The following is a 72,089-nucleotide window of genomic DNA, read 5'->3' on the forward strand; positions in this document are numbered from 1 at the left end:
CCTCAATATGTGCCAAAAGAAGAGGCTCAAGCCAATCCTTTTGATCCAACAGACCCAAACATACCAACCTCCACTCAAGTTAAAATCTCCCTTCCACAAGCCAATCCAGCCACCACCATGCCACCATTGGTCCATACCACTCCATCCCAAACCTCCTTCGCCCTAAACACCTCATCATTCACTCCCTTCACTATTGTTGTTGCTGCTCTCCAACCCATCCTTCCAAATCCACCCATCTCCCAAATCAGTGCTAGCATCTTTGGCCAACCTCAGCAATATAAAATCGGGATGCCACCCATGGGGCCAAGTAATCAACCCTTCATCACCCCCAACTTGTTTACCTCAGCTCAGAATACAATTCCATCATTTACACTAGGCCCTTGGAGCTCAGTGCCATCAACCACAAATCCAAAAGCTACTACCCTCACTCCACAAATCTATCAAACCCCACAAGCTACTGCCAATGTTCTGCCAAGCTCTCAAGTGACCCAAGCTCCTTCCACCACTCTACCAAGCTTTCAAATCCAACCACCAAGCTATCAAACCCCATCAGTTCCTTTCCCAAGCTTTCAATTCCCACCACCTCAACCACCAACTAATCCATTACCTCCTATCACCAACTATTTTTCCATGCCACTTCTAGGAGGAAATCCACCACCACCAACCACCAATTACTTGGCCTCTTTTTCCATGCAGATACCTTCCCAAATGGGGGCACAACCCACATATATTGGTCAAAGTCCTCAAATCCAAAGTCAAGTTCCACAAGCTCCCCCATCCTTTCCCCAAGCTTCACACCCATCTTATAGCTTACCTCCACAAAGCAATCCATTTATCCCACAACCAGCTTATGTTCCTCAATCTCAACCTCAAATCCAATATCAACAGCAAGCCTCACAACACATGCAAAATTATGTGCCACCTCCACCTCAGCAACCCATCATCCACCATTCAGTTGCCCAAGCCATGTACAATCCCTACCAGCCCATACCTCAAAGCCATCCATATTCCATTGCCCCATCTAGCACATACCTACCTCAGGGCACTCCTACATTGGGGGCACCCCAGCCATCACCCATTAATGCAGAATGGGAATCCATGGAGATAGCTTTGAAGAACATCCAAGAAGGAAATGATCCAAAAACCTTCAAATTTGAGAATGTGTGTCCTTACCCATTTGACAAAGCCATTACCATGACACCATTTCCCAAGCATTTTGAGACACCCAAATTTGACAAATTTAGAGGAAAAGGACACCCTGTCACACATATCAAAGAATTTTACATGCACTGCCAAGAAGTGGCATAGGATGGCATCTTCCTCTTACGTCTCTTTCCCAAAAGCTTGGTCGGACCAGCTCTTGAATGGTTTTATAGAATCCCATATGGCACAATTAAAAACTTTGCTAAATTTTCTGAGGCATTTGTAGCCCAATATGCCCATCTTGTTGAAATAGAGCTATCAGTAGTTGATCTTGTCCACACTAAGCAAAAAGGTGGAGAAAGCCTTCCCGAATATCTGCAAAGATGGCAAACCCTTACCACCCACATATCTTGCACCTTGCTAGAGCGCCATTTGGTGAAAATGTTTATTGATAATGCCCATCCTAGCTTGGCTCACCACATGACCATGAACTATTTGCAGACCTACAAAGATATCAAAGAGAAAGGAATTATCCTTGAGCAAGGACTCATTAAAGATGGTGTGGTCAAGATTTACAAAGAGGCCAACCAAAATCAAACACATTCCAATGACAAGTCTAGGTATTGGAACAAAAACAAGCATGTTGCAACAGATGGCGTCATTGACACCAGACATGTGAATATTGTTGGTCCTTCTCAAAACTAGTCCAACTCACCATATCAACCAAACAATCAACAAGCTATCAACTACCAACAACAGAATAACCAAAGCTTCTAGCAATCAAGCTAATGCCATCAATGTAGCTGCAGGGCAAAAGCCCAGATTCCAACCTGCACCTAGAAACTATACACCCCTTGGTGAGCCATTGGATTTCATTTTTGAAAAATTAGTCAAGGAAAACCTCATCAAATTTCCTCCTACCCAGCAAATCGACCCAAGCCAATCCAAAGCTGCATGGTACAAAGATAATGAGTACTGCAAATTTCATAAGGTAAAAGGTCACACTACCCTCAGATGCATGAAACTGAAAGACTATGTGTAGGACCTCATTGATCGAAAAGAAATCACCATTGGTGCCCAAACCTCTCCCAATGCAGGCTTACAGATCTATCAAAATTCTTTTCTTCCTCACAACAACCAAAATCTTGGAAAAACTCCTATCCAAGCCAACAACAACAACACCAACAACTGCCAGCCAAACCAACAACATGGGAAGAACAATGACCACACTTCATCCTGTAGACACCTAAATTTGATTACACTATTTTAGTAATCCTATTTTAGTTATCTAAAAAGGCATTATTAATTAAATTTCTATTTAATTAATCCTTTGTCATCCCCTAGTTGATTAATTTAATTAATCATCTATAGTCCTAATTGATAAATCAAATAATCTATTATTTATCAATTAAATCCTATTCTTCTATCTAATTCCAAAAATCCCCATTTATTAAATAAATCTATTTGATAAATGAAATCCTCAAATTCAAAAACCCCTAACCTATCTCTAATCCTCCATTTAGCCTAATCCACCCCATCCACCCATGCTAACCAAGCTTAGCCACTAACTCACCCACCCTCATTAATGCCATCCACTTGCACATCTCTAACATCCCTAATCTAATCCTAAACCCAAGCCTAATCCACCCCCTAATGTTGTCACATTCCTTAAACAAGTTTAAAACTTTCCTAAACCAAACCAAAGTCTTCCCTCAAAAAACCCAACCACTAAGTCATGAGTGCTCTTACAAAACATAAAGACTCTTACAAGCCCACTCATGACTCTTACACCCATCTTCCACACTCTTCCCTCTTCCACACTCATTCCTCTTACATCCCTCTTACATACTCAACCCCACTCATCATGACTTTAACCAACCCTTAACCCTACCCTCTCACACTCATCCTCCTTGTGACAAGTGTCACCTTCCCATTGGTGCTAAACAAGCACAATCCATGTGCTCCCCTTTGAGTGCATCTTAGCCCTCCTTAAGCCTTCATCCATCCTTGCATCTAATCCCTCCATCCCTCTACCCCTTAGCCTATAAATTGAATCCCATCCCAAGCCATTTCATCAACAATATTTGAGCTAAAGTTACCATGCTATTTTGAGAACCAAAGCCATCAACCATACCCTTATAATGCCAAATTGAGAGCTCACAAAGCTACCAATTTGCCATAACCCATCTCCATTGAAGCAGCTTTTGAGCATCTTGAGCATACATCCACAGCAAAAGGACACATCTACAGAATCAAGAAAGCATGGAGTGTTTTCTCTTGTGAGGTTTGCACTTCTTATTTTCTTTCTTAGTCTAAGCATATATGTGAATTTAGTTTTTGGTTTGTGAATGTTTACTTCATTTGTTAATGTTCTTTGCATACTGATTCTGGTTCTACACATCCTATATAGACTATGGTAGCCTCATAGGTTGTATATTCGAGAAAGAGCCTTTTGTCAATGTCATCAATATCCAAGCACCAAACAATGAGTGTGCAGTCACCACTCGAAGAGCGCAATTTAACATCGCAAGCCCACCAGCACCATCAGCTCCATCAAAAAGCCAATACAATATCTTGGAACACCTTGGGAACATGCCAGCCCAAATCTCCATTTTAGACCTTCTCCGCACTAGTCCTGTGTACAAAAGCATCCTTGAAAATGCTCTCATAGAATCATGTGTCCCTTCAGATATCAATGCTACTGATTTTCATAATCTTGTTGGACACCTTTCATCCTCATGTGCCTTATCTTTCAAACCCACTGACATACCCGTGGTCGAGCTAGATCATACCCTTTCGCTTTGCATAGCCATCAAGGTATCCAATTTTTCCATGAAAATAGTAATGATAGATAATGGATCATCCTTGAATATTTGCACCCTAAAATCCATAAAACAAGCTAGGTATACTAAGGCAGATATCATCAGTGAAGTTATCACCATCAAAGCTTATGACAACTTGGAAAGAACCACAGAAGGAACTATTTTGCTGCCAATCAAAGTTGGTCCAGTCATCAAAGAAACACTCTGCCATGTTATTGATCTAAACCTACCATTTAACATCCTCCTCGTTCGGCCATGGATTCATGCCATGAAAGTCGTTCCATCCACTTACCATCAGTGCGTCAAATTTTCACATCAAGGCACTGAGGTAACCATCCATGCCGATCCAGAACCCTTTGCTTATTGCAATACAGTTGAAGCTCCATATGCAAACCATTGCCTTGGAATTGATATCGGCATAGCCATTGCCAGCTCATCCCACACTTATAATGACCCAGAAACCATCCTCGCCTCCACCCTGTATACCGTGAAGATCAATAACAAAGTTTGTGGAGAGTATAGTCTGTCAGATGCATTTGCTATCGGGGCACTCCCACTTAATCCACACGCCCATGGACGACCAACACATCACAAAGCTAAGGAGATTCCACCTCCTTGATACAAACAGTTTGGCCCAACAACCTTTGTATCCTCAAAAATCCCTCTTCATGAGGAGCTCACTCCAGATATCAAAAATTGGTTACATAAAGATGCACCTCCAAGAAATCAAGCACACCTTGATCACTTAAGCCAAAAGTATCCCCAAGAACATAAGCTCATCACTGACAAATGGAACTATCAAGGTGGTGGTCTAGGACCAAAAGAAAGAGGCATGCAGTGCCCCATCGAAGCACACAAGTGGGAATCAAAGTCAGGTCTTGGCTTTGGCATACCCACAACTGGGGGCACCAATGAGAATGGTCACGCTTTTTTGAACATTCACCACAACCTTGTCAAAATCAAAGACATTCCTGAGGAAGTTGAAAAGAGAGCCTACAAAAATATCCTAGACCAAATCTCCCTCAGAGACTCTGTTCTCCAAGAACTATCCATCCATTTCATTGACCTACCACTCGCCCACCCACAACTCATAGATTGGGACCAACCAAGCATCATACACATTGATGAGTTCACATTAGAGGAAGTGCTTCTAAGATTCATGGGAGCTGAAACACCTCACAAGAAAATAAAGCTAGATTTCGCCTATATCTATAAACTACATCCCAAGGAGTATTTTGGAGAAAATCCCCAACCTAGTTCCGATACACCCAAAATTGGAACTAAGGTGAATCTGGGACTAGCTAAGATAGCAAAGAGAACCCCTCGGCAAGAAAATCTAGAGTCACAAGTAGAACATGAGGATTTAGCATTGCCTCCTCAAGATAATCGACCAGAGGTGTCTTCTATTCTAATTGAGGATACTAGAGAAGTCAACATCAGTTCTTTAGAGATCCCCAGACTTCTTCACATTGTTGCATCCCTATCACAAGACCAAGCTAACCTCCTCTTTGAGGTCTTAAGAGAGAATATTGGCCGATTTGCATGGTCATATCAGGACATGCCAAGACTTGATTCAAAGCTTGTAGTTCATCATCTTGCAGTCGATCCAAAGATCAAGCCCGTCAGACAAAAGCTTAGAAAAATGCACCCCAAGGTGGCATTACTGGTCAAAGCTGAATTAGAAAGAATGTTAGCTACTAAATTTATTCGAGCTATCGACTACTCAAAGTGGATCTCCAACATGGTCCTCGTCACTAAACCTTCTGGTGACATCATAATTTGCACTGATTTCAAAGATCTTAACAAAGCTTGTCCAAAAGATGATTCACCCTTGCCCAACATAGATATGATTGTAGATCTTACAGCTGGACATGAAATTTTGTCCCTCATGGATGGATTTTCTGGGTATAATCAAATCAAGATTGCAGAAGAGGATCAGCATAAGATAGCATTCACTACCCCTTGAGGAACCTTTTGCTACAACATGATGCCTTTTGGCCTAAAGAATGCAGGGGCTACCTATCAAAGAGCTATGACAGCCATTTTCCATGATCTTATCCATAGCATTTTGGAGGATTATGTGGATGATATCTTGGTCAAATCTCATACCTTCATGGATCATCTTGCTGACTTGGAAAAAGTCTTTGATAGGTTAGCCAAATATCATCTCATGCTAAATCCCAAGAAATGTGTCTTTGGGGTCACAGCTGGCAAGCTTCTAGGCTTTATAGTTTCTAAAAGAGGTATAGAGATCAACCCCAAGAAGGTCAAGGCTATCTTAGACATGCCTCCTCCCCAGACACTACGACAGCTTCGCTCTCTTTAGGGAAAGCTTCAATCCGTCCGGCGCTTCATCTCCCAGCTTGTAGATAAGTGTACACCATTTTCACATTTACTGAAAAAGGATGAGAACTTCAAGTGGGATCCTTTATGTCAGCGTAGCTTCAATCAGCTCAAGTAGTATCTCACCAATCCCCCTATCTTGGTTCCACCAGTTCCTGGTCATCCCCTGATTTTGTACATATCAGCAATGCCTACTGCTCTAGGGGCACTTTTAGCACAGCTTGATGACTACAGCAGAGAAAGAGCCATCTACTACATTAGTAGAACCCTTGTTGGTTATGAACTCAATTATACGCCTATGGAAAAAGCTTGTTTGGCAGTTTTTTTCTCAACTCAAAAGCTTCGCCACTACATGCTAAGTCATACCATCCAACTAGTCTCCAAGATTGACCCTCTCAAGTATATGCTCTCCATAACAGCACTTACAGGTCGTTTGGCCAAATGGGTTATGCTCCTTAGCGAATTCGACATCCAGTATGTGGACATAAAGGCAATCAAAGGGCAAGCTATAGTAGATCACCTAGTTGATGCACCTCTAATAGATGCTTATCCTTTGATCACAGAATTTCTAGATGAGCATATCTGTCTAATTGAAGAACAGCCCCCATGGAAACTTTATTTTAATGGCTCACATACATCTCATGGATCAGGGGCAGGAATATTGTTGGTCACACCTCAAGGAGATTACATTCCAAAAGCTTTTAAGCTACAATTCCCTAGCACCAACAATATAGTTGAATATGAGGCTCTCATAGTAGGATTAAAGATAGCCGCAAAATGGAACATCACTGAATTACAAATCTTTGGCGATTCTCAGCTCATCATCAAGCAAGCCCTAAATGAATATCAAACCAAAGATGAAAAGCTATTACCCTACAAAGAGCTAGTTGATCAGCTAACCCAGCATTTTACAAAGCTTCAGTTTACACAAATGCCTCAAATGCAGAACAAAGCAGCAAATGTTATGGCTATTATCGGCTCACTCTTGGAAATTCCCCAAGCAACTACACAGTATGAGTTTTTAGTCGAGCAGCTCCTCACACCCGCCTATGTGAATGAGGATTCAAATTGTGTTTGTATCTTGGTTGGTCCCCAATCCCCTTGGTACCATGAGATTCACACTTACCTTAACGATGGTATCATATCCCCTCACCTCACATGTACCCAACGCCAAAACCTCATCTGAAAATCATCCCGCTATGTTATCATAGCCAATACCCTATATCGTTGGGGTTATCACGATACTCTCTCTCGATGTTTAGACCAAAACGAGGCCGCGATGGCATTAAAAGAAGTACACTTTGAACTTTGTGGTCCCCACACGAGTGGTATTTTCCTAGCGTGACAAATCCTTAGAGCAGGTTACTATTGGCCTACAATTGAAGAAGACTCCTGTGACTTTGTCAGAAAGTGTCTCCCATGTCAGCAACACGTAAATCTTGTGCACGCTCCAGCACAGGATCTACAACCTATTGTACCACCTTGGCCTTTTGCTTGTTGGGGCCTCGATCTAGTTGGAACTATCACACCCCTCTCATCTGATGGACATAAATGGATAATAATAGCTATAGACTATTTCACTAAATGGGTGGAAGTAGTCCCCCTAGTCTCAGCTATAGAAGTTCAGGTCTCCAAGTTCATCTTGTACCACATTGTTTGCCGCTTCAACATCCCATCCACCATCTTCACTGACCACGGAGGTAACTTTGAAAATCTCAACTTGGAAGAATTATGCACTTCCCTTCGCATCTATCACCGCTTTTCTAGCCCATATTTCCCACAAGGTAATGGCCAGGCAGAGGCAACTAACAAAACCCTCCTCAAAATCCTAAAGAAAGTTGTCAATGATTCCGGCCACGATTGGCACCTACAAATAAATCTAGCCCTATGGGCCTATCGAACCTCCTTTCGTACATCCACAGGAACAACTCCATACTCCCTAGTCTATGGTGTCGAAGCAGTACTAACCATAGAAGTTGAACATCCCTCTTTGCGCATATCTTTGTAAGGGAAAATATCAGATGAAGAATACAGAGTAGCTCGGCTCACCCAGCTAGATCTCTTAGACGAGAAGCGATAAGCCTATGATCATCTCACAGTCTATCAAACTCGTCTCAAAAGAAATTTCAACAAGAAGGTGCTTCCATGACACTTTCAGCCAAGTGACATGGTCCTCAAAGAAAATATGAAAGTCCAAGTCGATCGAGAAAAGAAAGGCAAGTTTGAACCTACGTGGCTTGGTCCTTATGTTGTCACTGCCTCCTTTGGCTCCGGAGCCTATTAGCTATCTACACTAGAAGGAGAACTCGTCAATGATCCTACTAACATCATTCATCTCAAGAAGTTCTATGCTTGAAGATCCTTGGTATACCCAGCTTTTGAAAAATACAAAAAAATAGTAAAGAGAAATAAGCGTCCAATGGTGAAAACTTGGCAATTCAAGCACCTTGGATAGGTACCTTGGTGAAAACCTGGTAATTCAGGCACCTTGTGTACTAAGACTAATCCATTATCTATCACTATCCTATCCATCTGCTCACCATCCCATAAAACACTTGCTTGTTCCTTTGGTGTTCCAACCAAATATCCAAAATCTGATGAAGCTTGTAAATACCTCCTATACAGCTTGTAAAACTTGTACCTCAGCTTGTAAATCTTGTATCCTAGCTTGTAAATCTTGTATCATCCCTTGTATCATAGCTTGTACATCTGAATCTTGTCCAAAGCTTGTACCATATTCCAGCTTGTAAATAATCTTGTATCCTAGATTGTATCCTATCACATGCACACAAAGAATCCCACTTTCCTTAAGCTTTTCGCAAACCATCTACCTATCCACCTATCAATTATTGCATACATCCCACCCTTCACAAACATTTCCATCTCACAAAACTAAAACATGAACAACCTTGTACATTTGTAACATTTCTTGGTTTGTCAGCTTGTACATCCTCTTTAGCTTAGTACCATTGTATCTATCCAGCTTTCGTGTCAGTTCCTCCTTGATCAGCATCTTACACACATCGCACAACCCTTGGTTAGCTATTCCAATGCATCCTTTAGCTAGATCTCCTGTCACCAAAGTGTTATCCTTCTTAGTTCAGCTTTCCAGATGCATCACTCATCTAGATCCATCAACTTAAGTTCTCTCCGATAGATCCTTGTAGGATATAGCTTTCCTCATGTCTGATCTTGGTCCGTTAGTACCTCATCCTACCCATCTCGTTGGCAAACGATTCTCTTTTGAATTTTCACTTTCTTTTGATTTGGAATCTTCCCTTTTGGGTTTTGAAATATCTCTTCCAAGCAATCTTTGTGTTCTCTCCTCAAGGTTGCCACGATCTTCCATATCATGGTATACTACGAATGGGGCAATCTGAGCGTAAGGTCTTGGTCAGGTCTTTTGTTTGTTTTTCTTTTCTGCTTGTGGGTTACCCAGTGTCAGTTCTGCTCTGATTCTTTTGGGATTCATGTGTGATGTTGGGGAAATCCTTGCATATTTTTTTTGAGTTAGTTCATCAGTCCTCTAGACAGTTGGTGAAAAGGCCTTGATGTTCTTGGTAACCTTAGCAATTAACCAACAATCCTATAACAAATCTAGTGCTCAACTACATGGTGGTACTTCTCTTTGAAGTATCCCCCTGCTCAAAAAGCTTCAATGGTTTCCCTTCATCTCCATTATCCCCCATCCATATTTAGCATAAGTCTAGTCTCTCCTCTTCTTATCTAAGACTGGGGCAACCTTGTTGCTAAAACATCTTCCTCATGTCGTCTTCATTCGAACTTCTTTGAAATAGTGTTGTCTCAACACCATGTCAAAGAGGGGCAAAATGTAGACACCTAAATTTGATTACACCGCTTTGGTAATCCTATTTAGCTATCTCTAAAGGCATCATTAATTAAATTCCTATTTATTTAATCCTTTTCCATCCTCTAGCTGATTAATTTAATTAATCATCTATAGTCCTAATTGATAAATCAAATAACCTATTATTTATCAATTAAATCCTATTCTCCTATCTACTTCCAAATCCCCATTTATTAAATAAATCTATTTGATAAATAAAACCCTCAAATCTAGTAACCCCTAACCTATTCCTAAACCCTTCATTTAGCCTAATCCACCCCATCCACCCATACTAACCAAGCTTAGCCACTAACTCACCCACCCTCATGAATGCCATCCACTTGCAAATCTCTAACAAGCCTAATCTAATCCTAAATCACCTCTAATCTCCCCCTTAACCTTGTCACATTCCCTAAGCAAGCTTAAGACTTTCCTAAGCCAAGCAAAGTCAACAATCTCAACTCCCTCCAAAATATCCCAACCACTAAGCCTTCAATGCTCTTACAAAGCCATAAAGACTCTTACAAGCCCATTCATTGCTCTTACAAGCCATTTATGAAGGGTCTTTATGAAGATATTATCCCTTGAGCCTCCTTTTTTGACTCATCCTTGCCCTTTCCTCCATCCACTCACTCTGTGACATGTGTCACTCCCTGGTTGGTGCTAAACAAGCACAATCCATGTGCTCCCCTTTGAGTGCATCCTAGCCCTCCTTAAGCTTTCATCTCTCCTTGCATCTTAGCCCTCAGACCCCCAAGCCCTTGGCCTATAAATTGAATCCCCTCCCAAGCCATTTCATGAAAACCTTTAAGCTAAAGTTATAATGCTAGTTTGATAAACAAAGCCTTTAAACCATACCCTTATAATGCCAAATTGAGAGCTCACAAAGCTACCAATTTGCCATTACCCATCCCTACCATTGAAGAAAATTTGAAGCTTGATCATACATCCAAAATCCTATCAAATAGACTCATCCCTAAATCAAGTGACCATCCTCATTGGGAGAGCCATTCCATGGCTCATATTCTCATTTGAGGGTTTCACTTTGTCTCTCATATATGTTATGATTTTTATGCTAGTTAATGCTTTGTTCTCTTGATAGATTAGTGTTTCTTGCTAACATATTTCTCATATACACACTAGACTAAAGTTTACCAAGGATGATGAATCAAAGGAGGTAAATTAGACATTATATAGATCAATGATTGGAAAGTTGCAGTATGTAGTTCATAAAGTCTAGATATTGCTCTTGCAGTTGGTATAGTTGCAAGATTTTTAGCAAAACCAAGAGAAAATCACATGATGGCAATCAAAAGGATCATGAGATACTTGAAAGGCATTGAAAATTATGGATTATGGTACAAATTTGGAGGTAATCTAGACTTGAAAGTGTTTATTGATGCTGATTGTGTAGGAAACATTGATGACGGAAAGAGTACAAGTGGAGGAGAATTCTTTCTTGGAAAGAGGTTTGTTTTTTGGACAAGTGAAAAAAAAAATTGTACATCTCAATCTACAATAGAAGCTGAGTATGTTGCAGCAGCAGTAAACTATTCTAATATTGTTTGGTTCAAACAGTTATTGGAAGGTATGAAGGTTGAGATCAAAGAACTAGTTGTTATGTTTTGTGTCAATACAAGTGTTATCAACATATCTAAAAATATAGTGATGCATTCAAAACCAAGCACATTGCAATAAAGTATTACTTTGTTAGAAAATTGGTACAAGATAAGGAGATCAGATTGGAATATGTCCATACAAAGGAACAAATTGCTGACATATTCACCAAGCCATTACGTAAGGATGTATTCTTGTATCTAAGAGGTAAGCTAGGGGTCATTCCCCTATCAAAAGTTTACTAAAATGAAGTTTTTAGTGATGCATAAACAGGAACCAAGTTGAAGATCTTTCAGTTCATGCAGCATAGTCATGGAAACATTGCATATGAATTAGTACTCAAGGTACATTGCTACTCATTTCTATTGTGTTGTCTTTGGCATGTGTTGTCAAAGAGGGAGAGTATACTGTCATATCTTTCTGAAATTTGAATTTGTTTGTGAAGAGTTTGTTGTTTGAAAAGAAGCTATGTAATTCCTTCACATAGGGAGATTACTATATTTGAGAAGTTTGTAGCTTAAAATCTAAGAGGGAGAAATATTCTATCAGAGAAAGACTTATTTTCAAATTTCATCTGCTATGACATGTTGTGTTTCCATCAATGCCAAAGAGGGAGATTGTTGGATACAATTGTTCAATTGTGTATTGTCTTTAATGTTACACAAATTTCATATCAGTTATCAGACAGAGTCTACCAAGCTCAATTGGTCAGCAAAGCAAATTACAAAGTCTACCGAGCATTCCTAAAAGTTACTTTGTGGAAACAATTTCTACTGACCTCACTCAAGCATCAAAGGTTTCTGTGGCAGAAGTTAGTTTCTACAGAGCTCACAAGGTCAGTAAAGGAAAGTTAGTGTTTATCGAGTTCACTCAGTCTCCAAAGGATTTTTCAGAATTCCCAGTGTTTACCGAGCTTCAGTTGGTTAACACTAGAAATCATTTCTGGAGTAGTGTTTACCGAGTAGGGTCGGCCAATGAAGGATTTCATTGTTTTTGGAAATAAAGCTTACTTTTTTTATGTAATGAATGTAGCCGACTGATGTAATGATTATTGGTAATTATAACTTGTAAATGAGCTGACTGGATAATTTGTAAGGTATAAATAAAAGGTCAAGTTGTGAATTCAAAATATGATATGAATGGATGGATGAATGAGAGAGCATGCAAGTGTGAAGAGGAAAGTATGAGCAATGTTTGAAGAAGAATCAGATATCCTTGAGACACAAAAAAATTGTATTCGATCAAAGAGGATCTAGTGAAGCAGAATAGAGATCTATATCAGCAAAGTTGAGTTGCATCTCATTTAGGTCACTTAATTGTTACTTTCTCATCATTGTAGTAGTGATTTTCAAATCTCTTAACAAAGTTGGTTTAATAGCCATTTTGTAAATTCTCTAACAAGCTGGATAGTTCTATTGAATTGTGCTAAAGTCCCCTAGCAAGGCCACTCCTAGCAGGGTGATTAAATCCTTTAACAAGGTCACACCTCACAGTGTGTTTTTATAACCTTTAACAGGGTTGGCTCCTAATAGGGCTCACTTCAGAAGAGTGAAAGTCAGTAGCTAGTTACTTGGTGGTTTTTCCCATATTGGGTTTTCACGTTAAATCTGGTGTCTCTAATGTTCATGTTATTTGTTTTATGCATGCATGTTAAATCTTTGTGAATGCTTAAAGAACAGTAATAAGTTAACATACATCTACCAAGTTACAACATTTTTTTGTGTGGCTACCGAGTGACAGCAGTAACTAAGTTTATAAGACATCTAAGGGATCTTTGGATTTTTTTTTGTGGTAACTGATTTACCCCCCGACCCACCCCCCACCCCCCTCTCAGTTACTCCATCTATATTTCCAACAGATGTGAGGATAGATTGAGTGGTATTCTCATATTGACTACATGATTTTGAACTAATGGATTGGTATATATAAAAAATATTTCTAACAATGCTTCTTTCACTACTATTTTCATATGCTCTTAACCCCAAAATTCTAATTGTCTCTAATTTTAGATTTTTAAGCATTTCAACAAGAAGTTGGCATTGTCCACTTTAATTTAAATTTTCAAAGTAGCTATTCCAAATGTTTTTAACGATTCTTCTGCAGTTTATTTATGGCATTTTATCATGCATCGGCGAAAAAATATTTTCATCAATGTCAATTAGAAACTTTGGTTTTTTACGAATTATTCTAGGAGATGTTGACATAGGTGCATGCTCTATATTTTTATTACTTCCATTATGTGCATTCATCATGTCAACTTGAGATGTCAAATTAGGTGGTGTAGGTATATTTCTCATAACCATTTCAATGGGGTATGTTGAACATTATTGTTTGTCAAATTAGGTGCATTTGTGACATCAATATCAAAAGGTGCATGTTCATTATTTACATTTGCAGCATTAAGTGCATTAATCATATCAATTTGAATTGGTATATTTTCTTTCCCTTGAATTGGAGGAGTTTGATGGTGTACCTTTGCACAATCTCCTCACACACTCCCTTGTTTGTGCCTTTGTTGCCTCTCATTTTTCAATCATTCTTATTATGTTATTTCCCATGATAATGGATCCAAATTGCCCTACAAATAATAATATGAGAAAAATACACAATCAAATACAAAAATAGAATAAAATGGATCATTATTTTATGTTGAATTACAAGATACAAACATAAAATAACATGTGGACACAAGAAAATAGATCAAATTCATCATTTCCAAGAAAAGAAGACTAAATATTTGTATACCTGGTGCAGAAAGACATGTCAAACAACAGTAGAATGTCATGGGCCAGAATGAAACACTATAATAGTTGTCGACATGTTTTTATATTTACACTTTTTACTAACCCGATTGGGTTATCAATAGCCTGATTGGGTTTTACAAAACTCATTCAAGTTATGTAGAACTATTACGCGCGCGTGCGCAGAGAGAGAGAGAGAGAGAGGGGGGGGGGGGGAGGCTAGGGGTTAGGGGTTGATGAGAGAGATAGGGGGTTTAAGGATTAGAGAGAGGGGGGTTAGGATTAAGATAGAAATAGAGAGAGGGGGATATTGGAGGTTTGAGAGGGGAGAGGGGGGTTAGTGGCTAGGATTCAATTAGGGAGATGGGGGTTAAGAGTTATAGAGAGGGGGTTTAGGATTTAGATAGAGATAAATAGAGGGGTTAGGGGTTTGAAAGAGAGAAAAGGGGATTAGAAGTTACATAGAGAGAGAAAAGTAGGTTAGATTTTTGAGAGGGGGAAAGAGGTTAGGGTTTAGTGAGAGAGGGAGGTTGGGGGTTTGAGAGATAGGGTTTAGAGTTAGAGAGAGGGGGGGTTAAGGGTTTGAGAAGGGGAGAGAGTGTGGTTAGGGGTCAATGAGAGAAGGTAGTTCAAGGTTAGAGATGTGGGGTTAGGAGTTAGATAGAAAGAGATGTAGGTTAGAGGTTTTGTAGTGCCTACCCCTAAGTCACTTTTCTGTTATCATTGCCAAACTCTTTTAGGCCAATTTATGTTTGATGATTAGTATTATTATTCTAGATATTATCAGATGTTGTTTTACACTCAGTTTATTATATGATGAGATTACTTGGTACTCTATATTTCATGCATGTATAATGATTATTCAATGTTCTCAGTTATCGATGATGATTAGTTAGATGGTTTATTATCACACGTGCTTTCTTATGGATACTTACCCCATACTGCATGTGTATGGTGTGCGTGTTTGTTTTTATTTATGTATGGTGTTTCTGATGTGGTTAAGGAAGGGAGTCGTAGTCACCTGCTAGTTGAGATCTACACGATGCACCACTTCCTGCCATTGTCTGTTTAGCTTAGAATATTGTGTTTGTACATGCGTGGAATTTTATGCAAGTTGCAGGTACCGGGTATCGACTTCCCTGAATTGTCAGGATGAGCGTACCCTATCGCATTGTCTCAATGGTAAGAGAGGGGAGATAAACTCTTAAGTCCAATTCCTAAACCCTTTAGCCAATTGTCCTAATTGATAATTAGGACAAGTATCTGAGTTAAGTACCCTCCGAATGCATCAAATGATGTAATTTCGGGATTATAACCCTTTTTGTTTTGATTTAGTATATGCTTTTCTATGTAGGGTTTTTGTATGTTGTTATAAGAGTCCTTGATGTGTTTTCTATTAATTAAGTCTAATTAAAAAGATTAATTAATGATTTAATTTAATAGAGGATTAATATGATATCTTTAATATTTAATTAATTGAGAAATTAATTAAATAAAATAATTAAATTTGGAAATTAAAGTTCAAAGATAAATTTAGAACAGGATAATATTTATTTAATTTAATAATAATATATTTAGAGTTCATTTTTAAATAAATGCTAAATATTATTGTTAATTAAATTAATTAAATATGTTATCAATTAAGTTTCTAAAATTAATTTAAAAAGTTGAAAGATATAAAATTATTAAGAATTTTAGATTGCATGATCTAAGCATGAGTTTAAATATGAGAAATAAATTAAAAGATTAAATAATAGAAATTAATAACGTTATTTTAATTTCATGAAGTGCACATGAGATTAAAGTAATAAATTAATTTAAAATAGAAGTCAAGTAGAATATTAAATAAAGTTATTTAATAAATCAACTTAATGTGCATGAAAGTTGAATGCAAAATAAAAGAAAAGATAATAAAGGTTAATTTGGAGTTAACTGAGTGGTGCAAAGAGTCTTCTCGGGTGAACGCACAATTAGTGCCCCGATTTGAGGAGAAAATTGCTTATCACAACTTTGGGGGTTCATTTTTGGGATATACGAAGTTGGACGAGAATTTTTGGGGAGACAACTTTTGGAAGCGAATTTCAGAAGGCTAAATACCAAAGAAAGATTTTCGGAAGAAGGTTATTGAGAGGAGCGAATTCTCTTACAGTTCCTGGAGATTGCATAATAGCATCAGGATCAGGTAGGGTCTTGTGTTTTTGTTTATCAATTAAATACGCAATTATCTTTCCCGTCTTCTTCGTGTCTGGGGTTTGTAAATCCGAATTCTCTGTGATGAAAGTTTTAAGCTTTCAATATTGTGAATTTATTAATTGTTCGTCAATAATTTCTGTATCCAAGGAGACTAGATGAATTATTAGAACCCTTGTTTTCTTGATTTAGGAATTAAGATTTAATTAGGTAAGGGTTTTGAATGTAAAATTGAAAGTTCTAATTTTTAAAAATATATATATATATATTATATATATTTTCCTTGGAGGATATTGTCTTAATAAAAATTAAATAAAACTAAATTTAAAATAAACATTATTTATTTTATATATGTATATTTATTGTTTTAATAAAATTAAATAAATCTAATTTAAAATAAAATTAATTTATTTTATACATTTATTAAAAACGAAATTGGGGATTGTTTTAAAATATTAAAAAAAAAAAAAAAATTTAAAAATATATATATTATATGTATTTTGGAGTGGGGCAGGGCCACCACTTCCCACGCCCCACACACCCACGCTGCGGTAGCAGGTGGTACTGCTGCCTGTGGCAGCAGTAACACCTGCGGCCGCAGGGGATGTCAGGCCGGCGGGCCTTTAAAAACGCTGATTTTTTTATATGAAAAATATATAAATTACGACCTAATTTTATATTAATCATTTTTTTTAAAATGTTTTAAATAAAAATTGTTTTAATCAATATTATTATTAGTTAATTTAAAATTTATTAAATTTTAAATTATATTGAAATTTTATTATTATTTATTAATAGTTTTATAAATAAATAAATTATTAATAAATGTAATATGTTCTTTTATGTATCATTAATTAATCTTATTTAGGTTTGACTTAATTAGGATTAATTAAATTGAAATTTTGTTTAAGCAAATTTAATATTATAACACCGATTTTAATGGAAGTGTAGATTATTATAATCAACAAGGATTATTAATAAATTAATTATTACCCTTAGATTGTTTTAGGACTTTGACTTGAAATCAATTAAGGGTAATTAGGTGTTTCATTTGGAGTTAGGAACGGGATAATTTGTAAAGGTGAACTATGGATTCTATCTGTTTAAAACATACGTTCAACTGGAAATGGAAACCTCACATTAACTCAATAGTATATTATCAATCAAATTGAACTATAAAACTTTTTTTTACTTGAATATAAACACTGGAAACTGAAACATAAACCTTACCTTAACTCAATAATATACTTTCAAATCCAATCTCTGAGACTTTGATGTTGTCTTTGTGCTTTGAATGTTATGGGGTTGGTTTAGCGTTGACCAGTTTAGGTTGTTACCAGAGGCTCAGGGTTGTGAATGTGATGTCATGATGATTTGGTCTCGATCTTTCTTAACCCGACCATGGTAATGTGATGAAGTGCTCTATGACATGATTGTGTTTACTATTTGTTATTGCTTTCCACTTTCCTTGTGTGAAGCTCAGATGTATGTATTTGAGATACCTGACTTAACCATTTTCGAGTCTCGATCAATTATATTTGATAACCATTTTTGAGTCTTGATCAGCTATACTTGGTTTTCTTTTCGGTCGCTTGAGAGGACTGAAGTGTTTGTTATGTTCTTGATGATGTCATGTTTTGACTGGACCATTTTAGAGTCTTTGATCAGTATTGTAATTTACTATTGGGATACTTTTTGGTTGCTCGTTGGAGAACCATTGGATTTTGTGATTTATCATTGATGCCTTCAGTTGCTGATAGAGAACTGTCGTGATCATATGATTATTATTGGATGCTTATCGGTTGCTCATGAAGAAATGATGTGATTTTGTGGCTTATCTTTTATGATGTTTTTCAGTTGCTTGTATAGGACTGAGGTGATTTTATTATGATTCTTGATTTGTGATTTCATGAGCCTAGGGTAGGTTATCTATGTGTAGTGTCGGGAAGTGGCTTGCAATGGGGATCGAGGCCCTAAGAGGCTGCCTGGAGTAACCCATTGTAAGTTGTCTTAATAAGTGAAAACATTTACACTAAATGAGAGAAAATGAACCTAACAAAATAATTGTATGTTCTCTCCCATGCCTTGAGTGCTAGTACAGGCTAGGATGGGGTAGAGAGAACGCTTGGTTACAACCTTGCACTCCATAATATGCCTCGTTAGTACGAGAGGATACTAGTGGCCGCAAGGATCAGTAGGGACCCGGGATTCCTAAGGGATTGCTCGGGTAACTTCTATGTGACTTTTGCGATGACACTTTCCCGCTTGCATATTAGGTTTCTTACGTGTCTTGTGGTACCTCTGGGATTCAGATGTCGATCTTTTTAGGAACCCTTGAGTTAGCATACTTATAGGATTTCCTAGACTTAGAGAGTATTTATGATTATAGGTTTTGTTATCCTATTTGGGACTTGAGACTATCTCCTCAGGGCGGTGGGAGTGGACCATTTAGGTTCCACGCGGTCGGGTGGTAGTGCTTTTACTCTTACCATTGAGATCCGTTCCGTGGTCACCGTGGCTGGAGTTTTCGTGATTGGCATTTACCTTCACTATGTTCTTGGATTATTATGATGGATGGTTAGATTTTATGTTAGATGTTTTATCATTATGGATGTATGGACGTATCAAGTATGGTGAATAGTTTTGTATATATCCTTACTGTACTTTGTATCATGGATTCATGGAGGTTGATGTATTTCTATTTTTACATATGTATATTCTTTTAAGCCTTTCATACCCTGTGACTTGTACAGTGGATGATTGAGCATTCCGAATTAATTTGCCAAGAGGCATTCGGAACAAATGTATAATATGGACATGGGACTTTCTGATTATTCTTTCATATGTATGTGGTAATTGTTAGACTTAGAATTAATTAAATTTAAACGTGACTCAATGTCTTGGGATCCTTAAGGTGTAACTTGCAAGGTATGGTTATTGATGATTACATGTTATTGCTTCCGCTACTATGTGTTTGATGTGTATGTTATACATTCTTACTTTAAAAAAAAAAAAAAAATGTTTAGCAAACTTAGTGAAACTTTAGGTTAATTCTTTTGGATCCCTTGGCGGGGCGTTACAGGTTTGAGAGGGAGGGAGAGAGATAGGTTAGGGGTTTGTAGAGAGAGGGTGTTAGGGGTTATCCTAAATAGAGAAGGATTATGGGTTAGAGGGAGTGGGTGTTAGGGGTTATTGAGAGAGAGAGAGAGAGGTTATGAATATATGTGATTCTAAATACAAAAATAGAATAAAAGTATTTAATTATATATGAATTTTTTTGTATACCTATATATAACATTTAATTTATATATATATATATATATATATATATATATATATATATATATATATATATATATATATATATATATATATATATATATATATATATATATATATATATATATATATATATATATATATATAATTTATGGAGAAGTAGATAATATTTCTAACAAAGGAGTAGATGGAGAAGATATTCTAATAAGACAAGCTAATATGATAAGTATAAGTTAGACCATTGTTCTTGGAGTGAAACTAGTTTAGAAATTTTACTATCAAAATAAACATGTTGATTTCTTTTGTTAGGTTTTGTATGTGTGTGTGTGTGTGCGCGCGCGTATGTGCAAGCTGTATGATTGACCAATCTAGTTGATATCATGGAAGTTTAATGTTAATAAGTGACTTATTTTTGGTTATTCAAAAGAAATTCTTATATAATTTTGATTTTAAATTTAAAATTAAATGGAGATAAGTTCCATTTATTTATTATGAAGCATACTTCTTTTTTATCTAATAACTTGATCATAGCCAAGTTTAATTTACAAGCTATATTTGCAAGGAATTATCAAGAGAAAAGTTATGAATTCGTAAATAAATAAAAGGTACTAAAATTGGTTAAAACACTTTGAGATATTTATTCAAGGGATACACCAAGGATACCTATCCATCTCTGATCTTTGGTGCCCAATTGAGATGTTTTTAATCTTAAAAAAATATTGAGCCTCATAGCCTTTTATTTATCAATGTGTGTCTATGTATATACATATATATTCATATACACACACACACACACACATGTGTGTGTGTGTGTGTGTGTATATGTATGTATATATTATTGGAAATTGCAATGGGAAAGTAAACTCTAAGAGGAGGGTGAATCAACACTTCAAAACTTTAACCATAAAACATTCACCACACATCCATCTCACAATTTAGCATGTAAACTAAAATAGATAGCTACACATGTCCATCCATAGCATGAAAAAAATAACACATAACACAATAAATTTGTTACCCAAAAACCCTCTAATGATAAGGTAAAACTAGGGTGGGGATGACATCCACAAATCTTCACTACTGCATCTATAAAGTGTAGCTAGTTATGGTTACAATAAGTTTGATGTTAAACTATATGATCTACCCTATGAAAGGTTTTCCCTATCAAAGGCTTACAAATATTGTTAGGTATCACCTTGTTAAAGGATTACAACACCCTACTAAAAGTGTTCCTTGTTAGAGGACTTTAACTTACAATAAAGCAAACACTCAGTTAAGAGATTTACACAAGCCTATTATGACTACTCTGTTAGGAGATTTTCTCTACATCACCTATTAGAATGATTTAGCACCATGATCCTTTGGTTAGCACCTTATTGCTAGATGTCAGATCTTCTCTTTACTAATGTGTACTTGATCCTTCTAATCAAATATATATCCTCTTACCTCTCTCTACTTTCCTCTGTTCTCTCTAACTAATTTTGTAATTCATAACATTATCAAAACCTCCATAGCCACCATGAATTCCCTCTTTGCACTTAGAATTCATATCTCTTGCATCTCCTTCTCTATTTTCATGCATACAAACTATTTAGGGTTTGTCTCCTTAAGTAAACGCAAGTGGGCTAGGGTTAGGTTAGAATCAACGACTGAGGTTGATCCATATTTTTGCTTAGAACATCCCTTTATCTTATTGGTTGCATGCTATACATAGGGATTCATAATATACATCTATCCTTATCTTCTATAATCGTAAAATAATCATTGGGTCAGCCCAAAAATGGTTTACATAGAAGTTTGTGCCATTACAAACAACTATGCCAAAAATTGTTGACTCAGCACTTGAAGTCTCTAATGCTTGACATCCACTATATCTTCAATGTTGTAACTTGACTTCTGAATTGCTTGACATTCATTGTTTACTAGGCTCCTGAATCACTCGGCATGAATAGTCTACTCAACTCATGAGTGACTTGGCACATACTAACTATATTACTCGGCCTGTATTGTTTGGCAACTTATGCTTGGTATGCTCTGATCACTCAGCTCTGATCACTCAACTTTCACTGTAATACTGATAGATAATGACTCAGTGTTGTGTGATTTCCTTGTCAAAACCAATCTGAGATTAACAATCTCCCCCTTTGACATGAGTGGAAAAAACACGTTGCCATGCAATACAATCTTTATTATGAGCATAACTCAAACAATGTATATCTATGACTTGGCTCTTATACAAAATTTCAAAACTTTAAAATTCTAAAAAATGGATGACTAACTGTCATACCTTATTTCTCCATTTCTCCACTACTCCCCCTAAGTAAATATTTTATTACTGTATCTAAATTTGATACTCTTATTGAGTATATTTGGTGTACCCTATTTCTGCATGATTACTCCCCCTTACTCAAAATTATATTTCCTTTATCAACAAAAAATTTATAATCCCCCTTTTTGACACTTACCGCATGGTTGGTACACTAATAGTGTGTTTATCCAAAAATTATTTATGGATCTTCATTATGATCTTCAAGGTGTCATCCCAATTATTGCATGCTACCTCTAGAGATTAATATTGAACATCTAGCTCAGTAGCAAGGTTAACTAGACCATCATGAGTGGAAAGATGAGAATATTTCTTCATCAAGGTCTTAGCATAGGTTAGTTCCTTGTGCAATACTTCCATGTGTGGAGTCAACACGGATTGGATGTTGATCAAGGTAGCTTGAATGTTGGCATCTTGTTCTATTAGCTCGACAAGCGTACCTTGTGTGGATAGTAGTCTCTAAAAATGTGACTGACTTTGAAGAGGAGATAGTTTTAAGGTATTACTTGTAATCTTTAGATCTCCCTCCAGTTGGTCAGCATCCCTCTGAATCTCTTGTGTGAAAAGATTCACATCGCATAACTTGGTGTAAAGAGAGAAAATGTTTGCAAACACCTTTTTCACACTCTCCATCTTGGTTGCTAAATCAATCTGTCATAGTGCAAGGGCACTAGATATCTTTTCAATTACCTTAGTGTGAAATTTTCTTTCAAGCCATTCTAAGAGTTTAGTATTAAAATCCAAGTCTTCATCACTAATTTTATCAACAATATTTACTTGTTGCTCAATAATTGATTTGTCTTCATTAGTAGTTGGAAGGTTGAAAGCATCAAGAAAGATATCTTTGATGTCATGAAGCACTTGCTTCTATGTATACTCCCTTCTTAGCAACTCTTGTTGTTTCTTCCTCTGTAGAGCTTCCTATAGAATGCTCATCTTCTCAATTGTAATTGTATCAAGATCAAACTTTGGTAGTTCAATTACCTCATCTAGGCTTACATCTCCATAAGATATTTCATCTGAGCTCCTTGATATTTTTGCACTTGGCCTTGATATCTGCAAGGGTGTGGCATGAGTGCTTGGCCTCTGAAGAGATTGATTACTAGTAGGAGTAACAAAAACTAGTAATGTAACCAGAGTCTATGGGGAAATTTGTTCCTTTGGGGAAGTAGTCACCTTCAACTCTTGAAACTTATCATCTTGTCTCACTTCTTTCTATGCTTCACCTTAAGTTTGTGGAGTAGGTGTAGGACTTGATTCCTGACGTTGTTTAACTTTAGTTCCATCTTTCTCAATTGTGACTAAGGCTTGATTAGTTGAAATGAGTGGCACTAGAGACAATGTAACTTGTGTTGTAGTAATAATACTTTGTTGTTTAGTGCTTGCACTTTGGTCTTCTATCTCTTTTACCTCTTTAGTTGGAGGGGGCACATTGGATGTGTCAATTTGTTTCTCCCCAAATTCATGCCACTTCTACCTTTTCAATTTTATCTATTCTCACCAATACAATATTTGTGCATAATTGTGATGTCATGGTGGAATCCCTCAATATCTTCTTCAAATCATCATCAATCAAAGGATTGATGTTCATAGCAGAATTATCAGGAACATCCTTTATTTCTATTGAGTCTTGTTGACTCACTTGGTCTACATGTGGGGGATTGTTACTCGACACTTTCACATCTTGTACATTATGTTCATCTTGCTACTCTTTTTTAGTTTTTGCCTCTTCTATTGTTGCCTCCTCAGTGCCTCCCACACTATGTAGCATCCTTGATTGATACCTCTTGCATGATCTTTATTATCTCTTGTTCATCTTTCTTATGGTTTGGCATTTCTTTCTCACCTTTCTCTTTTATAGCAGGAGTGGGTAACCCATAAATAGATTTCCAAATAGTTGTGATTTTGGTTATCATATCCTCAATATTCTTATTCAAGATATGGAAAGCTCTATATTTAGGGGAAAATTGAGACTTGTGTGTTTCCATAGCCTTAGCAATCTTTCTTTTGTCCAATTCTGGCATAACTTGGACTAGAGTTGATTCCCTAATCTGTCTTTTAGTTTGTAATTAGTTGTATTGCCATTTATGCTCAACTCAGTCATATAGACTCTTGGGTAGTGAGTTGGCAATCTCAAGAGGAGTTGATTTGAATGTAGCCATCATGACATAGATGGCTTCCTCAACAATATTTTGTTCAACTTTCCCTAGCTTATCAAAATCAATGTGTGCAAAACCAAATAAAACTACATTTGATTTTATATTTTCACACAAATTATCTAAGTCAGAGGAGGGATTATGGCTTACCACCTTGAATTGACTCATGTCATCAAACTCTATTTTCTCCTCATCTGACTAAGCTATTGGAGTGTATTTTCTCCTCGTGTATGTCTTCTTTGTAGGCTGGCTCAGCTCTACTAAGGAAATATTACTTTTTTCTTCTGATTTCTCAGCTACCTTAACTTGCTTGGTGGTTTCCCTTGTGCTAGACATGGTAGCAAGTACTACTAGCTTCTGTTGTGAAACTTTCACAAGCTTCTTGGTTTTCTCCACTGTAGGCTCCTTTGCCTTTCTCTTCCTCTTCTCAACTAGTTTAGGTGCTTCCTCAACTTCTTCTCAACACCTTCTACATTAACTTCCTCATCTTCTCCTTGTCCTTGAGTGAGTTCCAATGGGGCTTGGACTTGTTCGCCTTCTTCATCATCTCCTTCTTCCTCTTCTTCTCCCCTATTGCCAAATTTCTCCTTTGGCTTCTTGACTAGTTTGTTCTTCTTCCTAAGAACTATAACTATTTTTAAGTCAATTATAATCCTAGACATGGTTTCCTCATAGTTTCTTTTATCAATTTTTTCTGCCAATAGATTTGTGATAGCTATAGATGTTGCATCTACATTAATCTCATATGAAAGGGCTTAAGCCATCTGACCCTAGGAATAGCTTCCTGCACATATGTATAATATGCATCAACTAAGAATCAAACATCATTGTAATGTTTCTCCACTAGTGACATAGGAATCCTTAGTCTTTCCTTCATGGATTTATTAAAATCCTCAAAATAACTAGTCATAACTGACTCAAAATTATCTCCAATTTGCTCTATCAACTCTACAATCTGAACTGTAATAGACCTATTGGTCTTCCAAGAAACTTTTCCAAAAGTTGTAAATGTTTTTGATACATAAACGAATATATAGACTAGTAAAGAACCAAATTTGGAAGATGCACTCTTTGTTTTCCGTATGGCCTCCAAGTTTTCATATAGTTGTTGAAGTTGCAACTTGGCAAGGTCATAGGTGTGATCTCTCTTCACTATTTGTATCCCAAATTCACATCCATATAAGATACAATGTTCCATCTACTAGACTGAAAGAACTTATGTGTAATCACTCTCACTGCAAAGGTAATTAGGAGGTTTGAGATAAAATCTATAGACATCCCTCTCTTGTTCCATACTACACCTATATTTTTCTCAATTATCTCCTTTGAATCACTATTCATGCTCTTAAATCTGTCTAGGGTAAGATACCATGTTACTCAATTGATGATCCTTTTGGCGATCTTCAATGGTCCATTTTCTAACCATATGAAGTCATCATGTATTATACTGAGCACAATATTTATCCATTCAGTCTTGAATACATTAGGGAAATCTAGGGCATGGGTCAACCCTTTCTTTTCTACAATTCTATTTTCTTCCCTTAAGACTCCATCCTCACAAAGTTTTTTGTAAAAATCCCTTATCTCCATGTATCCTATACTTCCATCTTTACAAGTATAAAAAAACCTAACATCTTGAATCATGAGAACTTTTGGTGGTATCATGGATAACACACCAGATAGATCTCTTTTATATGTTAATTTAGGTATTGCTTGGAAAGGTGGTTGTCTTACATCATTACTAATTTGTTTAAAATTATACTCTTCCTTTCTTTCCTTCCTAACATTCACAAAAGAGCTAACTTCCATTTTTGCTACTTAGGGTTTATGAAAATTCAAATAGTGAAACTTAGCGCTAGTAAAATACCTTTCAATTTGATGAATTTTGTCGAGTTACAGTTGAATTCGGCTCACAAATGCAAGAATCATTTGTTGCAATTCACCTTCATACTTTTCATTCTCTTAGTTCATTCCTCATTTGTTCATTCTATAACTTTAGGGTTGTGATCTCAATGTCCTTTCCATTCAATTCATGGTTTGCAATAATCAATTGATTCATGGTATCCAATTACATGTTAGCAATCTTTTTCACATTTGATGTCTTCTCTTCCAATCTATTGGTTAGTGTTCTTTTGTCATCTTCAAACATGACTTTGTCTTCTTCATCTTTCTTTTTCTATTCGGTCACCTCACATAATCATATTGATTGGACTTCTTGTTTTATCTTAAGATTTCTAACCTCTTTAGTTAGGGCACCATCCTTTTCCATCAAATCTATAACTGCTACATCAAACTCACTTGAGTTTCCATTCTCAAACAATCCAGTAGTGTCTTGTTCTTGGTAATGAGTGTCATTTAGCTCAATAGCTAGTTCCTTTCTTCTCTCTAATGAATGTTGTAGTTCATCTCTTGCTTCATTAAGTTGGTGTAGGGAAAGATATACTTCAATCTTCTAGTTCTCAATAACCTTTCCCAACTTGTAGACTTCCATCTTCAAGATCTTTCCTCCAAGTTGTAAAGCTTTCCTTTCTAGAGAACTAAAGTTTTGATATCAATTGTTGGAAATTACAATGGGAAAGAAAACTCTGAGATGGGGGGTGAATCAGCACTTCAAAATACAAACCATAAAAAATTCACCACACATCCATCTCATAATTTAGCATGTAAACTGAAATAGCTAACTACACATGTTCATCCATAGCATGAAACAAATAACACATAGCACAATAAATTTGTTACCCATAAACCCTCCAATGAGAAGGTAAATTTGGGGTGGGGATGACACCCACAAATCTTCACTAGTGCAGCTATAAAGTGTAGCCAATTATGGTTAAAATAAGTTTGATCATAAACTATGATCTACCCTGTGAAAGGTCTTCCCTGTTAAAGGCTTACAAAGACTATTAGGTTGCATCCTGCCAAAGGATTTCAACACCCTACTAAAAGTGTGCCTTGTTAGAGGACTTTAATTTACAATAAATCAAGCAATTGGTTAAGAGATGTACACAAGCTTGTTAGGACTACTTTGTTAGGAGATTTTCTTTGCATCACCTATTAGAATGATTCAGGACCATGATCCTTTGGTTAGCACCTTATTGCTAGATGTTAGATATTCTCTTTCTTGATGTGTACTTGATCCTTCTAATCAGATATGTCTCCTCTACTCTCTCTTTGCTTTCCTATATTCTCTCTAACTAACTCTGCAATTCATAACATTATCACAACCTCCATAGCCACCATTAATGCATTCTCTACACTTAGTATTTATCTCTCTTGTGTCTCCTTCTCTATCTTTACGCATAAAAACTATTTAGGTTTTGTCTCCTTAAGTAAACATAAGTGGGCTAGAGTTAGATTAGAATCAACAGTGGAGGTTTATCCATATTTCTGCTTAGAACATCCCTTTATCTGATTGGTTGCATGTCATACATAGGGATTCACAATATACATCCATCCTTATCTTCTAGAATCATAAAACAATAATTAGGTCAGCCCATAAATGATTTACATAGAAATTTCTATCATTACAAACAACTATGTCAAAAACTACTCACTTGGCACTTGAAGTCTCAGATGTTTGGCATCTTATATCTTCAATGTTGTAACTTAGATTTTGAATGGCTCAGCATCCACTGTTTACTCGGCTCTTGAATCACTGAGCATGTATAGTCTCCTTGGCTCATGAGTGACTCAACACATACTAAGTCTATTACTCGGCACATATTGTCTCCCAACTTATGCTCGACATGATTTGATCACTCGGCTTGCACTGATTCCTTGGCTCGCTCTGATCACTCAGTTTGCATTGTAATACAGATAGATAATGACTAAGTGTTTTGTCACTACCTTGTCAAAACCAATATGAGATTAACATATATATGTATATATACATACATACATACATACATACATATATATATATATATATATATATATATACACACACACACACACACACACACACACACGTACATATATATATATATACATACATATATATATATACATATATATATATATATATATATATAATATTTAATTATATATTAATTTAGTTATATAATTATAAATATATATGAATGTTTAAATAAATTTGAATTTGTTTATATATTTATAAATATTGAATTATAATTTTATGATAGATATAATCTGATCAGGTTATTGCTATCATAGTAACCTAAGAGGGTTATGTGAATGCAATATATTTTGTATTCACTCATTAATAACTCAATCAGGTTTTGTCTCATAAAAACTTGATCGGGTTCTTTAACCATTATAACGTATTTTTGGCTCTATAAATTGATCGAGTTACTTGAAAACATAAAACCCAATCGAGTTATGGCTTGGAATTAGCCTTGGGAGTTGACCCAAAGGCTTGAGAGCTCTTTTTTCCTCCAATTTTAATCCTTTAAACATTTTGTCATCTTCTAAAATAAATTCTATCATTTTCCTTCATCAAGTTTCCAAACAATAGAGTGGGAATCTCTGAAATCACCACCATAATCTGGCACATCTTCTTACCTTTCTGAATATTTTTTCCTTTATTTGATAACATTAACATTGTAAATGTTAATTAGTTTTACCATTATCTCCATAGACCTTAAAGACATGTCTAACTTTTTTTAATAACTTTTAATGTACTTAACCAACTACAAAATAAATTACATATTATTGTTCTACACTTCATTCTATAAACTTTTTTAAAAAAATTATTTTCAATTATTTTGATCCAAGTTATGCCTTGCACACAACATGTACCAAAATTCCAGTATGTAGTCACTTGAATAATTCATTAAAAGATTACTCATCAAAAAATTACACAAAAATACACAACTTCCAGATATCACTCTTAACTATCGTCCTAGCCAAGGGATTTGCAAAATACTAAATATAACTAGGTATTTTGTGTTGCATGTGAAAACAACTATGTATGTCTTCTAAAAAAGACCAGGAATTTTTTTCGTGTCCGCAGGGTTTGATCCACCTAATCTTATCCATTTTGTAAGAACTCTAGTAGTTTAAAAAGTAGATTCAGAGTACTACAATTTATATTTTTAACACATCTTTTCATTTTTAGTGGATGACCCTCAAACATCTCGTCCAAGTTCAAGTTTACCTAATTTCAGAAAAATGGTGTCCAATTATACCCCATTTTTGTACACCATCTTGGTGCACTAACCCTTATTGGTGATCAGTTTTATAAGTATGGGTTTAATTTTATTTCTTCACAACTAATTCAACCCTCACAATATGTTGTTTGATATCTTTTATACATCTCTTTGGATGACCATTGTTACTCTCTTGGCACAAGGTGATAAAGGGACCAATCCTATGATATTGTTGTAAATGCATCTTTGTGTTGTATGCTTGGCGACAATGCAAACAAAGAGAGATATGTTTATTTGTGGTCTTTGGATTGTTGGTGTTTTTTTTGTGTTCTTCTATTGTGTTTGTACTTATATGACATTAAGGGATGATGTCAATTTGATATAATTATTCTTGATATTCATGAAATATCATATACACACACAAAACCTATTCCTTTGTGATGTTTTTTTATGTGATTCATTTCCCTTGATATTTCCTTGCTTGGGGAATATCATAGTACAAACATAATTAGCTTTTGGATACATGTATGCTACCTTAAATTTATTACTCATTGTAGTGTATGTGATCTCTTTTTGGTAACTAATCTTACTAAGTCAAGTACACACTCTCTCTCCCTCCCCCCTTCCTCCCTCCCTCTCCCTATGTAATTTATTGCTTAGTTATTTTAGTTTTTAAGAATTATGAAATCAAGGAAAATCATGTAAGAGAAGAATACAAATTAATCATGTTTTTTCAAACTCTGTGTGTGTGTGTGTGTGTGTGTGTGTGTGTGTGTGTGTGTGTGTGTGTGTGTGTTTCAAAAATTCCTAAACAAACACATGGCTCATGCCTCTTTTTGGTATTTTCAAATGAAAATGTAAATGTAATCTTAATTTTAAGTTTTGAAAATAGACACATTTTTTAAAATGAAATTTTGAGTGTATTCTACACGTATTTTTCAAAAAAAAAAAAAAAAGTCGAGTGTAGAATATATTAAAAATACACAATGGATAGATAGATTAAAATATATATTTAAAAATCTATGCATAGGTTTTTCACAAGAAAATAAGATATTAGGAAAGGAAATTAATGATCAAAATTTTAATGTAATTAGATTTAAGAAGGAAAATATAATTAGAAAGTTAAAGAGTTTCATATTTTATTTTATTTTTGCAATATTTTAAATTGTGCAAACTTGATGGATAGTGTACTCAAAATATGTTTATTTTTGTGTATTTTGTATAAAACATCTAATTGTCCAAATCATATATAGGCTCATATTTTTTGATTTAAAATGTAAAGTAATTCCAATTCTAAGTGTTGGAATTTCTTAAAGAAAACAATAATTTATGTGCATTATTTCATGCATTCATTAGAAAATGATTATAAAATCTATGCATTTTTTAGTGTGTGAGATTTGATAAACATAACAAAACAGAGAAACAATTATGGCATTAATCATTTAATTCTAATATTAATGATGGACTATGAATCTACGCAATATAAATTATACTATTTTTAGTGTTTGCTTAGTTGGGGTGAGACTAATCCCCTAAGGATGTGCCTACTCCCCTGAGCCCTTAGATTCAAACTCGAGACCATGGGGAACTACCAACAATCTTAAGCCCCCTCTATTGACGAGACTAAATTATTGAATTTAGAACTCTAAAACATAGGGAGGTAGTTAGTTACTTTAGTTTTTAAAAATTATGAAAATAAGGAAAATTATATAAGAGAAAAATACAAATTAATCATGTTCTCTCTCTCTCTCTCTCTCTCTCTCTCTCTCTACTCCCTTTGAAATATTCTTTTTTTTTAAGTATTTCAAAAATTCCTAAACAAACACATGGCTTATGCCTCTTTTTGGTATTTTCAAATGAAAATGTAAAAGTAACCTTAGTTTTAAGTTTTGAAAATAGACGCATTTTTTAAAATGAAATTTTCAGTGTGTTCTACACATATTTTTCAAAAAAATAACAAAAAAGTCAAGGAGTGTAGAATATATTAAAAAGACACAATGGACGGCTAGATTAAAATATATATATTTACAAATCTATGCATAGGTTTGCAACGAGAAAATAAGATATTAGGAAGGAAATTAATTATCAAAATTTTAATGTAATTAGATTTAAGAAGGAAAATATAATTAGAAAGTTAAAGAGTTTAATTTTTTTTTTTTTTTTTGCAATATTTTAAATTGTGCAAACTTGATGGATAGTTTACTCAAAATATGTTTATTTTTGTGTATTTTGTATAAAACATCTAATTGTCGAAATCATATATAGGCTCATATTTTTCGATTTAAAATGTAAAGTAATTCTAATTCTAAGTGTTGGAATTTCTTAAAGAAAACAATAATTTATGTGCATTATTTCATGCATTATGTAATTCTAATTCTAATTTGATTTAAAATGTAAAGTAATTCTAATTCTAAATGTTGGAATTTCTTAAAGAAAACAATAATTTATGTGCATTATTTCATGCTTTTTAGTGTGTGAGATTTGATAAACATAACAAAACAAAGAAACAATTATAGCATTAATCATTTAATTCTAATATTGATGATGGACTATGAATGTACGCAATATAAAATATACTATTGTTTAGTGTTTGTTTAGTTGGGGTGAGACTAATACCCTAAGGATGTGCCTACTCCCTTGTGCCCTTAGATTAAAACTTGAGACCATGGGGAACTACCAACAATCTTAAGCCCCCTCTATTGACGCAGCTAAATTATTGAATTTAGAACTCTAAAACATAGGAAGGTAGTAGTTATTTTAGTTTTTTTTAATTATGAAAATAAGGAAAATCATATAAGAAAAGAATACAAATTAATCATATTTTTTCAATATATATATATATATATATATATATATATATATATATATATATATATATATATATATATATATATATATATATATATATATATATATATATATAATGGTAAGTACATGCTCCCTTTGAAATATTCTTCTTTTTTTAAGTATTTCAAAAATTCCTAAACAAATACATGGCTTATGCCTCTTTTTGGTATATTCAAATGAAAATGTAAATGTAACCTTAATTTTCAGTTTTGAAAATAGACACATTTTTAAAAATGAAATTTAGTATGTTCGATACTATTTTTCAAAAAAATAATAAAAAAGTCAAGAAGTGTAGAATATATTAAAAATACACAATGGATGGATAGATTAAAATATATATTTAAAAATCTATGCATAGATTTTAAACGAGAAAATAAGATATTAGGAAAGGAAATTAACAATCAAAATTTTAATGTAATTAGATTTAAGAAGGAAAATATAATTAGAAAGTTAAAGAGTTTCATATTTTTTATTTTATTTTTGCAATATTTTAAATTGTGCAAACTATGGATAGTTTACTCAAAATATGTTTATTTTTGTGTATTTTGTATAAAACATCTAATTGTCCAAATCATATATAGGCTCATATTTTTCGATTTAAAATGTAAAGTAATTCCAATTCTAAGTGTTGGAATTTCTTAAAGAAAACAATAATTTATGTGCATTATTTCATGCACTCATTAGAAAATGATTATAAAATCTATGCATTTTTTAGTGTGTGAGATTTGATAAACATAACAAAACAAAGAAACAATTATGACATTAATCATTTAATTCTAATATTGATGATGGACTATGAATGTATGCAATATAAAATATACTATTGTTTAGTGTTTGTTTAGTTGGGGTGAGACTAATCCCCTAAGGATGCACCTAGTCCCCTGTGCCCTCAAATTGAAACCCAAGACCATGGGGAACTACCAACAATCTTAAGCCCCCTCTATTGACAAGGCTAAATTATTGAATTTAGAACTCTAAAACATAGGGAGGTAGTCAAACTTCCGTATCCAAGATAAGCATGGTTCAGTCCACAAATTGAATGTGATTAATATTCAAATTTTCTTTTTAGTATATTGAATTATCTTGAAGGTGGGAAAAAAAGTTAATTCATAGGAACCTTAATTTCCTCTTCTTATATGTTTCTATCTTAAATTGGAATATATGGAAGTTATTTCTCCAGATCCTTGTTATCACAAATTCAAACTATTTTACTTAAATTTTAAAGGCTTCTACTTTTGAATGGTGTTTTAATAAGATATGTCATACAAATAAAGATTGCCTAACTAGATCTCTTATATTATTAACAAGCAAAAGATTCTTCTAAGAGAGCAATGTTAATAAAAGATAACACCCCCTTAAAGTCTAATAACTTTATAGACTAAATGCTACCAGATTATTGTGTTGCATATCATATTGAAAACTTAAATGTGTATCATTAATATTTCTTCCATCATCTATGTTTAATATGAAATTTGTTAGTTACTACATACAAAATTGGAGTATCCATCCCCACATCTTACTATTTGTAATAGTAATTAAGAAAGGCTTCGTTAATGATACAAACTTCTCATTTGTCTATTTTTTTAAATTCATCTACCACTTTTTTCTTTTCTCAAAATGTACTTCATTAAAAATACATATAGGAATCTTGTCTTCTAATCTAAGTATAAAAAAACATCTACTCTCATCATTCCAAATATCAATCTCAAATTCATCTACCACTTTTTTCTTTTCTCAAAATGAACTTCATTAAAAACAAATATATAGGAATCTTGTCTTCTAATCTAAGTATAAAAAACAATATCTACTCTCATCATTCCATATATCAATCTCTATAATAAGAAGCTACAGCACTCACAAATATGTTTATTACTATAACATCAATAATAACTAATCCAAGAATAATAAATAATAAATATCATGATCCTAACATCATTTTAAATGGATGGATTCCTGGTCCACATGGCAAATCAAATCCTCAGCTTGTTTACAAGCTCTTCCTTTACAAAATACCATCCTGTGAGAAGTGTCTATTTTATGAAATTTATAAATTTTAGAAAAATATTTTTAAGAGAAGAATATGATGAAGTATTGATTTAATTAACTTAAATATATACCCTGATGAACTAATAAAATCCAAACAAGTTAATATGGACATCAAGCATTAAGCTATAAAACAAAAATTCTAAATTGAAGTTGTTCTCCCTACTAAAAGTGTATACATTAATATCGTAAGATGCATCCTTCCAGATGTTGTGTCCTTTTAACATGCTATCTCTAAGAAAAATCCAATCCTAGATCTTCACCTTTTATTGTGTTGTGTATATGTTCACCGATCTCGAAAGCCTCCTGCAAGTACTTTTTTTAAAATGTTATTTGTACATTGTTGGTTTTATCATGCAAATAAGTGGTCTCTTTTGAGTGTGTGCTCTGCCAAAGCCGACTGCAAATCCCTTTTTGACTAATGTTTGCAAAATGTTGAAACAACCAGCTTCACCAATGTATGGTACAACATGTGAAAACTCAATCTAATACCCATGTGTTAGAAATGGATCCATATTGACTTTGAAATATTTGATCTGCTGTCCTTGGGAACTTTGGAAGATTTGAATCAGTTTCCTGGTTTCCTGGGGGTAAAAATAATCTATCGTTTTTTATATTGAATCAAAGCTTTAAAAAGTTATATAACAAGACAGGCAACACGTTCTGACTGTTTCGAACAGTATCTTGGTGTTACTTTTCTTCAGAATTCTTCCAATTTTTATTCTAAATACAACCAACATAGGTAAGCCAATGAAAAAAACACTGCAGATATCTCCTTTAATTGTCGGCAGTATTAGCTTAGCCTTTTTTATATTGAATAAGTTTCTACGATTTAATTGGAGGACTTTGGAGGTTCCCAAGGGCTTTCATCCTAAAATCAAATATCTTTAAATCAAATTCATTGAAGTTTATAACGGTTTGAGCCACTCCTATGCAACCTCTGTAAATTGAGTTTAACCCTCTTAATGATTGGACAAGATTTTATTGCATAAAAACTGTTTCAAGAAAATGAAATTTAGCTTTAATGATTCAACTCTGATTGTACACCTTGCCAAACGACCTTGCAGTGGAATAAAAAGACCATACACCTTATTATCAATTCTTATGCAGATTCTATGTATTCCAAAGTAGTTACAGAAAATATATTACTCCGTGTATTGGAAAGCACAACTCTTTATCCTGTTGGGCAATGGAATCTTCTTCTATCTGCAGAAAAAAATTCTGTCTTCCACAATTACATGGAGTCTTAACAACTTTTCAGCACCTGAAAGAAGACCTGTCTGTTAATGCTCATGTATTGCATCCTTTATTTTGAGTACAAAGCCAGCAGAAATGGACTGGAGATGACATCTCAACTGCAAGATATACATACATACCAAAAGTCAACTCATATATACATACATAACAAAAGACAGCTCAAGACTGTTACGTTATCCCGTAAGCCAAAATGTTGCCACTGGACTACTTCATTAAGTTAATTTGGACAATCTGTACAGGGGCAACTTTAGACATCAAGGACACAAGAATTTAAGATCACCCAAGAATTGCAGCTTTGAATTTGCGGTGCTTAAAGTTTTAATTCAAAGACCTGGGATACCAGATCCCTCTTGACTCTGGGCAGGATTCCCAAATGGAACAGATTCTCTGTGGACCCTTCACCCGGATCCACAAGAAATTCAGTAGGATCCACAAGAATCCGGACTTCTGTACAAAAGAAATCAGGGAGGATCCATTTTGAGACTTTGTGAAGTAGGCATATGATATAATCATATATTGACAATTCTGGATTTAGCATTTTCTGAGAATCACGCTTCTAACTTATTATTATCATTATATGTTTGAAAGTTTGAAGCTCTGAACTAATGATGAATAAGCATTGACATGTTATGTGCATGGAAACTATGAATATACATAAATATATACCTTTTTCAAAACCCTCTATCTATCTATATCTATATCTATATATATATATATATATATATATATATATATATATATACCCACAGATTCAGGATTGGCCCAAAAAAATTGCCATATCCTCGAGACTGAATCCCAATCCAAACCAGAATAAGGATTGGCTGCTTAGTCGAAGACTGTAAAATTCTATATATATGATAAATTGTTGAAGGGAATCTTACAGAGCAATCAAGCCAAAATGGATGTGAATGTGAGGGTTGACAAAATAATAGATGTTGAGTTAGAAATGGGTAATGTTCTTTGTAGCATATATCCAGTTCTCCTAAATGCATTCATGCTCAACATTCATCAAAAAATTGATCTTGGAAAGTAAGTAATAAAACAGACTCCAGATCAAGGAAGAAATGCAACTGTCATTAACATCCATAATATTTTTGGCTTGCAGAGCACTATAAGCTATCTATGCTGCATGGCCTCAATCTCCATTACTCATGCTAGAAAGCAGTTACACACAAAATTTATCTATGATATCCTCTAAACTTGAACTCAAAGATGTTATGAACCTGTAATCTCTAGATAAATAAAGGAAATTCTGGTTTCAATTGTACAAACATGGACTAAACCCATCAGAACAAAACTTTCCTCTTCCTCCAACTCATCGAAAAACTACTAATGCTGTTTACGTTTGGATAGCAATTGTAAAATTTCTTATATAGAAACCTTGGCCAACTTTTTTATCATTCTGTGATTGTTATTGTCATCTTTGACTTATTGAATACAAGCTATACTAGCTACACATAAACAGTATCATATTGCAAGTGATGTTCACCTGTAGCTTAAGTGGATGCAGTTAAAAGTATTGTACTCTTCAACAGTGAAAAACAAATTATTAGCACCTAAAATGTGATAAACAATAAGATAATCATTTCACCTCAAATTCCAAGATTGTAGACGCATGAAATCAGTACTAGGAAATTCTTCAGCATCCCAAAAAATCACATGTTTTATACATCACTCCACATTCAATCCAAGTTATTAATGTCCTGTAATCCATCAGGTTTGAATATTGTCCCCTAATCTATTAGATTTCAGCTCGGACATACATCATATTTCTAATTACATGGCGGATCACATTTTGGATTTTAATGAAGTAAAAATAAGCAACATTCCTAATGGTAGGACTGGGAATATCAACGGCACCTTTGAGCCCTCTCACTGAGCCAGCTTACTCAAACCAATGATGCAAGAATCAATGTGGAAGTGCACTCTTAACATGCTCAGTTTCCACCCAAATCTTATGTCTTCTCAAAGTCTGAATGCTGGCCCAAATCGTAGCAAATATTGCAGATCCTATGAGAGATGCTTCAAATCTAATACCAAAGATATATGCTGCCAGAAACAATATGTTTACCTCCATCTCCATACTATTAGGAGGCCAGCAGGCTATTCTTGTTTATTTCATGAGAATACAAATCAGAATGGACACGAGAAACAATTCACAATAAGAATATAGGGGAAACCCTAAATACCAATACATGGAATACAGTTGCTAAGGTATAATGCATATTCTCCTCATGCTTAATCAAAGAGCTCCCACTTTGGAGTGGCAGATGATGTCGAATTAGGAGGTGCGGACTCAAATGTTTCCCACTTTGTTGTCACTACAGGGTGATCCAGCAGTGATTTTGGCATTGAATTGCGAACTTTCATAGCATCCAAAGTCTCAATGCACTTCTGTACTCTCCTAACCTGCATACATTCTCCCATATTTTAAACAATACTCTGAGAGATGATTAATTTAAAATAAACTTCCTACAACATGAATCAAAAGGGAGACTCTCACAGAGATTTCACCCATTTACACTACTTGCATCAATAACTCAATTAATAAAAACTGTCATAAGCATGAATGACTTTTAAAGCAATAAAATAACATTTTACGCTAAATAAGGTATTCTAAAGCTTTTCTGAGGAAGAAAATGTAAAAGACATTATGCATTTCAAAGGGAACACAAAGAAGCAAAATATACTCCTTATAACAAAGAGCTGCCAGTTTGGTAGGAAAGTAAAAAATTAAAACTGGTTGAGTGCCTGAAGAAGCATGCAAACCACCTGCAAAGGAGTGGTTACTGCCTTATAGTTTAAATAATCATGGTGCAAACTTACAAAAAGAAAAGGTCAATGAACAATATTTGGAAACACAAGTCAAATTGTGATATTGCTATCATGAATCAATGAGTTTGACTCAAAAACTACACAGTTAAATCCTGATGGCAATATCACAATTTGACTTGCTGTGGAAAATATCTCCTACTTATCAAAATAGAAATGTATGAGGCCATTCTTTCATGGACAATAGGGCATGGTAATTGATCATCTCACAACCCCTATGAATATTGTCATTAGCAGCCTAAACTTATACATTATTTTCTAATGTACACAAACTTCAGAAAAACTAATAGAGAACAAGGTAAAATTTTCACGCAAAGCAAACTGCAAGCTCACAGATGTTTTATAAAACCGATTTCCATAACCTGCCTAATAGTGTCATCTATTAATAGTTAACTCATTGCAGAATATGAATCTGAACCGTACGTAAGTATCTAAAGTAACGAATCATGCCAACATAATCTCATTAACCTAAGCATTGACCTAAAATAACAGCAATACTTGCTCAGGTTCAGGAATACAAACTCCATACACCATCAGTACTTATTCCAACAACATTCATGAGTATTCTTTAGCTTAGAGATAGCAGAATTCCATGACAATGTTGAGACACTTCTGGGAATGATTGTGTGCCAATTTTTAACCATCAATGTTTTGGATCATACTCCATGATCCATCATCAGGATGAAAGAGTGTACAAGGATGCAAAAGATCATGGAACATGATGATCCATCTACACTCTTTCGCTTTGCTTGGAAAATTTACCATGTTTTCTATTAGTTTTCCTGAAGATTGTGTACATTAGAAAATAATGCACAATCTTAGGCTGCTAATGACAATACTCGTGGGGGGTGGGGGGTGGCGGTGGGGGTGTTCATGATCAATTACCATGCCCTTTTGTCCATGAAAGAATGATCTCAAAGATTTCTCTGTGTGTTTCCAAATATTGCTGATTCTCCTTTTCTTTCTATATGTTTCAACTATGATTACTTAAACAGTTAAACTTTAAGGTAGTGACGACTCCTTTGCAGATGGCTTGCATGCTTCTCGACAAACTGCCTAGATAGTGTCATCTTTTTATAGTTACCTCATTTCAAAATATGAATCTGAATAGTCCATAAGTATCTCAAGTAACGAATCATGCCAAACCTAATTCTATTAACCTAAGCATTGACCTAAAAGAACAGCAATGCTGGCTCACCTTCAGGAGTACAAACTCGAAATACCCATCAGGTACTTTGTCAAACAACATTAATGACTTTGCATTTTCTTAATACTCATGAGTACCCTTTGGCTTAGAGATAGCAGATTCCACAACCCATGACAATGTAGAGAACTTTATTTCTCACTATATGAAATACCAAGTAAAATATGAGATTTGCACTAAAAATTACCTGTAGTCTTCTTTGCACTTTGGCATCCCCATCAGCTGTAATTCCATCTAGCTTTACCAGTTGTCTCATGAGGAGCTCGGTAAGTCCTGTTATATCATTTTCTACTACTTTCTTCCCATTGTTCACTAATCCTTCGAGGACAGACACCTGCAAATCTCCTCAATGAAAAGTATCATAAGTTACTAAATATAGGTTGTTTGAACTTACTACTCTGCAAACACCATGTACATGTATATTCACGTAAATAAGTAAGAAAATGAAACAAGAAATTGTGAGGGATTAAGGAAAACGAATTTAAAATTTTAATCTCAGCAATCTAGGTATATGTAACACAGAATATGACAATCAACCGATGCATCAAGGCTTTGACCAACAATAATTAATATAACTATATTTACACTAATTGATACTCATGCAAAATCAGTTTTTAAATGCCATCTTGCACAAAAATGGGTCTATTTCCTTCAAATGTGATCTCCTGATTTTATAATAATTAACAACGAATTTGGAAAACATTCCTCAAATTTTCCATTAAAATTGAAAATTAATTCTATAAACAAGCAGAAGTATACTGATGCCGTTACTTTTGAGAGGGCAGAGTTATGTCAAACGATCTTAAAATCCTCATACCTGCTCTGAAAGTTTATCCACTTCTCCACAAATTTCAGAAATTGCTTTGCAAGCCATCTCAATCTTGGCATTTCTTTTCATCTCTATGTACTTTCTTTCCCTACTTGAAGGATCCTCAATGAGCACAATTTTGGACTTTTCTTTCACCCCTGATATATCTAAGAAATCGCTACTGTCCCTTTCTTTTCCTTTGAATATAAGCCTCTGCTCATTAGGCTGCAATCCTGTCTCTACAGCAAGCATTTTCTTCAACTCACCTGTGAAAAAGAAGAATGGGCAAAGAATAAGGCCTCTTTTAAACTTCCCAAAAGAGATTTAGTTCGAGTTAGAAAAAGCTAGGAAGTTGGGATGATTTTCTGTTTCTTTCTCTCAAACAGATTTGACAATATGATATAAATGAACAGGCCATAACAATGATTATCAAGATGATCCTTGAAACCATCAAATGAAGTCCCAACTCATAATCACATTGTACCATATATACAGTTATTTATCAATCAATGGAAGCAGGTTTTAATAGTTAGATCTTAATTTCTTATACTTTGAGATTCTGAATCTGATTTAACCAGAAACACCATAATATGTGGTTACAGGTACACAAAGGGTCCAAACCTCGTTTTCTAATTAGCTGGGGGAATGTATTGAGCAAATCACATTCACAGATAAGCATTGCTATACAATATCAGAACATTTGCAACCTATAATAAATCATTCAAAGCATTACTTTTATAATCAAGCGTCCTCAAAAACTGGAATGTTTTACAGAGCTCGATGCTGTGAAAATGCATAAACTTATTTCTGATGTGTGTAAGAGCTGGAACAATTGACAAAAGTGCTAAGAGACTTCCAGTTTTCTGAGGTCACAATCTTTACACCTACATTTCGTGTCACAATAACCACATAATTTTCTATCTGAGCATTTCTCCATGCGGATCTGTAAGATATTGCTATTTGATATCACTAAGTTAATCCATCCTTTGCTTCCAAAATGCACAAATGAACATGCGTGCATTAGAGTGTGTGCGACATTTATGTTTGTGATCAATTCCATTGACGACTCAAAGTTTACCTATGCCCCCCTTGCGCAACAGCTAACACACAAGAATTTGTATTGGCGGGTGTGAAACGCAACATTGAGGAGAACCAGATCAGGACGATAAACAATGAAATGAGGAGAGGGCAAAATTCATACCAAATGTAGTCTGTAGGTTGATGGAGACTTCAAGCCGGGCAGAGCCGTAGGTTACTCTCAATTTAACATTGGGAGGAGGCTTCAATGCAGGATCAGCATTGGGATCTCGCTTTTGAACCAGCATTCCACCAGGTCTCATCTCCCATTCTATTGAATCTGCATCCCTCTTAGCTGAACTACCACCAGTAATACCACCACCCATGGGATTCTTAGATCCTGATCTCTTCATCATCACAGCCACAACAACACCAACAACAATAATGCTTCAAAATGATTATTTAACCCCAATCGATCTGGGTAACCAAAAAGCTCAAAGCTGATTTATATCATAAACCAATTATTCATCCTCCCGTGTTCTTCTTCTTCCAGATCGAGTCAACCAATTAATCATTGTCAAATTCCCAATTCGCTCATGTGGGTGCCCTTCCAAATGATTAATTTTCCACGCTAAATACTCGTCTCGGTTCTCCTAATTAAAAAATCAATAACCGCATCGAGAAACAGGGCTACGGGAGAGCAAAAGCAGGGAGAGATAAATTCCTCCTCCGTTCACTCATTTATTCTCTCATTTTGGGTAGTTCACTACTACCCACTTCTTGTGGAAACTGCCCACCGACACTTGGCAGTCACATCAGACTTGTTACGGCCTGTTCCTTCGTTTCTGTTCCCCTGTGGTTGTCTTATAGATATTTTTATTTCATTCAACCAAAAATTGGTGTCCAGTCAATTGCTCTAATGACGTGGTTGGTGGATCCAACAAACGGAGTGGACCGCAAAGCACTACACGTTTTTTACTATTTCCTCTGGTAGATCTTCCAGTTATAACTGGGTTGTCTTCCTGTCTTGGAAATCGGGAGTATTCCATACGCTGTTTTTAGGCAGAGAACCCTTACCTGGTACTCCAATGTGTTATTGACAGGAAATCGTAATGCGATTGCAAACATCATGAATCCTCACTTTTAGGTCTTGTTTTTCTAAAGAAATCCCTTGTCTTGCAGTTGGATCCAAGTTTGTTTTTTAAACTTTTTGCTTAGATCTTAAACCCCTTGTCAGGTAGTTCTGTACACGTTTATTCCGCCATTTCGACAGGCATACAAGTACTCTCGTGTTTGTAGGAAGGTTTTGGTTTTGACCATCATCGGGGAATCGGGATTGTTCACCGATAGCTGTCAAGCAAGCAATTTTTGAGTGCAAGATTACAATTTTAATATTCTCTCGGAAATAAAGATGCTATTACAAATTATTGTTAATCTTATTTATATTAGATTTATATATGTATTATAGGAATTTTATAGGGATTTTAATATATTTGATGGGTATATTTCAGCGTTCCAAAAACAAGAAACCTTTGTTTTATAGCTCCATGTACATTTATTCCAGTTTTTCCCTAGCTTTGAATTTGGTGTCACTTCCCATCATCATAATTTGCAATTTTAATGATAGTTTTTTTATGACTTTTTTTTAGATGTATTATACTTTATTGGGATCTAAATAATTCTATTTTATAATTGTATGTCAAGGTTGATTTGTGGTGGCATGAAAAATATGTATAAAGATGTCTATTGTACATTCTAGTTGTAGACATTGTATCTTTGTTGAGTCATAAGAGATTGGCAGTGACACGGAAAAGGTGTAAACAAGTGTAAATTTTAGACTCTAGTCACAGGTATGGTATGTCTATGGTAAAATATATTTAATAGAATTTTTATATTTTTGTTAATGAAAACAAAAGTATCTTGTAATTCTTTGGTTTTAGGTTACATTTTGTGTAGACAAGTTATATGAAATAATATTTGGATTTGTTGATTGCAAGTTTTATTGGTTTTAGATAATATTTTGTGTAGACAAATTATATGAAAGAATATTTGAATTTGTTGGTCACTTATAATCATCATAATTTGTAATTCTAATGATAGTTTTGCTTTACTTATACTTATATAGAGAGATATGAATAATTTTATTTTAGAATTATAAGTCAATAGAGATTAGTGGTGGAGTGACAGCTATGTATTGTATATATGTGTCACATTCTACTTCTAGGTATAGTATCTTTGTTGAATCAAAAGAGGTTGGCAATACCATGAAAAATGTGTGTATATGTGTGAACTATGCACTCTAGTTATAGATATGCTATCTTTATCTACATCAAAAAAGATTTATTTGAATTTTTTAGCCTAGAAATTATTTTTTTAACAAAAAGTTGTCAGTTAGGCAAAAAATTGTAATCATTCCTATTATTTATTTACAAGTTAGTTTTTTATCTAACTCCATTTTTAACTCTTGTTTTTATATTTATTAATTGTTATCTCCACTTTTAATTATTGTTTTTCTTTTCAAGATTTTATTAAATGATTTTTTTCATATTTGATAAATAAATTGAAAATTATTAATTATATAATTTGTTCACATATAATTAAATCTTCACTTTTAACTATTATTATTCTTTTCCTATTTATTTTTAAAATAATTACTTGTGATCTCCACATTAGCTCATTCGTGATCTCTATTTATTTGACTTTTGATTTTTAAAATTGATTTAGATTTTAGTTTTTCTTTAAATATTATTTTTAAGTTTCTATAATTTACTTAATCAATAGATATTTTTTAGAGACATTGGTATTTTTCATATTTATTTTTTGTATTTTTCTTATTAATTTTCATAATAGATTTTTTTATGAAGTTTTTTTCATATTTGATAAATTAGATTTAAATAAATAAAATTTATTAATCTATTTAAAAGAGTTTAGTAAATATTATGTTTTAGATTAAGGTAAAAGCAGGTTTTGAAGGGGCCTCGAAACCCTTTACATCTAAGAGAAAGATAAACCATTAAGCACGACCAGGTTAAAAAGAAACCTGAAACCAGCAAAACAACTAAACCAGGTTAAACAGGGACCTGAGACCAACAGATGTGACCAGAAAAAACAACCAAAACAATACTGGAACCTGGAAGGTCAACAGACTGGAATAGCAACCTGAAAAACCTCCCAGACCAGAAACCAACGAACCAGAAAAGCAACCAGTTCACCAACACAAAAAAACGGGTCAACATAAGGAAACAAAGGATTTTCCTTTTGATGTGAATTTTCCCTTACCCGACCGAAGGATCCTATCTAAAGGGGGGGGGCAGAAGAAAAAGACTTCTTCTTCCGCTAAACCGCGATCCAACCGTCCTCAATCTTCGCAGCCTCAGCAACCCACGCCTCAGAAGACAAAGACCCGAGGAACCCAGGGGACGCAGAAGCCGCACCAACCTCCGTGAGAGAATCAGAAGATGCCTGACCCCTAGGAGGGACATCCGAACCAGGGGAAGAGACCAAAGCATCCACCTCCACCACCGGCTCGAACAGAACGCAATCCTCAGCCACAAAGTCCTTAGAAGCATCCAAGGAAAGATCCACTAGAGCATCCTCCTCAGTCACCGGCACAGAACTAGCCTCAGCCTCAGAATCGTCAAGAGCAACCAAGGAATGTTTCACCATGTAGTGCTCAGAGGAGGCCTTTGACCACCAAGAAGGTGGTCGCCTAGGTTTGGATTTCCCAGCAGCACAACGAGCAGCAATATGACCCGTCAAGTGGCATATCCTGCAACAAAAAGGGACACCCTCATAATCCAACGAGCAGTAAATATTATGTTATTTGAATTGAAAATTATTATTAATCTAATTTGTTCTCATAAGATTATATTTTTAAAAATAATTTTATTATCGAGCACCTATCGACTTATCATTGCAAGCACAAAAGCATGCAACTGCTAGTTATATTTTTGTTAATAGCTAGGAACAAAAGTATCTTGCAAGACATGTTGGTTTTAGGTCACCTTTTGTGTAGACATGTTATATGAAAGAATGTTTCAATAACATACTTATGTGAAAATATTATTTGATATTGGGATTGAATTTGTTGGGAGGGTGACTCTTATCAAGCAATATAAATTTAATTCACAAACAAATAAACCACTTGTAATAGAAATTGAATTTAGCTTAGTTGAGTATTGTTGCTCATTTTGCACCCTGCCAATATTCAAATTTTAAATGCTTACCCACCAACGGCTAGTTCCCAGAGTTAATGTTATTTTAAATGCCTGAGAAACATCGAAAAAAATTTTAAAAATCAAACTTATGATATGTTTTGATCGGCCTGCATCCTATCCCGTCGTTGGATCTTCTCAGGATCTATGACCTTCGCTACGTTGCCAAGAAAAGTTGCTCAATAGATATGCATAGCGACTTAGCGAGTGTTTGCCACATGGATCAATGGGCCCAGTTTGGCAGTGGTGGTTTTTTGTTTTTTCGGTGCCGAGTTTGGATAAAGTCACCGGTGCTTGCTACCTCACTACTAGAAAATTCAAATAGCTCGTCGTTAGCGACATAGCGAGTCACCGTGAAATGAGTGTTTGGTGGGACCTCATGTGACATGGGTGCTCAGGGGGGATTCTGACCGTCGGATCAATGCAAAATCAATAGTCCTCACTAACTCGCTATGGAAAGATGCTCAGAAGATATATATAGCGAGATAGCGATTCGTTGCCACATGTCTCGTGGGGCCAGGTTTTTTTCATAAGCCACAGGGTGGACCTCGAACCAATGATGCACCAAGAATGAATGTACAGATTAATGACACGTCGATGGTTGGTCAATTTCTCATTGGCTAAGGCGATGACAGTGCAAAAGTGGGCCAATCCCTTCAGTGCGTCTTTCACTATCGTCAGATCAGCATGGATCAAAGGTCCTCGTTAACTCGCTATGGGAAGATGCACGTTGTTTAGGTATAGCGAGTTAACGACCTGGCGACACGTGGATTGTGGGTCCTATTTTCCTCGACGGGCTGCAAAAGCAAGAACTTCCTGGACAAGTTGGAGAAAGGCCAAGTTTCTATTGGTCAGCACACTGATAGAGTGGGTGTATCTTCAGGACTGTCGGATGGTGGAAGATCGATATTTCTCACTAGGTCGTTATGGAAAGATGCTCAATCTTTAGCTATAGCGACATAGCAAGGATTTGTCATGTATCCTCAGGGTTCTGTGGGTCCAGTTGAGGCAGTAACGGTTAGATGCAGCTGGCGGTTAGTGCAACGTCGCGGTCAGGATTTTTTGAGAAAAGTTGGCGCAATTAGTGAAGGAAGGAATGGTCAACCATGTAAGACCCACGAGGTGGAAAAATGGAATGAACTGATTGGCCCACGTGGCTCATCTTGGTGCCAAGATAGATTGACTAATTTAACTTGCTAATTCACGAACTAGGAACAGAGGAAATCAAGGTTTTTTGTGAATCCGATCTTCATGATCAATCCCAACCACCAGGAAATGAATGCTAAACGCGGGAGAGCAGTCCATCGCCTCTGGTAATCCATCTACCTAGTTATAGCATAGTTATGGCACCATTTCTGTCTTCTCGAGACATTATTTGACACAGAATATCAGATATCATTGCCCTAAGATCTGTATCCATGATCAGATTTTCCCCATGATTATTCTCTGCAGGACTTCAATGCAGTGGTTGAGGAGTAATTAAAATTAGAGGACATCTCAGTTATGCCTGCACTATAAAGGCAGATTTTGTAAATTTTGAAAGGGTCGAAAACATTCTCTATTGTTCTCTATTATTGCTCTGCAATTCCAGTGTAAAATTCCCCTTACCTCTGAATTGTATGATTCTCTACCTTATCTCCTTCAGCCATTGGTATGAAAGTGCAAGAACTCTTTGCCTTCGCCATTGTTTTGTGAAAGTCTGTAATTTGCCTGACTGTATCTCTTTTAGCCTGTGAATGACATATAAGTGAATCTTCTCTTTCCTTGTGTCATTCATTCAACTTTTCTGGTCTACATGTGGTTATTAGATTAAAAGCAAGTCTGAATGTGTATATCCTTAGTTTCATTCTGGTTCAATAGTGCACATATGGGTAGAGATTGGTTTGAACACTCTATTTTGGTACATCACCTCTTTAGATTAGATTAGGTAGATTTGCTTTCATGCTCTCCTTCTCCCTTTTCCTCTCCAAGAGTAGTTAGGTGCATCCTGATAGTAAGAGGAAGCCGGCCTTCTCTGAAGACTCAACCTCACAGTTCAAGTCCCACAACCTAGAGGTTGTTTCCATGTTTCACTAGGTTGTCCTCACGCATAGGCTTTGGACAAGGGTGCAAACCTAAGTGACAACAAGTATTGAATGAAAAAAAAATTGTGTAATATATGAATTGAAGTTATGAAGAAAAATTTATATTTCATAATAACTTAGCTTGGGTGAATTATTTGATTATTAGGTTGGAAAAATTTATTGCTTATAAAAAAATGAAATTAAGTTACTTTCAAAGATTAAACCTATTTACCACTCCCTAGATTATGTAAGCATGAGTCAACATTTAGAGAATAAGTTAGATTGTAATTGTGAAAATTGTGTGTTCATGCTCATTTCTTATATTTTTTGGGTCCTCTTTGATTAGAATGTCATAAATGCTATGGTTAGTTAAAAATGGAACACTCTTGTATGAGTTGGCTCATGACATCATTTATCTTGATCTTTTCTATCATTGACTCCTATGTATTTATATGTGTTCATTAGTCTTGTTCTTCACTATGGATCAAATCTTTAAGTGCATACTTGAACCAAGTTACTTTCATAGTCATGTAGATATGAACCTGAGCATTTTAAATTTTCAAATTTAGATTATTGTCTTCTCTACCATTTTACTAGTCATTACGAGATAACTCAACACATGTTAGTTTGTGTGTTTGGTTGTTATATTTATTAAGTCATTTGAAATAATTTAAGAGTTATCAAGAAGTGTGTTGGAATTTTATTGGTAGAGAATTTATGAGATAATTTTAGTAGATTTTATTACAAAGGTATCAAAGTACACCATCTTCCATGCTTGTTACTATAGACGCTCAAAAATGGTTCACATCTACAACCTCATCACTTCTTCATACTAATTTGTCCCATTTTCTCATTCTACTAACTTTGATCTTTTGGTTAGATTGACCATATTTTGTCATTTATATCCCCTTTCACATCAATTTCAAATCAACTCGGAATCATATCAAATCAACTTATAATCACCCCAAATCAACTTTAAATCACTCAAAATCGGTCCTAATCAACCCAAAACATATCAAACATCCCAAATCAATCATCATTTATCCGCTCCTAGGCATTGCTGTGGCTTTCAGTGCCTTGGAAACCTATCAACTTATCAATCTTATCAATCTGACCTTAGTGTTGTCTTGGCTCTCAGTACTAGGTCAAAATATCATTCATGTCATTCAATCTTTGACTTTGTTGAGGCTTTCAATGTCAGATCATGGCATCATCAGCCATTTTAATAATATTGACAATGTCCGTCAATGTTATTATGATCGAACCTTATCAATCAATTTCAATCCTGTAGCATTTACAATGTCGGTTAAATGTTACATATCAATTTATTCATGTCATGTGTCATTGGCATGTTATCAATTTTGATCTATCAATTAATTTGACCATGGCTTTGGTCTACCTTTTCATCATCTTATTCGATATCCATCATCGTCACATTTTCATCAAAAGATACGATCGCATTCATTTAATCAATTTGCCCAATCATCTACTAATTTTCTCTATAGGATTAGATAACCCATAATTTAATTCTATTATTCTCACTAATTATTCTTCCCGATTATCATCCTCAATTAATTAATTTTATTAATTAATTGATTCATTATCTGCAAACCATGGAAATTTACAATTTCCTAAGTTCTATTTTCCATCATTAATTCTATTTTCTACTAATTCTTATTTTGTAGAATAAAAGGATTTTGAATTCAAATATTCCATAAAATATTTCATCATCATGACACTTGGATGTGACACCTCATGGATTCTCCTTTGACACTTGGCTGAGATTTGTCATAATCAAATATTCTTATCTCTTACGCATGTCCCTATTTGGCTTATTCGTCATAGATTCTTGGCTTTAAGTGGGTTGAGGAATCTTATAACACGTCATGGATTCTCTTCCAAATTTGACTCTCGTGTGTCATAGAATCTTACTTTTGGCATATTCTGTCATATGCGTCATAGGAATTATTATTACCTCTTACGCATGTCCCTATTTGGCTTATTCATCATAGATTCTTGGCTTTAAGTGGGTTGAGGAATCTTATGACGCGTCATAGATTCTCTTCCACATTTAGCCAAATTTGACTCTCATGTGACATAGAATCTTACATTTGGCATATTCTTTCATATGCGTCATAGGAATCTCTTGCCACATCGCATGTCTGTGGGTGACAAATCCAATGCTCTCACCCTACATGAAAATTATAAAATGGACACCCTTCCTCTCATTTCGGATCTAGAATGCTTAAGTCTTGAGTCCTTGAATCTTTGAGTTTTTGAGTCTCTACTAATTTGCATTTTGCATTCTCTCTCTCACATAAAATCACACTTCAAGTATTCTCATGGCATTATCACTATCATAGGCTTTTGCTTCAATTTTGTGTGCACTATAGGCAACTTTGGAGCTACAATCATTTGGAGAAGAAAGAAGGACATGAGAGCTACAAACGGAAAAGGGAGTTTTTTATTATGTTTGCTTTCTTTTGTTTAGTTTGGCTTTTATGGTAGACTAGTGGGTGCTAACGTATGATTTTTGAGTTTGTGATTTGCTCATAGTATGTTATGCTTTTAGCCCGTTTTCTGGTCCTACAGTTACATTACTTCTTAGTATCATCAAAACTTTCATTTGAAGAAAAAATGATATTTTCTCTAAGGTTTGGAACAAGGATAGTGGGAACCTTACAATTTGCAAAATTCTTTATAGATTTAAATTCTGAATACCACATGTCCTTATAGTAAGTAGATTTTAATAATTGAGGTGAACAAATCATAAGTGTCAATTCAAATTGGGTATATAGTTTAACCAGTTTCTTTTGTAGATCTCATTCGCACCAGTGTACTTGAATTGACTTTCAACACTCCCATTCTATATTTTAAATTATAATACAAGTCCACTAGTCATGCTCTTATGTTGTCATATGTCTTGCCTTGTCTTGTATAACTAAGGAGTTTTTTTTTTTTGTAATATTGACCAATAATAATTCATGTAGACACATTGTGCATTGTAATTATTTGATGGAATAATATAATTATTCCCTTGCATTTGGTCTCTCTTATGTTTTCATCACTTAAGCTCTTAGATATTGGGTAGCTATTTCCACAACCAGCTATAGCATTTTATTAGAGCTTGTGGATTTCTTCATGTCAGTTTGTTGAAGAGATACATGTTTCAAATCATGTGTTTACTTTAGATTTTGGGCACGGTATTCTATTGCATTGTATTATGACCTAGAAAATCAAAACAATTGATAGAAATATCATATTTAAGGGGTTGTTATTCTTTGTAGCTTTGTATCCCAAGTTGTTTTGAGAGACTTGTGCAGTAACTTTGAGATCATAATTAAGCTCAAGTTGTTCAAGAAAGACAATATACTCTTTTGGTTTATCCAAATAAAATATGAAGTCTAGATACTTAAGGGATATCACTAACCTTTTGAATTATCTTGAGTCAAATTCATCCCTACCATCATGTTTTAAAGGCCTAAGATCTTTAGGAATAGAGTTATCAAATAATTAAAAAATAAAACATTTTTTTTTCTCTATTTTCTCAAAAAAGAGTTTACTCTCCTTAGTCATATGAATTGTAATGTCATTAAAATAATTTTGTAGAATACTCTCTATAAAAATATTCCCTACATCATCTCTATATAGCTAATATGGAGGAAAATAAATAAGTAAATAATATATTTATAATTCAAAAAATAAAGTAAAATACTTGTATGGTTTTGTTTTTGCAAACCTTATCAATCTCACATACCATCAAGTGGCGGTAATAGTAGAAGTGGTTGGGTAAAATTTCTAGTCAACAAAATAAATTTATAGGGTTTAAACTCCTATTTGTGAAGATTATTTCCCCCATCACTATAGGAATGATGATATGTGAAAACTCCACCATTTTTGTTGACGAAGTATCCACAAAACAACCTTCTATCACCCTTGCAAATACTCTACTCATTTCCAATGCACCAAATAGTGGGTTTTAGCTACAACCTATGGTTTTAAAATCTAGTGTAGTAGTATTATTTAACCTTCTTGATTCCAAATCAAAATTTTAAATTAAAAGTAAAAGCAATTAAACCATACAAGATCCAACGCCTCAACATCATAACACCATGTTTTTGTTAGATAACTGGGAATGGGGGTGAATCAATTATAAACAATTATCATACAGGCCTTAAAAATACTTTTTATTGATTTAAAATACTTTAATATTTTAGATCATTAGCTCGGTAACTAGATCTAGCATCAACACTTAGAATGATATAAAATTTACAATTAACTATCACTTAATATATACCAAGTATCAGAATTATCTTTTAGCTTATATTGAGATGTAACAATAGACAAAAAACATGAAATAAATTTGCAACATCATAAGTATTCATAGAATTTGACACAAGTATTTAACGTGGAACCCTTATAAAGGGAAAAACCACTTGGGAACTGGAAACCCAAAATTTTCACTCTTCTAAAGTAAGCTCTATTAGGAGCCAAACTTGTTAGAGGTTACATGCACATTTTTAATGTGACCTCATTAGAGGGTTTTCACAAAAGATCATCCAAACCTTGTTCATTCATTGACACTTCTTAAGAATGACCTATTCTAAAGGACTTACAAAGACTCAATGGAATGGTACCATATAGGCTTTTGAAAAGTTGTTAGGTCCAGTCTGTTAAGAGAATTTTTTGTTACAATGATTAGAGAGTATCAATGAAATGATATGTTAGGTTTAGCAATGCCTTGCTTGTTCAAATCTCTTCTTTTCTCAATCTCTTTCTTTTGATCCCTTATGGGCTAACTCACACACTCCACACTTCAACTTAGCACTTCCTTTTCTTGATCTTCATAATATTATGATGCTCAGTTCACCTTATTCCTTCATCAACTTGATCAAATCAATCAACTAGAATAGACATCATGTTTCATCCCTTAAATAGAAAACTTTTGTCATTCCTCTAGAATCTTCCAAGTTTTGTCACTTAATCAAAATCATTAGATCTTCATCAAGTTTATGTACATTGCATCTAGATGCTTGAGAGATATACTTTCACCTTTAACTTTGTGCCCCACTTCCAATTGTTAAATCTCCTTCATTAGACCTTCTTTGAATTTCTCCAGTCATTGATCTTGTAACAAACTTCATCCTTGTCTTCAAAACTTCTCAAACAATCTTTATTTTCATCAAATGTTGACCTCATATTAAATCTTTTCTAAAATTGTTCTTTCTTCCATGCTCGATTACAATTATATCTCACTCGATCAATACTAGACTTAGTTAACATTGAAATTGCTCAATTGACACTAGGGTTTTCTACATCTCTTCTTTAGGTGCTTAGTGAAAACTTTAGTATCTCAATTAATATTGTGTTCCTTAATTCACCAACCAAACTATCTTGCTTATAAATGATCTCATCACACTTAATAAAATCATGTAAAACAATCAAACCAACACTATATTATCAAAGTCTAACTCATTCAAGTGCCCAATACCATACACTTATCAACACTTAAATCATCATACTTTCTTTAAATCCTCTTCATCAATCAAATGATATGACACTCTATTGAATTAGCATAATGTCTAACGAACTAAGGCTTGACATCAATGACAACATAATAGTTGATATGACTCTTTCACATATATTAACAACATTATATGTTGGGGCTAATAGTCTTTTTATCGAGGAAAACCCAATTAAAGGAAAAATCCTTGTGGGGATGACACCCACAAATAACTCATTACTATAGTAATAAGGTGCCATATTAAAGGCTTCTTAGTTAAAGGCTTAAATACTAAAGGGGAACACACTCACATTCAAGCCTATAGGATAAAAATCACTTCTCAATTACATAATTCATATAGATTTGGATATAAATTCGATTACAGAATAAAAATGGGCTTATAGTCCTATATTGAACTAACTAGTGGCATAGATGATGCTTTTATAGTTCTAACGAAGCTCCTGTAATAAATACAATCTCTAATTGTTGGATGTACATCTACACATCATGCTCGCTAACCTTACTTTGCATCCATCACATCTCTCTCCATCACAATCAACACTCAATCTCATATATCAAATCATAGCTCAAAATATTACTTCATGAAATTGCAAAATGAAACATGTACAATCCTTTACTCTTGCCTAATAAAATCATTAAATCATAACGTGATAAGAAAGATAAATTATCTTTGATATTGGATCAACCAAAATGTACCACTTACCCAAAACTTAGTACTTAGTATCCATTCATATCATTAGATTATACTAAACTACCATGTTCTTGACAAATACTTTCAATCAGATATTCAATAGTGAATATATCATGCATATTTCAAAATTTAGATCTGTGATCATCGGATTAGACATAATCCTATGTCTACTTGTTTTGTTTGCAATCATTTCCTCTAGCTTGCCAAAATTTTCTTAATCCATCCTTTACTTACTAATTGTCCCATATACTACTTCCTATACTCCATTTACTGTAAGTATCAAAAACTCTAGTAGAATATTGTATCTTCAATCATGGTCAAGAGTAAATATAAGTAGTCACTATCAATTCCAGCATACTAGATGCATATTTGTCACTCTTGCAAACATAATATTTATCATCAATTTTGACACTAAAGAGAAAGAAAGTTAAACATATGAATTTGAGAAAGAATATTAGAGTTGTACTTGGATAAGAAAGTGTAATTTGAAAAAGGTATTATGAAATCTCAATACCAAGAAAGTAGTGCAATAATGCAATGCTGGCCATCTCAAACCATTGGCATAGTGTTGTCTCAACCACATTAATAGTATTTGAAGAATTCCATATAGTCAAAAGACCATTAACATATAAGACCAATTTAAAAAAGAATCATCCAAATAAAAGAAATACACATTATAATCTAAATGGAAATTAGTGAAATGAGAAGATAGGAGAAAGGAGATCATTTCATACCAAGCCCTAGGATCTTGTTTCATTCCATAAAGAGATTTATGAAGCCTACATACTAAGGAAGACTCTTGAGCAAACCTTGGTGGTTTTTTTATGTGGATTTCCTCAAAGTTCCATGGAGAAAAGAACTCTTCACATTTTTCTAATGCACAACCCATCTCTCTTTTATGGAAAGAGAAAGTGTGAGATGAATAAAATTTATCTTGGCCACTAGAGAACAAGTCTTTCTGTAGTCAATTCTAGGAACTTAAGAAAAAAACATTAGTAACTAATAGTTTCTTATACTTATCAAGTGATTCATCTTATACAAACTTGGTTTAATACACCCACTCTCAAAACACTATCTTCCTTCCCAAAGGAAGTGGTATCAACTCCCAAGTGTGATTATGAAGTAATGAATCATATTCATCTTGAATATCTCTATCCCATTGAGGAGTTTTAGAAGCTTCTCAAAATGTCTATGGATTAGAAATGGATAAAAGGAAAGCATGTGGAATTTTTTTATATATATCTAATTGTGTATGCCTACAATCTTATAGATCTCCCACCAAAGGGTCTACATTGTCTCAAATATTTCTAACCCAAATAGGTGGAGAAGTGGACAAGGTAGATTTTGAATATCTATTGTACATAGTAGACAAGGAAGAAGAATCATTGTCCCCATCATCACTATCCTCACTATCATAAGGTAAAGATTATACTACAAGTATTGGGTGAGTAATCAAAGTTGTTACAAGAAGTATCAATAGCATACCTAATTAAGGTCAGAATTTTAAGTTATGAGACAGAGGAATACTCCTATAACTTAACATTTCACTCAATAAATGTATATTATGTGTAATAAGTTGAAAAACTTTGTATCCTTTTATATTATTTGGATATCTAACTACAATGAAATGTATAGACTGATGATCCATAGCCTTGAAATGTTGTTGTCAAATGTGTTTCATAGTTGAAGGTCCAAGTACTTGAAGGTGTTAAAATAATATTTTTCATCCTATCCAAGATTATATGAGAGTCATTCCTATTAATGATTTGTGAGGAACCTTGCTCTAAATGTAACATGCAAAATCAATTGCTTTAGTTTAATGTGGTGGAAAACCCTTTGAATGAATTATGCACTTAGCTATCTCTTTCAATAAATATTTCTTGCATTTTATAACATCATTTTTTTAGAGTTGTAGGGAATAATATGTTGTATATATACTCTTCATTTTGTGTATAACCCTTAAAACTTAGTGCTAACATAATCCCCCCATTATTAGTTTGAAGAGTCTAGATTTCATTGTCTAATTATTTTTCTAGTCAAATCTCTGAAACCTTGAAATTTGACAATAAATCTATATTTTTGTCTAAGGAAGTAGACCCATGTAAATTTGGAAAAATAATTTAGAAATGTGAGAACACGTCTAGCCCTAGCAAAGGAATGATGTCGAAATGGATCAACAATATCACAATGTACTAGCTCCAAATGGTGTATAGCTCTTCATATCTTTCCAAGTCATCAAATTTATCTTCAATATGCTTTTCAAGAAGACAACCTACACAAAGACCTTTAAATAAGGTAACTTTAGGCATGTCAATGACCATGTATTTTTCACGAAGTTATTCAAAGTAATGATAATTATAGTGACCAAAAATTTCATGTCATAATTTTCTAATCTAATTGGAATGAGTAATAAATGTTATGGGATAAGTATTTGAAGAAATTTGTAAAAAGTTATATTGCTTGGAGTGATGATCTTCTCCTCCCTCTACTACTAAAATATTAATGTACAACTCTCTTATCTCAACTTTATTAGATTTAAAGATAAATTTCATGCATTTTTCTATGTAAGTAATTAGATTTATTAATCAAAGATTAGTGAAACATGAAGGAGCACTAAAACATTTAGCAAGGTGTCACGATCAAATTTGAATGACCATTTCCTTTTAATTGAAGATAGAGTATCATCACCCATGGATATATTTTATATTCAAGAGGGTTCTTAAAAAAGAAAAGATAAAGCTTATGATGTGAAACATCGGTGTCAATAATACAAGTTGGATTAAAGTTGTAGCTATAAGATTATTTTCTTTTGATTTCTCTTTAAACTCTTTCTTTGTAAAATATTGATGTGACAAGGAAGACTCATAAATACTTATGTTATACTTTTGAAAAAGTTGAGTGAGATGATCAAGAAAAAATTGCATACACTAATGCTCATCATTATTGGAGTTCTTGCATTAAGCACACTTGACTCCATTTTTTAGGTTTCCTTTAAGAAGAAAAGTTGTTAGTTTTTTTTTTCTTCCTTAGTACCATTTTCTTCTTCTTGGTTTAGATTGTATCGATTTCCACTTGTAGTAACAAGAGCTTAAGATTTTGAAGATTTTAATGTTATCAATTTAGTCTGACCATAATAATTCAACCATAATAACCCAAGGACAAAATAACTCATGAAAATAACATGTGGTTAGAATAACTCATGGAAATAATATCCCCACAAGATTGTACAGAAAGGAAAACACAATTTACAAACTACATGTGTTGCTAAAAAACTTTATTATTCAAAATTTCAATTAAATTGCCAAATTATGAGCAATTCCCCTCATATAATCCAAAATATTATAGTTTTTATTACCATCAACCAATTATTTTAGTCGTTCTTTGTGTTGATGATATTTTATCTTGCTTGGTTACCTAATGTATCCAACCATATAAAAAAGAAAAGATAAAGCTTGTGATGTGAAACACCAAAGTCAATAATACAAGTTGGATTAAAGTTGTAGCTATAAGATTATTTTCTTTTGATTTCTCTTTAAACTCTTTCTTTGTAAAATATTGATGGACGAGGAAGACTCATTAATACTTATGTTATACTTTTGAAAAAGTTGAGTGAGATGATCAAGAAAAATTTTCATACACTAATGCTCATCATTATTGGAGTTCTTGCATTAAACACACTTTACTCCATTTTGTAGGTTTTCTTTAAGAAGAAAAGTTGTTAGTTTTTTTTCTTCCTTAGTACCATTTTCTTCTTCTTGGTTTAGATTGTATTGATTTCCACTTGTAGTAACAAGAGCTTAAGATTTTGAAGATTTTAATGTTCTCAATTTAGTTTGACCATAATAATTCAACCATAATAACCCAAGGACAAAATAACTCACGAAAATAACATGTGGTCAGAATAACTCATGGAAATAATATCCCCACAAGACTGTACAAAAAGGAAAACACAATTTACAAACTACATGTGTTGCTAAAAAACTTTATTATTCAAATTTTCAATTAAATTGCCAAATTATGAGCAATTCCCCTCATATGATCCATAATATTATAGTTTTTATAACCATCAACCAATTATTTTAGTCATTCTTTGTGTTGATGATATTTTATCTTGCTTGGTTACCCAATGTATCCAACCATATATATTTTATTTTATTTATCTTGGAAATTGTATTCCTTTTTAATGATTTCATAATTTATTTCTAAACTAAGTTGTGCAATGCTTGAAGTAATTCACTAAATCATCTATGTTGTCCCTCAATAGTATAATTGGTTTTTGGAATCTATCTTGAATTGATGAATATAAAGAACATATTGTAATTGGAAATGTGGGTGATCATTTGTCACCTTTTCTGGTTAGTTTGTCAATCCAGGTGTCTTCAAAATAATCAATAATGGGTTGTAGAATCTCCTCATGTTCCATATCATAAGGAGATTGAAGAAGTGTTTCAAATGTATCAATTATATCTAACCAAGGCACAAAATCTAATGCAATAACTTTCTTGATCTCAAATGCAATTACTTCATCAAAATGTTATTGTGTTCATAGACCTTTATTTTAAACTTTCCTCCACAAGTATTGAGAGAAATGGAAAAAATATCCTTGAATAGTGACAATTGGAATTTTTTAGAAATAGAACCTAATTCAAAATTAATAAGTAAATGCTTTGGTTTTAGATTAGTTTGAAGCTACATTTTAATTTTGCAAGTACTTGTGTATATTTTTTTTCTTGTTTTGTTGGTCTTGATGCCTCTTCACAATGCCTTTTCACTTATAGTTTTTCAAAATATCTCTTAGTTATTTTACCCATGAAATTGTATTTTTAAAAATTGTTTAACATTTTATGGGTTATTTAAGCATATAAAATATATTTTAAGGCTATTTTAGGGGCATATATTGGATATATGGTCTAAAAATGACCTAAATAGCCTCTATGGTGCCTCACAATCTCCTTTTTTTTTTTTCTGAATTTATTTTACATGATCTAAACTCTAATTTTTTAATTTATTTTATGTCATTGGCATTTTAGTAACTTAATTTAAATGACCACAGGTTATCTTGTCCATGGGTTAGTTTGACCATGGTTATTTTGTCCATGGGTTATTATGACTCTGGGTTACTTTGTCCTTGTCTTATTATGGTGAGGTTATTGTGTACAAGGTTATTTTGGTCAAGTTATTATGTCTGTGTACCATCTTTCTCTCAATTTTTAAGTTGATAATAAATTCTTCTCCAAGACATTTCCTTGGTACTCTTGATGAAATGCAAAAATCATACAAACATGAAGTAACTAGAACCCAACTTTGAGAGAATAAACAATTTTTTTTTATCATCTTTTATATATTTCTCATTCCTTGAGTTGCACCCCTAGTGATTTGAATTTGTTAAGAAATATTCTAATTGGTCAAAATGATTGGAGCTCAAATGGATGAGCTAATTCTCCAATTCAAGGCCTCTCATTTCATCTTGTTTTTCAAAGAGCTTTTCTACTATGTCCCAAAATTCTTTAGGTTCCTTTCAGGATTCTATATGCAAACAAAGGGTTGTAGACACATTAATACACAAATAGCCAAATGCTTGATTACACATTTTTTTTTAAAAAAAGAATCTTTATCGTTGTCTTCAATAGGCTCTTTTTCTATTCTCATTGTAACTTTGAATAATTATTTATTCTCGAGTCCTATTAGTATACGTAATTTTCATTCATAATAATTGAATGAATTTAAGAGAGGAACACTTGACATCATCCTTATAATTGAAGAGCCCCCATCCCATGGGACTTTTTAATGCATGACATTATAGATTTATAAAATATCTAGCTTTTGCAAGTTTGAATGAGAAGATTTTAAGGTGGAGAAAAATGAGTTGCAAAGCTAAAGAAACTGAAATGCAAAGCATAAGAAGCAATCGTTAATGACAAGAAAATGTAAATGCAAAAATTTTACAAAGCAAATTTTGAAATTTCATGACTAATTTTGATACCCAAATTAGAAAGTTACCACCTATTTGGAAATGCCAATATGGTTGCCCAAACTTGAAATGAAGTTTCCACATTGTTGAAGTCCCAATTAGACATCAACTCACCATATCACCAGAGGTTGTGGTCTATCCGTTAACAACTCAGAAACATTTTGACATATTTTATCATTGCACACCAATTTTACTTTCTAATCTAGAAAATATAACTAGTGAATATATATTTCAGTTACCAAATATATTAGTATTTCTTTTTAAAAGCTTTCCAAATTTGTACGTCAAATAAGATCAAATAATCAAAGAAAATGATATGAATTCAAATATTCTCGAATATCCAAAAAATGTCCAAATTGCAAATGAACACTTACTGTCAAACATAAGCAGACAAATAATAGACAAATGTCTACCTAACATAATAAAAAAAGTACCATTTATTATAATTACTAATTAATTAAAAATTAAAATTTATAAGCAATGGTTAAATAGTGCCTTAAGGGAGCTCGACCCCAATTTATGACCCTCTAAAAGTCCTTAAATGGGAAATTTTGTGCCCAAGCAAAATGGCAAATCAATCCAAACTACACACACTAGAATTGATTTCACCCTTCAATTTTTGTGTACAGCAGTACATAAAAGCGTCAGTTTGCTGAATAATATCTTCCTTGGATAAAGTTAAGAGATTCTGTTGCACTAAGAGGAGCATCAACTTGTCATGCCATGCCAAAATGATGCCTGCAAAAGTAAACATCAGTTGAATATTTGTGTACCACAACTTTGCACCAAAAGACAAGTAGAAATGAATGGTCTTAAATGGGCGTAAACAAGCCTCTACTCTTCATATATATGAGTAAAAAATTTATCAATCTTTAGACTTGGAAATACAGGTTTTAGGCACAAAAAAACAAAGATAAAATCTGAGTAAATGACAATCCTTCAGAAATCTACAAATTGATGTACCTCTGTTGAGTCGAATGATACAAATTATCTCTCTTATGTCCTTGACAAAGTATTATTGTCTATTAATTTGATGTAATCCGGTGTTGTATGTAATTGAGAAAAGCTGAGATTAATATAGTTTTTTCCTATTTTAAAATAGATGTGATCATTTATTGTGAACTACTATGTTATGTGTTTCTAATTATGTGATAAGTTTTGGTTTCGTATATTCAATTTATTTGCATTTCATAATTAACAATTTAACAATTGATATCAGAGCTTGGTGGTGAAGTTGATTGGAAATGGTTGAAGAATTTTCTTCAAATGATGGATGAGGATAAATAGAGAATACATAAATTCTCTAGGTAAAACTTTCGTGCATGGAAATTGCATATGGATTAGCTGTTAAAAACAATATCTCTCACTTGCATGGAAGGAAAATAGCCAAATTACAAAGATTGGGAGAAATAAGATAAAAAGGCAAGAGTCACAATTTTTTTTCGCTATCTAGCAACACTCTTTTTAATGTCTCGGTTGAGAATATGTCAAAAGATTTATGGGACAAGCTTTGTTCAATGTATGAGGTGGCTTCAGCTTTGAATAAAGTTTTCATTATGATGATATTGTACAATCTAAAAATAAAGGAAGGGGGGATCATGGTGAATTACCTCAATTGAACACTCTAATCACTAACTAGCTGATTTTGGTAGACATAAATTTAGATGATGAAATTAAAGTAATTTTGATATTTTGTTCTACAACATATAGCTAGTTGGGAGGGTGTTGTAATGACAATTAGTGTTTTGATTGCTAGGAAAGCCGAATAATTGACTTTTAATGTTGTGGCTGGTACTCTTCTCAAAGAAGATGTGAGAAGGAAGAATAAAGGGTCTTGATCGAGTGATGCATTGTTTATGAGCAGCAAGGGAACTCAAGGAAGAGGCAAAATAAACTATAGGAGAAGATCAAATCTGCAAAAAGATTAAAGTCAAGGGGTAGAAATAAAAATTGTTGGTTTTGTGGGAAAGATGGTCACAAAGAAAAAATTATATGAAAAAGAAGTCGTCCTAGTTTTGGCGACTAGTGAATCTACACCAGATTGATGGGTGATTGCAACTTTATGTCAATAGGCTTTAAAATTATGAAGAAGGTTAGCTTGGGGGAGTTTATATTGGAGATTTAAAAACTTGTGAAATAATTGGCAAAGAGAATATCATATTGCAAATTCAAAACGGTAATAAGTGATTGTTAATAGATGTATGACATGTTTCCATGATAAAAAGGAAATTGATATCTACAAGACAACTTTATCCTCAAGGGTATAACATCAATTTTTCTCCCAATTCTTGGAAAATGATCAAGGGAGCCATGATGATTGCAAAAGGAAGTAAATTAAACAATCTACATCTACTAGAGAGAAACTCTAAGGTGGGATTTGTATTGGTGGATGTGAACAGTGAATCGAATCTTTGACATAAGAGGCTCAACCACATGATAAATAGAGGACTTGAAGTTATGATCAATAGAGATCAACTTATAGGCCTAAAATGTGTTGATTTGGAGCTTTGTGACCATCAACTTTAATGCAAACAAAGGCAAACTATATTCTTGAATATTGGTCATAAAAAAAAAAAAGACAATACCCTTAGAACTTATTCACTCGGATGCCTTCAGACCTATATAGGTAAGCTCCACTAAATAAAAATATTTCATTACCTTTTTTGATGATTTACATGCTTAATAGAAAATTAGAGGTGTGTAGTAAGTTTAAATCCTTTATGGCCATTCTTGAGAATCAAAATGGGCACAAACAAAAATGATTTAAAGAAAATAATAGGGGAGAAATATTTTGTTCAAAATCTTAACAAATTTTGTGCAAATAGTGATATTCAAAGGATCAAAATTGTTCCAATCAAGCCTCAAGAAAATGGTGCAGCAAAGAGGATTGGAAAAAGAATTTCAAGAAGAAGCATGTAGTACAATGGTCTATTTGATCAATCAAGCACCCTCATCTTGATTAGCCTTTTATATTCTAGAAGCATGATGAACTGGAAAATGAATTTCTTACAATCATCTATATGTGTTTGGTTATGAGACATTTTCTCATATCCTTAAGGAAAAGAGAACTAAGTTGGATCCTAATATACTCAAAGCATATTTTTTGATTGTGGTGACAAACAATATGGTTTCAAACTTTGGGGTCTAGCTACAAAGAAGATCATTTGAATTTGAAATGTGGTCTTTAATGAGAAATCATTTCAGGTATGAAAGAACAAGAGGAATCTACACAAGAATACATCCCAGTTATTGACATATCAAATATTCACAATACCAATTTATAATCATCTACTCATTGTATAGCTTAGGAGAAAACTAATATTATTTCCTTGCCCAGTGTAACAAGAATTGGGGAAGATATTAATGAATTTGATTTTCCTCAAACTTTATTGCCTCCCATGTTTTCCACACACATTTCAAATGTTGATCAATAAAATCATATAGGAAACCTTGCACATTCTTCTACATTGTATACATAAAATATTTGCTCTTGAACATTGGATTTAGACATAGGAGGATTAAATAAGAGGTTCTACCACTAGCACCAATTCTCAATAAGGGGCTCCACATAGATGTCAAGGAACAATGTTTCCTCATTCTTTACATAACATTTAATTGGAAATAATATTGTATTTGGGAATAAACACATGGGTCAAAAAATGCCCTTCTTCACTTAAATTGAAGGTCAAAATTAGCCTATACAATAGGTGATACAACCCACATTTTTTCCCCTGTATTATTCATGATTCTATCACAACAAGATCCCAATGAAATGACACTTCATGAGCCTACATAACCATGGGATGATGTACCAACACTTGATTGTATGGATATACAAATAAGTCAATAAATATAAGATGTCAATGCACATTCATCTCAGTTCCCTACAAGTGATGTCAGTAGTCTTCAACATACACAGATGTGTCATTATGTCTTGCACCTCTCAATTTATCTATATCTTTTACATAATAATTTTAGGAGAGTTAAGCTTCCAACACAAAAAAAGAGAAGGTGCATATAGGAGAGTCGCTCAAATTAACTTATTGGTAATGTTGGTACTTTTGAAGGATCAATTATATAATTAGAGAAAAGTATTATACCAAGTTGTAATTTAGAGTTTAGGAAGTCTATCAAGAAAAGAAAAAATCTTCAAAGTTTTATGATTATGAAGGTCATTCTAAATTGTTTATTATTGAATTTTTTCTTACTAATAAAGTGGAATTAGTTACTTTAAACAATGTTTGCAATGATATTAATTGTGACAACTAGATGACAATAATGTAGGAAGAATTAAACTTGTTAATGAAAAATCATCTTGGGATTTCGTTCCACTTCCACCAAATCATAAATCCTTGAAAAACCAATTGTTGATCTCTAAACCTATGTTGTCTATTAGTGTCCAAACACTTAGTCATTTACTAGGCAAGGATGAATGATCATCATTGGGACTGAGTCATCTAGCAAAGGCCAAGCATAACAAAGGACTTATTTATTTTGCAATTACATGTTGAACAAGTTAGTGATTATTGAGCACCCTAGTTGAGACTAAGCGTGTATGAAGAGTTATTTTAGTGGAGACCAACTAAATTGAAAAGACAACTTTTGCCAAGCAAACTAAGAAGCTCATGCATATAGAAGCCGAGTGCCAATATGAATGTTAACGATGACTGAGTGTAAGCACATTCACTATCGAGCAGTTCAATTTTGTCATATGAGTTTTTAATTGCACAAACAACTATGTAAAAAATTTTGGCCGACATCCATATGAGATTTAGTATTTGTAGAGATAGTTAAGATGGATATTATGCATCATTACAAAAGGTAATGATCTTGAGGAATGCAGATCAACCAATTAGAACATCTAATAGAAATGACAAAGAAGATAAATTATAAACCATCAATTGAGATCTAGAACTTTCATTGAACATCTATTTAAGGAGGATTCTAACCCTAGAATTAGAGTGTGAATGAATGAGAAAGAAGGAGACATGCATGTGTGAACTAATGTGCAAGTGAAGAAGAAAATGAGGAAAAAACAAAGAAAGATAGGCTAAGTTTGGAATCAATTTAGACAAGGGCAATTGAAGCAGTGAAGAACTAAAAGGACATATCAGATTGAGAGATCATATCAAACATTGCACAGAGGAAATCCAAAATTAGCTTGCAGAGAAAATTAAGGGTCAGGTATTCAATCAATTTTGAATCAGGGAAAATCTCTTAACCTAGCAATTCTAATAGGTCTATGTAAATCTCATACTCAAATAAGAAACTCAACTAAAAAGAAAAATAAGAAATCAAACTCAAAGCTCAAGATCTCAAATTCATGTCACTTTGGTGATTAAGAAAGGTAAAAAAATTAGATGCTTGCCCTTTATCTTAGGACAATTAGGCTCGGGTTTAGGATTTGGACTTAAGAACTATCTCCCCTCTTTTACCATTGAGATACTACGATAGGGCATGCTCGTCCTAGCAATTAATGGTGTTGCCTCCTAATTTAACAGAGATTTCAACTACTAAGTGGCTAGAACAAAATTGCATCTAAGGGCAACTATGGACACAAATTGTCTAGAAATCAGGCCAACTATAAGACTAAACTCCTTCTTCACTTCAGGCTTTTCAAAACCTAGGTAGGTAGACCTCAGATTCATCTATATGGTATGAGTTCCTAAAACATAAATTTGAATATGTATTAAGTAGATGAAAACCCCAAAACCTTCTATGCTCATGCAGTGCCAAAGACATGAAATAGCTAATAACATGATCTATGAGAGTCAAGATAAGTGTTGGTATCCTTTTCAACTCTACAACATAAAAGGGAAAATGATTTTGATTAATTGATTGATATCAGCAAAACCTACATATGCAACAACAAGAAACATGCAAATCCTAAGAATGATTGGTGCCCTATTCATTAGGTATTCTATAAATCACAACATACATCAGTGTATTGGTGATCTATCTTCTAACTTTGTGAGTCAGACATCTATATTCAAAGTGAACCTCATACTCATAATATCATTCTTATGAAATCTGCAACCCTGCCAAGATAAGTAAGTATTTACTTGATTCTTTGAATCAAAGGCAAAACACGTCAAGACATACAACCCAAAATGAGATGCAATTGGATCTATGTTCTTTTCTCATAAACCACAAAAGATCACAAATAGTGGAAACATGAGACAAGAATAAGAATGAAACTAAGTAATTTGTTGCTCTTTGTATTCATTCCTTTGAAGCAAATACATTCTAGATGCATGAAAATAACTCAAGAAACATACAATAGATCAAAACTACACACTATATATCCATTATTTTCTAATCATACAAGAGATAAATGCTAAGAATGTTGGTATCACAGCTATGGAAACTTGTCCAAAAGTCTAGAACCAACCCTACACAAAGAAAGAGAAAAAAGAATATGTAAGAGAAGAAAGAAGGGTCAGATTTGATATGATCATGCCACTTTTCTTCTTGTTTTTTCATCATACGATGAAGGAAAACCTCTCTCTTCTCTCCTCAATTGAAACCCAAATATGATCTTCATTACTGTTGCAACAAACTGAAAAAAAATCTTATCAAAATTATGAAAACCCCCTTGGAGAAATATTAGATCTAGTGTTACAATTGCTACCAAATACTCCACCAACCTTATTAGAAGGAAAAATAAAACTACTGGGAGAAACTTCACCAAATTTGGCCCTTACCCAGATGGCAAATTTGCAAAGAAGAATCTCTAATTGCCATCATTGAGCCACAAACAACTAGGAGTAAAAATAATTGGAAAACAACCCACTTGGATGGAACCTTGAATAAATTTTTATCATGAACACCTACACTCATTTGGACTATAGATCTAGAAAGTTCACTCTAAGACCCTTCCAACAGTATATGTTAGTCATACCTTTGATGAAGATTCGGGCAGGTAACCCTTGCAAAAAAATGAAGTATGGATGGAAGGAAAAAGTTGTAGACCTTTTCTCAAATATTTCATTTTATTATAAAGTGTGAAATTTTATAATAAAATTTATTTCCATATAAAAATGGTGGGACCCACATGAATTTAAAAATCTCTTAATACTTGCTCCCCAAATTTGAAAAGAGCGCTCAACCTTGGATAAAAACTTCAAATATTAACACTACATTATGTTTTCCCTTCAATTCATATTTTGGTCAAACCCAAGTTAATTGCCATGTGGCATCATCTTATTAGTCCTCTCCCATCTAGTCAGTATCTTTGGTCTCCCTGACATGTCAGCACCATGTGGCACACTCTGATTAGTGCTCGGATCCTTGTCACTTCATCACATCACCAGGCTCCACCAGACACCCTTGCCACATGGCAACATCTCATTGCATTGTGATGACATCATCATTACCTTACAAGATAGTGAGATTGTGCCATGTGTCATCTGTTGATGTCACTATCTTTGCATTTGGTTGCCATGTGTCATGCTTTGGTTTGTTGGTGTCAGCATGTCATCAACCACCTGGATACCACCTAGGGGTCACATCATCATCTGCTTACTAGGTGCTTGGACCCACCATGCCACGTAGCATTGTCTCATTGTTTTACATCTTTGACATCCTCTCCTTGTGATAATGCATAGTTGTGCCACTTGTCTCTCTTGTCCATCTTGCCTGCCTTGAAATTTGTGCCATATGTCTATTTCCTATTTGCTCTTGGGTTGGTCCTCATCATCACTAGTTCTGTATAGTGTTGTTCAAAATTTCTTTACAACTTGCACCACAGTTGGCATGGGGCCCACATGCACTATCACTCCTTTTTCATAAAGTAGGGAGCTTTAGACAGTACCCATAATAATTGTGCACATATAAAAAATACTTAAGGGTCACTACACCTGTGAATATGGGACAATTCCCTATTCACTTTTTATTAGGGTTGGGCCTCTAATCATCCTGGAAACATTTGACACTAAATCCTTCCCCAATCTACAAATTAGATTCCTTGCAGAAGGTAATCCAAGTAGTTTGGCATGCAAGGGTGAGATATATTCTTTTGAGTGAGCAAATAGATTCATCCATTTTCTTTCTTTTATCCACACCATTTCATATATGCATTGTGTCCCTACAAACATATTAGTGGAGGAATTGAATAATGAATGACTCTTTCATATTGATCACATTCAATATAAGTACAATGCACATTTGCTTCTTCCCAATGAAGAACACACAACATAATATCCTATAGTTATTAGGCAATAGATTCAAATAGTGGGCCATTGTTGGTCTACAATTCAGTTGATGTATGCTTCATTGTATTTTTTGATAACCCCTCCATATTTGAGAGGCACACCTATAGTTATCATCTTATCATGCCTTTTTATTTTTTTGTCCATAATCATAAATACACATTGATGCAAAGCTCTTCCTTAAAAAACAATAATGATGTGGTGTGGCTTTACAACACTTCAAACACCCCAAACTAGAGTCAAGAGAGGGCTCTACACCTTTAAAACAAACTTACTCCAAAACATGGCCTAGGTACCAAAGATGCACAACTAGGTCTTATTAGCACAAAATCTCCAAATGGTAGGTTTTTTCTTGAAAATGGAACCTATGAGTTTATAGGGGAGTGGAAAGGCTCCTTAACATCCAAAAAACTCAAAATGGTGGATTTGATCTACCTATCTTATTCCCAAAGGTCATAGATAGCAAAATAGCCTTTTAGGCCTAGGAGCCCTAATTATCCCTATCAACGAGGTAATTAGGTTTTAGTTTGAAAATACTCCAAAGGATATAGGAAACAAAATCTAGATATAGATACCCTTTTGGAAGAAGTATAAGATCCCAAACTTTCAAAATCCAGATTGATCAGATAACCCCCTTACCAAAAATGCAACAACTTCCACAATTAGGCCTAATTTCTAGGTTTACAAAGGAAGTAATAACCAGACAATTGTTTAGGATAATAGACCCACTGGGATACTTGAAGGGACCAATGAGAGAGCCCAATCCCCCAAGAGTTTCGTTTTTTCTTTCATACAAGTTTGTTTGTTTTTTTGCATCTCAATTTGTCAATTTACTTACACTTCATAACCACTTAATTAAAATTAATTTACATCATTACAATTATGGGAAAGCACCTTGTTAGTAAGTTATCCTGTGAATGTAGATCTTGATTAGGGACTTGAATTTGGCATTAGCACCCTCTCTTTAGTTGTGTTGATCTAGTTGGATCCCCTTTAACAAATTATACTTGAAGGTCCTCCTTACACTTTCTTAATGTGGCATAAAAATTTACAAACAACATCAACAAACATAATTTTTATGTTTAAAATACACTGTTGGAAGTTAAAGAAGGTCTAGTTGGTTTCTAATTTAACATATTTGCAATTAATACTAGGGAAACAACAAATAACATATTTTTAAGAATTTTCCTTAGGGAAAAATTCACCCAAGATCAAGGAACTCAAGCACAACCACAAAATAGACCAGAGTATGATCAAAATAACAATATAGTATTCAATTGATGTTCAAGTACACTAGGAGTGCCTATATATAAAGGCCTCCAAAATGCTTCTAGAATGCCTAGGAATTAGCATACTGATAAGTCTTACAACCAAGCACATGTCCACCAAGAGTGGATTATCCTCCATTAAGCACAGGAGTAAGCACGATGATGAGAGGATAAGCCTACAAAGGTGTAGCATGCAAAATTATGTTCTAGACACTATGTGCTTAATTAAGAGTGCTAATAACTGTGTTGTCTACATGACAACCCAATTAATTATGCAAACTCCAGTGTTGTAGACACCATGTGCTGAATTAGAGTTGCTTACTCTTGTGTTGTCAACAAGACAACTCATAAGAATACGCAAACTCCTAAGTGTCTCACCTAAGAAATAATAAAATAATGCATTGACCTAAGTAAACTTAACTAAAGTGTAAATAATGAATACTTATTTACACCAACACCCCCCCTTAAGTGCAACTTAGGGGAATACACTTAAGCTTACGAAAGCTAGGATGAAGAATGCAAGATAGGTCTCAGCTAATAGACCATGTTAGGTACCCATGTACAAAAGTGCAATGCAATCTCTCATAAAGTAGAGAAAGAGGGAAAACCTCATAGGAAAAACCCTCCCCCCAAAAAGAGAGATGAAAAATCAAGATGCATATATGGATGGAGTAATCAAGACCCCCCCATTACGACATACATAGAGTATATACAAAAGAGAAGTATGAGAAGAGCACAATCCCAAAGGAGGAAAAGGTCCCCCCCACCCACAAGAGAGAGAAGAAGAAAGGAGACAAGGTAATTTCGTCGCCCCCCAACCACCAAATGTAGAATGTCGATCAATGATAGCTACTCCAATGTAGAAGCTAATCCAATGCTACTGAATAATGTTCCTCCCCTTTGGAAGAAACAATGACAAAGGTACATGTGAGATTCTTCCCCTATGTGTAGAAAGAATCCCAATGATGAATGGTGTCTCTGAAACCTACTCAACTATCCCTATTTTGATATTGACTGTCACCTCTTCCAACACTACTAAAAAGAAGATGGTCAAATTTAGCAAGGATGTGTGTAGAACTTATCCCAAAGAACCAAGTGTCTCCTCAAATGATAAAGAGACCTCCTACAACTATTGTACATAAGGATCCACAATCATATCAACCTATGAAGACTGATCATGTAGAGAATGGACAAGAGGGTCAGAGTGAGCCCTCATAACAACTAAAGAAGGATCTTCTTCATCAAAGAGAAGATGTATATCATCAATTCTATCCCCCAAACCTACTATGTGTGACTCCACAAACAAACTTGAAATATATGTGAAGAAGTCATCCCCTAATGCTAGAGCTGGAAGACAAGGTGTACCCTGATGTGTTGGACCTATCATTGTGGTGATGTATGCATGTGGAATGTGCTGATGTTGTGACATCTTACTGCAATTTTCAATAGGACCCCACATATTTGAATATGTTGAATCACTATCACTACTGTCACTATCAGTTTCCACTGTGTATGAAGTGTGGAGAGGATTAGAGGATAAGCTTGGTGAACTTTCCTCAAAGTGAACATTCCTCTCTATGAAAATCTCATAAGCCACACGATCAATAAGTTTTTATGCCTTAACACTATCTTCATATCCGATGAAAGTGCAAGGCCTTGGTGTTGGTGCCTTGCATTCCCTGGAAGATATGTTTGCCCATGCTAGACAACCAAAGACTCTGAAGTGTCTCACAATTGGGTTTTTGCCACACCATGCCTCAAAATGAGTCTTTCCATCTAAGGCATTATAAGGAGATCTATTAAGTATGTGATTGGCACTGCTTATAGCTTTGACTTCAAGTGATGGATCAAGAGACTTGGCTTGAATCATGAAATTTGCCATGGACTTAAGAGTTCTAATCCTCATTGCTACAACATCTATCTTGTGTGGATTGAATGTTGGTAGATCCTAAAGATCAATACCCTCAACTTTGCAAAAGTCTTTAAGTCTTTTTTTCACATATCTACTTTCATTGTCCATGTGAAGAACCTTGATGGCTTTCCTTGATTGCTTTTCAACATGACTCTTGAAGGTTAGAAACTTGTCAAACACTTCATTCTTGTGATCAAGAAAGTAGACCCATGTATAGCATGAAAAGTCATCAATGAAACTGAGTATGTAGTGACCCTTGCTAACTAATCTCACTATAAAAGAACCTGCTAGAACCATGTGAACTAACTAAAGAACAACGGGTGCTCTTGAAGACTTCATTTTATCAAACTTCTCCTCTAGATGCATATCCATTGAATATGTTGAACATTCACCCTTAGGAATGTTGATTGTAGGTAGACCTTTGACCATATTTTTTGAGAAAAGTTGCTAAAGATAGCAGAAGGTAAGATGACCATACCGCTAATGCCATAATGTACTTTGTGAATGGGATTGAGTCAACAAGGCATGTGAAGGAGACTTAGGCACAAAGTGGGAAAAGAATAAAGCCTTTTGTGATGACTAACTTTACCCACTGCAACCAATGAATCATGCTTTAGATTTCACACCATTATTGAATCAGGAAGGAACTCAACTTT

At 34.2% G+C, this 72,089-nt stretch overlaps 1 protein-coding gene across 1 annotated transcript; it reads right to left on the minus strand.

Moving 5' to 3' along the window:
* Window positions 1–37,354: 37,354 nt before the first annotated feature.
* On the minus strand, window positions 37,355–42,331 carry LOC149529164 (BAG family molecular chaperone regulator 1-like). The gene is made up of 4 exons (XM_089811789.1): window positions 41,765–42,331; window positions 40,573–40,829; window positions 39,943–40,089; window positions 37,355–38,128 (listed from the first exon to the last, which is right to left on the minus strand). Exons 1-4 carry the CDS (start codon window positions 41,994–41,996, stop codon window positions 37,958–37,960), a joined length of 807 nt encoding a protein of 268 aa, XP_089667915.1. The 5' UTR covers window positions 41,997–42,331; the 3' UTR covers window positions 37,355–37,957.
* Window positions 42,332–72,089: the final 29,758 nt, after the last annotated feature.

Source organism: Cupressus sempervirens, chromosome 11 (assembly GCF_028749045.1).
Source record: "Cupressus sempervirens isolate cs-2001-9-10 chromosome 11, ASM2874904v1, whole genome shotgun sequence".
NCBI lineage: Eukaryota > Viridiplantae > Streptophyta > Pinopsida > Cupressales > Cupressaceae > Cupressus > Cupressus sempervirens.

Bases quoted from the DNA above. Each gene is read 5' to 3' on its own strand.
- LOC149529164 (XM_089811789.1), bottom strand. From the start codon at position 41,996: ATGATGAAGAGATCAGGATCTAAGAATCCCATGGGTGGTGGTATTACT. The intron at 40,830-41,764 runs GTATGAATTTTG...TCTTTTTCACAG, and splicing joins CAACCTACAGACTACATTTG to GTGAGTTGAAGAAAATGCTT. The intron at 40,090-40,572 runs GTATGAGGATTT...GGAGATTTGCAG, and splicing joins TGGATAAACTTTCAGAGCAG to GTGTCTGTCCTCGAAGGATT.